Genomic DNA, 72,089 nt, shown 5'->3' with positions numbered 1-72,089 from the left:
AGCCTTTACCTTGTCATCTGATAGGATTTTGCTCATGTCTTCACTACTGTGCATTCAAAACTATGTTAAATGTAAATTGTCTTGTAATTTTCCATGTTCACCAGCAGCTGGCAGCAATGGATTGGTAAGGAATTAGTTTCAGTTTAGTATATCTAGGCTGGAATGGTTCATTACAGCTTAGCTGCCCCCTGTGGAGGTGTGGACTGTTACCACATCCTTCAGCATGGGAGGAGGAGGAAGTTAGGTCAGTGTGCCAGCCACCCCTGTTGGGAAAGGCTGTGTGTGTTAGAACCTCCCAGATATTGGGAAGAAAGACAGGATCTTGTCTCGGCTGAGACATTGATCAAATCCCCAGCCTGAGCCCTGCAGCCTCAGCTGGATGAAACAGCAGACAACCTCCAGTTCCAGGAAGAAAGCATACCCTGAGAAGATAACTGTGAGTAAAGTCCAGAGACCCAGGAGAAGCCATATTCCTCCTCAGCTAGTCAGTCCCCATAAAGCAGAAGACAGAAAATAGTGCAGAAGCCAAATTCCTGCCACAGTTTTAGAGCTATAAAGCAGACGTCCCTTCCTGCAAGCTCCAGGTTTATAGAGCAGAAGATTAATTCCTGCCAACCATTGTTGAAAGCCTGCTGGGACTTAAGACCAAAGCTGTACCTTGCCTGGATGAAAGTTACTCTCAGTAAAGACAAGTTTGAACTTCACCTAAAGGTCTGGACATCAATTTCTGCTGCAAAATTCCTCTATTACTCCTTCTATCACTACACTCAATTTATTGCAAGTGAGCCAGGAGTCCAACCGTCCCCAGGTAGGAGACACCATTGACACCATTATCATCACCATGCAGAGACATTATAGGCAATCACACCACTCTGGCATTCCTAACCTGGGGAGTTATAAAACCTTGGAAGGGCTCTGTGATAGTACCCTGCGCACGCTGCAATTGGCATCACGAACAACTACAAAACATAGACTATCATCTACACCTGACCCAGTCATTGCGTAATTTGCGTCAGTGTGTATACCTCATATCATGCTCTATTGCACAAGCAACAGAAGTCGCAGCAGTAGCCACTTCAGTCTCGTCAAGCAGTTTTTTTTAACATGCCGCGCCAGGCTGAGGTAAATCAGCAAGCTGAGACCTCCTGCCTCAACGCCCAGGTTCAGGCCTAGCTAGACTCTGGTCTGTCTCCGACACATAACCTGTTTCCTTCCCCCATGGACTTCTGGACAGGCAGACTAGAACAGAGGTCCAAACCAGTCCAGTATGCTCTCTCTCTTCTTTCTTGCCCAGCCTCCAGTGTCATCTTGGAGAGGGTTTTCAGCAGGGGGCGCGGTGACACTCAAACGGACCAAGTTGTTCTCCTCCAGTGTCCAAAACATCACTTTTAGTTAAATGGACTAAGCCTTGATTCAGGATGATTTTCACACTCCTCCAGCTAAAGCCAATGAATAGATCTGGCCTTGCTGATGGTTCCCCATCTTGCCACTGTTACTGTCTGCCTGCCGACCTACCATCATGTTTCGTACGGCTGCTGCTGGCTCCATCATGCCACTATTGCTGTCTGCCTGCCTGACAACATGTACCATATGGCTACTGCTACAACCACCATCTCAGCTGATACTCCTCACTGCTTGCCCCCTACTGCCACCACTATTAACGCTATGTATCCTCCGCTACTACTACCACTACTATTACTACTACCCATAGACAGCCGATTTACTGCCTTGAATGTTCCAAGCTATGCTGCTTCTTCTGCTACTACTATTGGGGCCATGTGCCTCTAATACCCTACCCTTTCCACATCCACACTGCACTGCTGCCGCTCCCAATTAAGGCCTCATGCACACGATCGCATTTTCATTCCGTGTCCGTTCCGTTTTTTTGCGGACCGTATATGGAACCAATAATTTCAATGGGTCCACCAAAAAAATGGAAGGTACTCCGTGTGCATTCCGTTTCTATTTCTCCGTATTTCCGTTCTGCAAAAAAATAGAACATGTCTTGTTATTGTCCTCATTACGGACCAGGATAGGACTGTTCTATTAGGGGCCAACTGTTGCATTCCGCAAAATACGGAATGCACATAGATGTCATCCGTATTTTTTGCGGATCTGTTTTTTGCGGACCGTAAATACATATGGTGTGTGCATCAGGCCTAAAAGTGAGAATTTTTCTAGGCTTGTTCAGAAAGAGCCATTTTTTTTCCTGAAAATTAACACTTGTGCGTGTCATATGGGCAGCCTTCTGACCCTGTCATGGCATAATTTTTGAACGCTTGGTACCACGACACCATGTGTATTTAACCTTTTGCTTACTGCCACATGACTTTTTAAGCACTGGCAGTAGGCTCTTAACTGTAACCTGACGTATAAAAGCATCAAGTTACATTGTGATCTGCCGGCACCCCGTGGCTTTGCTGTGATCACGCTGTCATTAGACAGCTGCAGTCACAGTAAGTATGCCTCAGATCAGCAGAAGTGGCTCCAATCAGGCAATCAGAATAACTCCCTGGATCAATGCCCCTTCACTAGAAATCTAGTAGCTGTAGCCTATAATATTATTAAACTACAGAAATACATCCAGGCCCCTCTTAAACTCTTTTAGTGAGTTCACAATCACAATCTCCTCTGGCAGAGAGTTCCATAGCCCTACTGCTTTTACTGTAAAGAATCTTCTTCTATGTGGATAAATCCCCTTTCTGTATTGATAAAACCATACTGCACTAAATTAAAATGTGGAGAGACTCTTCTGTGATGTGTCCTTGATGGCCAGATAGGCAGAAAAGCACTGTGAACAAAAAATACAGAAACTGTATGACACTATTTTAAGTCAAAGGGATCCCAAATCGATCCATCATACCTACTTTAAAAATGGAAGCTGCAGTATCAGTGGGCACAGAACTTTAGACAGCTCATTTTGTAGGTTCCCTTAGACATACTGATTGGAAGATATTACAATGGTAATCATTAGGCATTCACATAAAACTTCGTTCTAATACTGTACAGAGCAGGAGCTCCGTACAGTATTAGAATGTATTGGCTCCGATGAGCCAAAGTTATTGCTTCGCAAAGTCTCGCGAGACTTTGCTCAATAACTTCATAAATTAATTTGTACTGTAAAAAACAATTTCCCGAACTCGGGTTCGGTTCCAAGTGGTACCTTGGAGCCGAACCCGAGTTCCGGAAATAATTTTTTACAGCACAAATTAATTTATGAAGTTATTGCGCAAAGTCTCATCTCTTCTCGAAGCAATAACTTCAGCTTATCGGAGCCAATACAGTCTAATACTGTACGAAGCTCCTGCTCCGTACAGTATTAGAACTAAGTTTTATGCGAATCGACTTCAGATGTTTCATCCGAAGTCGATTAGCTCATCCCTAGTAATCATATATGATTAGACGTAGTAACTGCATTGTGGCAGTAATCCTTAACTAGTTAATGAGAATCTTGATTAAGGGATCCCTATTTCAATAGGTCATGAAGGTGTTGTTTGGCTAAAAAAATCTTTACAGGTGTATTCCAGGATTGCCAGACCTGTCAGGGGAAGCATACTTACCTGCCCATGGCGCTTGGATCCTACATCCACTGTCCACTGTTCCACCGCTGTCTTCACTATGTTTCTGTCCCTGCTTGTAAACTTCGGCATGAACGGGGACATGTGCCCCGCTGAAACCAGTGATGTGTCCTCAAGTAGCACATCATTGTGGTCACATGCCGCCTGAGGATACATCAGTCACTGGCTACAGCGGCGCACCAGACCCCATCCATGCTGGAAGTTTACATAATGGACCTGTAGCTCAGTGAGGACAGCAATGGACCCAAGGAACGGGAACTAAGATGCTTGAAGCAGGTAAGTATACTTCTCTTTACAGGTCAAGTGAGGGCGGGGGATAATTTATATGGGCAACCCTAGAATACCTCTTTAAATTAGTTTTAAACAACACGATATTAGATATCATACTCTTCTGTAACAAAGGTGCCCAGTTTCCTCCTGTCAACACCGATACCCGGTCCAGAGCTTCACTTTCGGCTTGTGTACGTCACAGGATAGCATTTCAGTTTTCACATGGCACTTGTGCTGTGTGTGATGACGGCTGGCTGATTGGATCATTTCAATAGCTAAGTTTGGCCCATTCTCTGACAATGCATTGGTTATGACAAGAAAGGAGCTGGCTATGCTATTACACTGAGCCAATGAGCCAATTCCTTTACATACACATCGCTGGTGCCAACACAGGAAGCGCTATCATGTGGCAAGCAGAAGTGGAGCAGAGGGACTTGAGACCAGTGCAGACTTCGGGAGACCGGGGCACCTTTGTTAAAGCAGCTCTGTCACCCAGATCAAACCTACCTTACCAGGCATATAGCTTGGTAGGGTTGATAACTCTGATTAAAACGATACCTGTCTTATGGTCTGTCTATCTGTCGGTGGTATCGTTGCAGAGAAAAATTAGCTTTTAAAATTATGCCAATGAACTATTCGATCACCAGGAGGCAGGCTTATGTGGTTTGAGCAGCGCTCCAGTGATGCCCCTGGTGCTCCATAATGATGCCCCTCTGCTTTTCATTACGCCCCCCTGCCTTTAGATTGACAGCACTAGACTGCACTCGTGTCCAGAACGGCACGTGTGCATAAATATCTTTGCTTGTCGAGATAAAGCCGAATATGTGGTGAGCACACGCCACTCTGGACATGAGTGCGGTCTATCACTGTCAATCTAAAGGCAGGGGCGGATTGGCCATAAACCTTACAGGGCCGATGCCCAGGGGGCCGCCTGAGCCCTCCTCATGGCTGGCCAATGGACGTTTTTGGGGATGTATTTTGTGCTGCTGGGGCAGTATTTTGCCATGGACTGTGGAATTTGGCTATGTTGGGGTGGTATAATTTGCCACAATATGGGATTGCTGACCCCACCTACTTGTGTTGGTCCTGCCTTCCATCAATTTGGACCCTACTACAAAACGGGGCCACTTTGAGTATTTTTTCCAGGGCCACATTAAGTTCCCAGTCTCCCCCTTGCTGGAGCGGTGCTCGAATCGCATAAGCCCGCCTTCTGGTGCTCAAATAGTTCATTTGCATCATTTTAAAAGTTCATTTTTCTCCGCAATGATACCACGGCAGACAAAAGGTATCATTTTAATCAGCATCATCAACCCTACTAGGCATATATAGGGTTGATATGGGTGGCAGAGCCGCTTTAAATGAAGCGTATGTGTAAGTTGCATATCTTGCTGTTTCAGCACTTTTGATGATCATTTTCAGGGTCGGACTGGGGTTCCTTGGGCCCCCAAGAAAGAAACTATTCTTGTGGCCTGTCCCCTATAAAGTCTAATAGGTCTTGATTCAAAGAAATAGACCCTAGTGGCAATTTATTGTCTCCAAATGTTTTTTTTTCTCTAGACCTTTGGGGCTCATTATGATATAAGAGCCTGGGCCCACTGGAGGATCATCTGGTGCTCTGGCCGATTGTTATTTTGAGATTGACAACCCATTTTATATAGTATATTGCATGATCAAATCTCTTTTGCAAAATGAAGAAATCCTCTTTCCTTAACCTTTCCATTGCAAAAAAAAAATAAAAAGTGCTCCAGCCATTGAGGTGCAAAGTAATACATATGGCAGGGGTGACAAGCCATTCACCCGCAGTGGCTATGACACAATGATTAAGAGATCTCAGTCACTGCACCAGCCTTCTACAGTTACCACATTTTTAATAATTTAGGTCATGACAATGTAAAACATGATGCAGCACTTAACAGATAGCAGCGAGCCGAGGCAGGCGTCGTGATACAGTGTGGAAGCAGATGGCAGCAGAGGTCTAGAAATCCATATAGTCTTGTAAAAAGAATTTAATACTCACAGTGGGTCGAGAAATGCTTCCTCTGCCGTAATTCATTGTGAAGCTTGGTTATCGTCTCACTGATTATTTTATTTGTGAACCCCTTACGAGCATTATTAAAATCATTTCTCATAGCGAGAAACATCTCTTTCTGTAACCAAACAATGTATTCATATTATGATAGTATAAAACCCTAATCACATTCTGTTATCTGTGAACACGATTTAAAGTTGACTGAAATAAAACTGCAGAACTAACCAACCATCCGAAGTCGATTCGGATAAAACTTTGTTTGTTGTGCGCTCGCTCCATGCAGTATTAGAATGTATTGACTCCGATGAGCCAAAGTTATTACTTCACGAAGTCTCGCAAGACTTCACATAATAACTTCATAAATTGATTTCTACTGTAAAAAAAACATTTCCCAAACTCGGGTTCGGTTCCAAGTGGTACCTTGGAACCGAACCCGAGTTTGGGAAATGGTTTTAGCGCCGTCTTGCTCCGTATCCCATGACGCACACAAAAACGCTGCTTTCAACGCCTTTTTGTGCGTCATCGGAACAAAACGATACGGAAGGGAATGTGTTCTGGTGCACTCCGTTCAGTTCAGTTTTGTCCCCATTGACAATAAACGAGGACAAAACTGAAGTGTTTTCCTCCATTTTTTAATCCTATGACGGATCTTAATAGCGGAAAGGAGAAACGCAGATGTGAAAGTAGCTTTAGTAAATAAATGTGTTTCTCATAAAATGGAATAACTTGTAGGTTGTCTTTTCTTGTAACTCTGTGTTGTGCTGTTCTTTTGTTGTTCCTGCTAGAAATTTATGAGTAGATGGGCAACTGTTACCAGTAAGGGTCCGTTCACACGTCCATAGTGTATTGCGGATCAGCAATACACCCGGCCTGCACCCTCCAAAGAACTGCCTATTCTTGTCCGCAATTGCGGACAAGAATAGGGCATGTTCTATTTTTTGCAGAGCTGCGGCCCAGAAGCGGCACGGAAATACGGATGCGGACAGCACACTGTGTGCTGTCCGCATCTTTTCTATCCCCATAGAGAATGAATGGGTCCACACCCGTTCCGCAAAATTGCGGAACGGATGCGGACCCATTTGCGGACGTGTGAATGGAGCCTAAGGGGTGTCTCTGAACACTCTCACACAGTTTAATCGGTGCTGCTAGTGCTAGGGTCACACCCCTTTGCAAGGATATAGGCAATACCCAGTTGTCAAATTATTCATAAATTTCTAAGAATAAGAAAGCAACAGCATGTCTGTATGGTTAAAGTTACAATTTTTCCTATCACGTCCAATTTACACTTGTCTTGTCCACTAGTCCACCTTCCTCTCATTCTTCTCAGCGCCACCTACTGTTTGTTCTTTTCCTTATTTCTCCAGCCACCTCAGTAACATTGCTGAGGTGGACGCACACATGCTCAGTTCTATGCTTCAGCTACCACCAGTTGTATCATCTATTTGAAGCTATGACAGTTACAGGGAGTGAGCTTTACTAGAAAGAACACATCCGCTGAGAAAGGACAGACCCTCTGAGCTGTCAGCTTGAAGCAAATTTACCAGAACAATTGAAGCAATGAATGGGGAGATATCTGGATCCATGTATGTACAGGGCTGTTTCTAGCTTTGTTATAAAGGGATTGTCATACATTGTATGATATCTAATTTTCATTTTTACATGAACCATATAATTACCCATTCAAACACAGGGTCTTGAGTACCATTATTGTGGCCAGATCAGGAAGGCCATGACCACTGTGACAGGACCAGGGGGAAAGTGGTGGAAGGAGTCTACATTTCACCTAGGTTCCTGTCCTATACGTTCTAAAAAGCAGCCAGGGAATTGACAGCAAGGAAAACTAGGTTTTCTCTTTGCAAGGGTTTTGTTAAAAACCTGGTTAGAAGGGCCTGGCTGCTTGGAGCAGGGAGAGTTGGGTGGGTCCCTGCTCCAATTAGCCACTCCAGGTATTCAGTGTAACTGTGGCTAATCACCTTGGAACCTGAGTGTGCTATAAAAGGGCAAACAGCTCACTAGCTGATCTCTCTGCTCCTGGGAAGAACCCTTATGTGTGAGTAAAAACAACTGTGTGTTTTGTTGATGGAGCTGGGCACAAGGCTCAGTTTCATGTAGTTAGGGACTACTACCTGTCTAGAAGTAGTGGCCAGACGGCCAGGTATTTCATTTGTTTTGAACTGTTTTGTTTAATTCTTTTTCTGCAAAAGTCAATAAAACTGGCTGAGGCCAGTTGCACCATACTTGCTTGGACTGGACTGTGTTTTATGTGCCTATAGCGCCCGTCTATCCCAGGAGACGGCGGTCCCGTGAGCTAATCCCGCTACATATGGTGGAGGCTGCGCTGGCACAAAAATCCAGCAAGTTTTATGTCCTGGGTTAAGTCTGCTGTTCTGAAAAAAACAAACAGTGCAGATATGGAGGAAGTGCTGAAACAGCTGATCCAGGCTAACATACAGCTCCAAAAGGCGAATGCTAACCAGCAGGAAACCAATCGGTTGTTCATGGAGACTACGCAAGCTGGTTTCAGAGAACAGCAATCGCTTAATAAAAGTCTGGTGGAGCAGATAGCGGTGCTGGCTGAAAGGCCCCATGTCCAGGAGGAATCCATCTCTGTGGGGAGGAGAGTGCAAGCTTCCCTTCAAAAAATGGTAGCAGGGGATGATGTGGAGACCTACCTCACCATTTTTGAAAGAGCCGCTGAAAGAGAGAAACTCCCAGCCGAACAGTGGGTAGACACCCTTGCTCCTTTCCTAAGTGGGGAGCCACAGAAAGCCTACTATGATTTGAGTGAGCAGGATGCCAGACAGTACCCAAAACTGAAAGCAGAAATTCTCGCTCGCTTGGGTGTAACATCTGCGGTCAGAGCCCAGCGAGTGCACAACTGGACTTTCCAATTGGATAAACCAGCGAGGTCGCAAATGTATGATCTTTTTCACCTGGCTAAAAAATGGCTACAGCCAGAGGTATCTACAGCCACTCAGGTGGTGGAAAGAGTGGTCCTGGACCGGTTTGTTTGTGCTCTACCAGTTCGGATACAGCGCTGTGTGGGACAAGCGGACCCCAGGGATGTGGATCAGCTCGTCGCCCTAGTGGAGCGGTATCTGAACACCGAGGAGTATCTCCAAGACCTCTCTCCTACTTGGCCGGCCCCAGGGAGCCAGAAGTCTACTGATCGCGGTAAGACTGTTCCTAATCTAAAGGGGGCGAGGGAGGGCCGTAAAGTAGGAACTGAGACCGACCTATTAGCCAGACCTCTTAAGCCAGTTAGCCCTAGACAGCCTTGGGCGTTCAAAAACATTGTTTGCTGGCGATGTCAAGGACTGGGCCACGTGGCTGCCAACTGTCCTTTGGCTGAGCCTATGGAGTGTGACAGTGGGTGGAGGAGGTCATTGTTTGCGGGACCTGCCTACTCTGCCTTGCCGACCCCAGATATGGAGCGACAAACTTGCAGCTTGGTGATTGAAGGACACTCAGTTCAAGCTCTGTTGGACTCTGGTAGTCTAGTGACTCTTGTGCATGGCAGCCTGGTGGACACTAGGAAGCTGCAAAAGAGACAGATGGGGGTCATCTGCATACATGGGGATACAAAAGAGTACCCCACTGCTATAGTCTCTTTTGAAACCCCGTGCGGGAAAGTAACCCATGAAGTGGGGGTTGTAAACAGTCTGTTGCATACTGTCATTGTGGGGTGTGATTTTCCTCTGTTTTGGAAAATGTGGAATATGCTTGATAAGTGTTTAAGTGGGTCTGCTGTAGATCCCATTCCCCTGGCTGAGACTGAAAATGTGCAAACAGTAGGGGTGACCCAGAGTGAAACCGAGAATTTTCCCTTAGCAGTGCTTGCAGGTGATACTGATGATGTCCCGGAAATTGGTCTCCCTGACTTGCCAGTCTCCAATGATAACTTTGGGACAGCTCAACTCAGGGACCCAACATTAACCCACGCATGGCAAAGTGTGAAAGTAGTCAATGGGGTACCTCAAGATACTGGGGTAGAGAAAATATTTCCCCATTTTTCTATAGAGAATGAACTCTTATATAGAGTTGATGAGCAAAATGGGCAGGTTGTGGAGCAACTTGTGGTCCCAAAATCGCATCGCCAAAAGGTGATGGATCTAGCCCATTCACATGTGCTAGGAGGGCACTTGGCCTATGAAAAAACCAAAGACCGGATTTTGCAGAGGTTTTATTGGCCCGGGGTACATAAAGAGATAAAAGAATACTGTGATTCATGCCCAGAGTGTCAATTACACAACCCGGTAGCGACCTTTAGGAGTCCGTTAGTACCACTCCCGATTATTGAAACTCTCTTTGAGAGGATTGCAATGGATTTGGTGGGACCTCTTGTTAAGTCTGCCAGAGGTCACCAATACATTTTGGTTGTCCTTGATTATGCTACCCGCTATCCTGAAGCAATACCTCTAAGGAAAACCTCTGCAAAAGTGATAGCCAAGGAGTTGTTCCAGATGTTTACTAGAGTGGGCATACCTAAAGAAGTACTCACTGACCAGGGGACGCCCTTTATGTCAAAGGTTACAAAAGAGTTGTGTAAACTGTTGAAAATAACTCACTTGCGTACCTCAGTTTATCATCCCCAAACGGATGGATTAGTTGAAAGGTTCAACAAAACCTTAAAAGGGATGCTCAGAAAAGTGGTGGCACAGGATGGGAAAGACTGGGATTGTCTTTTACCATATCTTATGTTTTCTGTACGGGAGGTGCCTCAAGCATCTACCGGATTTTCTCCGTTCGAGCTAGTGTATGGTCGGCACCCTCGGGGTCTTTTGGATATTGCCAAAGAGACCTGGGAGAGTGAGGCTACACCCTACAAAAGTGTGATTGAACACTTGTCCCAAATGCAGGAAAGAATTGGAAAAGTAATGCCCATTGTAAAAGAACACTTGCTGCAGGCCCAGGAGAGTCAGTCCCGGGTTTACAACAGGTCGGCTAAAGTAAGAAACTTCAACCCTGGGGATAGGGTATTAATCCTTGTCCCCACAGTAGAAAGTAAATTTTTGGCCAAATGGCAAGGACCTTATGAAATAGTTGAGAAGGTCGGAGAGGTGAATTACCGGGTTCACCAACCAGGTAGACGTAAGCCCTACCAAATTTATCATGTGAACCTAATCAAACCCTGGAAGGACCGAGAGGTGTTAGCAGCTTACAGCAGTGGGAAAAAGGAATGTAGCTTTGAGATACCAGAGGTAAAAATTGCAGACACTTTGTCAGGATCTCAAACCCAAGAGGCAAAGGAGTTTGTAATAAAAAATAAAGATGTATTTTCTGAGCTACCTGGTCGAACAGATATAATTGAACATGATATTGTAACCGAACCAGGGGTCAGAGTCAACCAAAAGCCTTATAGAATACCTGAGGCTAGACGTAAAGCTGTCTCCCAAGAAGTCCAAACAATGCTTCAGTTAGGGGTTATAGAGGAGTCCCATAGTGACTGGTCTAGTCCTATAGTCTTGGTTCCCAAACCTGATGGCACCATACGTTTCTGTAATGACTTCAGGAAACTGAACACTGTCTCAAAGTTTGATGCTTACCCAATGCCTCGAGTGGATGAGCTGATTGATAGGCTTGGTAATGCTAGGTTCTTTACCACATTAGATCTTACAAAAGGTTACTGGCAAGTACCGTTGACTGAGGGGGCCAAAGAAAAAACTGCTTTTAGTGTCCCTGATGGCCATTTTCAGTATGTAGTCCTTCCCTTTGGTTTGCATGGGGCCCCGGCCACATTTCAGAGGATGATGGACAAAATTTTAAGACCACATCGTAGATACGCAGCTGCCTATTTAGATGATGTGATAATCCATAGCACGGATTGGGAAAGTCATCTACCCAGGGTAGAAGCCGTCCTGAATTCTATTAGGGAAGCAGGGTTAACAGCGAATCCAAAAAAATGTGCCATTGGGCAAGAAGAGGCAAAGTACTTGGGCTACATGATTGGGCGAGGAGTTATAAAACCTCAAATAAACAAAGTGGAAGCCATCCAGAGCTGGCCAAGGCCTTTGAACAAAAAACAAGTCAGAGCATTCCTAGGTTTAACTGGTTATTATAGGCGTTTTATTGAAAATTTTGCCAGCATTGCGAGCCCTTTAACAGACCTTACAAAAGGGAAGGATTCAACCATGGTCAAATGGACCACGGAAGCGGAACAGGCCTTTCAGAACCTGAAGCAGGCTCTATGTGCCCACCCAGTGTTAGTCACACCAGATTTTAAAAAGGAGTTCATTGTGCAAACAGATGCCTCGGATGTTGGTATAGGGGCTGTGTTGTCGCAAGTAAGGGCTGGGGAAGAGCATCCTGTAGTATACCTGAGTAAAAAGTTAAATGAACATGAAAAGAAATACTCCATTGTAGAAAAGGAGTGTTTGGCAGTAAAGTGGGCCATAGAAGCTCTCAGGTATTATTTGGTAGGGAGAACATTCAAACTGGTAACTGACCATGCCCCCCTTAAATGGATGTGCCAAAACCGTGAGAAAAACAGGCGAGTGACCCGATGGTTCATGTCTCTTCAAGATTATAGTTTTACAGTTGAACATAGGCCCGGGCGTCAGCTTGGAAACGCAGATGCCCTGTCCAGGATGTACTGTTTAAGGGCACAGAGTGTTCCTACCCCAAGGTCGAAACAGGGGGGGAGGATATGTGACAGGACCAGGGGGAAAGTGGTGGAAGGAGTCTACATTTCACCTAGGTTCCTGTCCTATACGTTCTAAAAAGCAGCCAGGGAATTGACAGCAAGGAAAACTAGGTTTTCTCTTTGCAAGGGTTTTGTTAAAAACCTGGTTAGAAGGGCCTGGCTGCTTGGAGCAGGGAGAGTTGGGTGGGTCCCTGCTCCAATTAGCCACTCCAGGTATTCAGTGTAACTGTGGCTAATCACCTTGGAACCTGAGTGTGCTATAAAAGGGCAAACAGCTCACTAGCTGATCTCTCTGCTCCTGGGAAGAACCCTTATGTGTGAGTAAAAACAACAGTGTGTTTTGTTGATGGAGCTGGGCACAAGGCTCAGTTTCATGTAGTTAGGGACTACTACCTGTCTAGAAGTAGTGGCCAGACGGCCAGGTATTTCATTTGTTTTGAACTGTTTTGTTTAATTCTTTTTCTGCAAAAGTCAATAAAACTGGCTGAGGCCAGTTGCACCATACTTGCTTGGACTGGACTGTGTTTTATGTGCCTATAGCGCCCGTCTATCCCAGGAGACGGCGGTCCCGTGAGCTAATCCCGCTACACCACTTTGTCATGATTCGTTTCAATTACAGCAGCTTCTTTGAATTTATGTTGTTCTGCCATAGCATCATCAAAAGCTTAACCAGAAAATTCATAGGTCAATTTATTAATATCTTTATCTTCAAACAGTTCAAGTGTATGCAGATTGGGTTTGTAGGATTGTTTACTTGAAGCCATTCTTGCTTCTCAGTGCTGCCCCATGTAACCCTTTTTTACTGGACATTCTGAGTTTCTCAGTGCCATGCTGGATTCAGGATATTTAGTGTTGGTTAAGCACCAAAGTGCTCTGGTGCTCGGGTTGAACACCTCAGGATGCTCGGGTGCTCTACCGAGCACCTGAGCAGAATGGAAGTCAATGGGAGGACCCGAGCATTAAACAAGGCACCCCCTGCTCTGAAGAGGGGAGGGTGTCTGCTTCATTGGAAAAGGTCAGAAATTGATGGAAACACCACCGAAATGGTTCGGAAACAGCATGGGGAGGATGTCTCGATGCATCTTAGACTCCCAGGTCGCTGCTGGGAACGATGTTGTAGTGTTGATCACGAATATTCGAATTGCTAATTTTTATCTCGAATATCGGCACTTTGAGAATTCGTGAATATTTAGAATATAGTGCTATATATTCGTTTTTCGAATATTTGTAATATTCTAAAACAAGAATACATAGCAATATAGCGAATATTCGAAAAAAAAAAACTAAAGTAGAACAATTTAGCTAATATAGTGCTATAATCTTTTTTTTTTTATAGTTGTAATTTTTTTCCAATCTGAACTTCAGATGAGAAAAAAATTACAACTATTAGACAAAGAAGATTATAGCACTATATTAGCTAAATTGCTCTATATTAATTTTTTTTTCCGAATATTCGCTATATTGCTATATATTATTGTTTTTGAATATTACGAATATTGTAAAAAACAAATATATTACTTTTCTAGAATATTCGTCTTTTTAAAAAAAATCTGTACAGTTGTTCCACTTTGGCATACCCAACAAGCATCCCCATCACCATGGGAATGCCTGGGGGTTAGAATATTCCATCGGATTTGAGTTTTCACGATCTTATTGACTCTCATTACGAAAATTCGCATCATGAAAATTCTCGTTACAATAATTCGTATTAGGAAAACTCGCAATCAACACTACTCCTAACGAATATTCGAATTTGTAAATATTTGACGAATATTCTACGAAATATTCGCAAAATATCGTGAATTCGAATATGACCCCTGCCGCTCATCACTACGATGTTGTCCGAGTAGTACGCCATTTTTACAAACTGACAATAATACGCACAAAACAAAAGATAAAACCGATTTAAGACAAAAAATTGTTAGGAAACATTCTTTCCTGTATATTTACTTGTATATAAAGTGCAAGTGCTGCCAAAAATTACAAGGAAGAGCCACTCCGATACAACCTGTATATCACATAAAGGAGGGCCTCATTCACATTGTGGTACAATTGTTCAGGTAGTGGGACTCCTACACTCATGAAGCCTATGCACTAAGTGAAAGGGCTTCCAAAAATTATAAGGAACCGGCAATCCAATAGACCCTTTATTACACATAAAGAAGGGCATCATACACCCTTGAAAAATTATGATTGATGGCCTGCTGGTGACCCTCAAAAACATTGGGAGCAAAGGCCTGCTGGTGACCCTCTAAAACATTACAGGCAAGGGCCTGCTGCTGAGCTGACCATCTAAAACATTAGTGGTGAGAGTCTGCTGCAGAGCTGACTCTCTAAAACATTAGGGGCGAGTGCCTGCTGCTGAGCTGACCATTGAAAAATTATGGGCAATTGCCTGCCGCTTAGCTAACCATTGAAAAAAATATTGGTGAGGGCCTTCTGGTGAGCTCACCCTGTAAAACATTATGGTTGAGGGCCTGCTGGTGAGCTGACCCTCTAAAAAATTGTAGGTGAGGGCCTGCTGGTGAGCTGACCCTCAAACATTATATGCAAGGTCCTGCAGGTGAGCTGACCTTCTAAAAGATTGTAAGCGAGGGTCTGCTGGTGAGCTGACCCTCTAAAACATTACATGCGAGGTCCTGCAGGTGAGCTGGCCCTCTAAAAGATTGTAGATGAGGACCTTCAGGTAAGCTGACCCTCTAAAAGATTGTAGGTGAGGGCCTGCTGGTGAGCTGACCCTCTAAAACATTATATGCGAGGGCCTGCAGTTGAGCTGACCCTCTAAAAGATTGTAGGTGAGGGGCTGCTGGTGAGCTGACCCCTTTAAAACATTATATGTGAGGGCCTGCAGGTAAGCTGACTCTCTAAAAGATTGTAGGTGAGGGTCTGCTGGTGAGCTGACCCTCTAAAACATTATATGCGAGAGCCTTCAGGTAGCTGACCCTCTACAACATTAGGAGCGAGCACAGACTAATAAGTATGTTGATATGATGGAAGAGGAGGAGGAGTAGAAAAGGAATATTGAACCATATACCCTTTTTTGTGGTGGAAGGGGTGCATGGGAATACAGTGTATTCAATACACTATAAAAGCCACATTTAAAGTCCCTTAATGTTCAACCTCTTTCCTCTGATGGAGTAGAGAAGTCAGGGGCAATCCAGTCCTTGTTCATTTTATTTAAGAGTCAACCTGTCAGCATTTTCAGTTGACAGGCGGATGTGCTTTTCAATTATTATGCCCCCAGCAGCACTAAATACCAACTCTGACAAAACGCTTGCGGCAGGGCAGGCCAGCACCTCCAAGGCGTAGAGCGCCAGTTCGTGCCACGTGTCCAGCTTTGACACCCAATTATTGTAAGGCACAGTGGGATCACTGAAGACGCTGACACGGTCTGCTACGTACTCCTTCACCATCTTTCAAAACTTTTCCCTCCTTGTGACACTAGGCAACGCATCAGGGTGAGGGTGCTGGCGTGGTGTCATGAAACTGTCCCAGGCCTTGGAGAGTGTTGCCCTGCCTCTGTTGGAACTGCTGTGTATTCCCCTCGTCTCCCCTCCTTGGTTGCCCAAGGAACTACGTACTCTGCCGCCAGCGTTGTCAGCTGGAAATTTTTGGAGCAATTTTTCCACAAAGACCTTCTGGTATTGCACTATTTTGCTCGTCCTCTCCACCACAAGAATGAGAGATGAGAAGTTCTCTTTGTAACGGGAGTCGAGAAGGGTGAACAACCAGTAATCGGTGTAGTCCAAAATGCGTAAAAGGCGTGGGTCACGGGAAAGGCAGCCTAACATAAAGTCAGCCATGTGTGCCAGAGTCCCAACAGGCAAGACTTCTCTGTCGTCATCAGGAGGATGACTGTCAATCTCCTCATCCTCTTCCTCCTCTGCTGCCCATCCATGCTGAACAGATGGAATTTAACTTCCATGGGTACTACCCACTGTAGCGGAGGCAACTGTCTCCTGCTCCTCCTCCTCCTCCTCATCATCAGCCAATTTGCGCTGAGAAGACGAACTGAGGGTGGTCTGGCTATCACCCTGTGTAATGTCTTCCCCCATTTCCACCTCTTCCACATGGAAAGCGTCGGCCTTAATTGTGAGCAGCGAGCGTTTGAGTAGACACAAAAGTGGGATGGTTACGCTGATAATAGTGTTATCGCCGCTCAGCATCTGTGTTGATTCCTCAAAATTACTTAAAACCTCACAGAGGTCAGACATTCATGCCCACTCCTTGCTTGTGAATAGTGTAAGCTGACTGGAAAGGCGATGACCATGTTGCAGCTGGTATTTCACTACGGCCCTCTGCTGCTCACAAAGCCTGGCCAACATGTGGAACGTCGAGTTCCAGCACATGCTCACGTCGCACAACAGTCGGTGAGCTGGCAATTATATGCGCTGCTGCAACATTGACAGACCGGCGGAAGCTGTCGATGACTTGCGGAAATGGTCACACATGCGGAGCACCTTCACCAGTAGCTCAGGCAAATTGGGGTAGGTTTTGAGAAACCACTAATTTGAAGACGTGGGCTAGGCATGGGATGTGTGTGAGCTTCCCGAGCTCCAAAGCCGCCACCAAGTTACGGCCTTTATCAGACACAACCATGTCTAGTTCTAGGTTGAGTGCGAGAGCCACAGCTCAGTCTGGTCTCTTATCCCCTGCCATAGCTCTGCGGCAGTGTGCTGTTTGTCACCTAAGCAGATCAGCTTAAGCACGGCCTGCTGATGCTTCCCCACCGCAGTGCTACACTGCTTCCAGCTACCGACTGATGGCTGACTGGTGCTGCAAGAGGATAATTCTGAGGTGGAACTGGAGGAGGAGGCGGAGGAGGAGAAGAAGTGGGGGTTGGAGCCACTAACGTAGGTGGTGGCGGAAACCCTGATGGAATTGGGGCCCGCAATCCTCCACGATGTTCACCCAGTGTGCCGTCAGGGAAATGTAGCATCCCTGGCTGAAAGCACTTGTCCATGTGTCAGTGGTTAAGTGGACATTCCTAGTAACTGCGTTGGTCAGGGCACGGGTGATGTTACAGGACACATGCTGGTGTAAGGCGGGCATGGCACACTGTGAAAAATAGTGGCGGCTGGGGACTGCGTAATGAGGGATGACCGCCGACATCAGGCTGCGGAAGGCCTTAGTGTCCACAAGCCTAAATAGCAACATTTCAAGGGACAGTAATTTGGAAAGTTGCTCATTTAGTGCTATGGCCTGTGGGTGGGTGGCTGGGTATTTGCGCTTGCGTTCAAATGCCTGGGGTAAGGACATTTGTACGCTGCGCTGGGACATGGAAATGGATGTGGTCTCTGATGGTGCTTGCGAAGGTCCAGGTGTAGGGCGGGAGGCATCCGGGACTGCGCCTTCGACAGGTGATTGGCCAGCACGTAACACAGGAGAAGAGGAGGCAGTATTGTGACCTGCAGACACAGATTGTGGACCCAGGCGTTCGGCCCACCTATTACCATGCTTTGATGCCATGTTGCGGATCATGCTGGTGGTGGTGAGGTTGCTAGTGTTCACGCCCCTGCTCATTTTTGTATGGCACAGGTTGCAAATTTAATTTTTTTTGTCGTCTGCACTTTCCTCAAAAAAAACGCCAGACTGCGGAACACCTACCCCTTGGCAAGGGAGATTTCCGCAGGGTGTGCTCAGGGGAACAGTTGCGGGCCTGTTTGGTGTGGCCCGCCTTCTCCCTTTTGCGACCCCACTGCCTCTTCCAGTTATTTCATCGTCCACCACCTCCTCTTCCACTTCCTCACACTGCTCATCCTCCTTACTTGTTGACCTAACCACAGCCTCAGTTATTGACAACTGTGTCTCATCCGCATCATCAGCCTCTTGAGACACTAATTGCCAATTACTTATTGGCAACTGTGTCTCATAATCATCATCCACCTCGTGAAACACTAATTGCCGTTCCCCACCGTCATCTTCTTGTAACTGTGGATGCTCAAGAGTTTGGGAATCAGGGCACAAGATCTCATGTCTCTCTTCATATGGGCTTGTTGAGAAGCCCAAATGAAGGAATGGCGCTGAAAAGAGCTCCTCAGAATATCCGAGTATGGGATCACTTGTTTGGCAAGACTCTCCATGGTGGGAAGAAGGAGGATCAGGGTGAGGATTGTGTTGACCAGACTCTTGGCTACTGAGACTGGACTTGATGGAAGACAGTGTGGTGCTTAACCGACTGCAAGCATTATCTGCTGCAATCCAACCGACCACCTGGTCGCACTGGTCTGACTTCAAAAGCATTGTCCTGCGCCGCCCTTCAAACTAAGACATGAAGCTACGTATCGTGGATGATTGTTTTTCTTGTGCTCTGGCAGCAGGCACAGTTTGAACGCGCCCAGGGCCACGGCCTCTGCGTGCACCATCAACAACACGGCCACTTCCCTGTCCCTTAAAGGGATTCTGTCACCAGGTTTCACCCCTGTCAGCTAAACATATGCTGATGTTCAGGGCCTCATCACGAGGCACAGAGGATTAGGAGGTGGCGCAGAAGTCTGGAAAGGCAGCGCTGGGCACGAACGGCGGTGGGTGCGGCTGGCACCTTGCATCGCTTGACATCCCCTTAGGGACCTTATTTCTTTGAGTGACAGGTTAGTAAAAGCAGTTTTTTTGCAAAATGAGGCTACAGATCACATTTATAAGGCCACATTAGGAATCGTGATGAGGCCCTGAACATCAGCATATGTTTAGCTGATAGGGGTGAAACCTGGTGACAGAATCCCTTTAATGCTCGCCTTCTTCATATTAAATGTTATATATGCTTGAAAGTATGTCACACGTACAGTAGCGTAGGATTTGTAAGTGTATGCGCAAAAAAATATATTTGGGATGTGGAAACGTCACACAGGAGATATACAGCAGATTATGTTGCTGATGTCAGCAGCGAATAATAAAATAATACAGACAATGTCACAGGTATTTGGGATGTGGAAATGTTACACAGGAGAAATACAGCAGATAATGTCGCTGATGTCACCAGCGGCTAATAAAAAAATACAGGGATTGTCACAGGTATTTGGGATGTGGAAACGTTACTGTAACGGATCTCCTGGCACCCCGACTGGGTACCTCCGTTGATGGATGCTCCTAGTGCTTCCTGAGGGCTCCAAGCACTTCACTTGACACCGTAATCACTACCGACCCCACGAACCGCTGCAGCTTGTTTGAGGTCTTGCCGTCTTCCACCCACCCTGGGCCCAAGACCAGGGTCCAACTTCCAGTGGATAGATACCGATAGCAATCCCCAGAGTACATATAGCTGTTCCCCCACACATGAGATGACACTCTATGTTAAGGGTAAAACCGGAACTCACTTTATTGAAGATCAACTCAGTATATATACAGTTCAAGAAGTCTAACAACATAAATCAATAAACCATGAACAACATGCAAACAGACATCTTCACCCCCTCCATAATGAATGAATAGGGAGAGAGGAGACACATGTGATGGGATTATCTCCTGAGTGTATCATAGGGTTATCATAGGGTTATCTAGCTACTGATCTAGGAGTCGGCTGCTCCTAGAGTCAGCTATCTTAATCCCATCACTAACACAATCAGTGGGAGTCTCAGTGCAGAGTTAACCCCAAAAGGTCTGAGGGGTCTCCATAGTTCTGGGTCCATAGTCCATAGGAAGGAGGCTGGCCCCAGGCTTCTCCAGCAGCCCCAGTGATGGTTCAGTTGGTCACATTTTTCCCCTCCAACAGCAGACTAACCAGGTACCTGACCTCCTGTCGGTCGGTGCCTGAGTTAGTCGAGTAGCCCACCCATAAACAAACACTGGTTACAGCAGATAATGTCGCTGATGTCACCAGCGGCTAATAAAAAAATACAGGGATTGTCACAGGTATTTGGGATGTGGAAACGTTACTGTAACGGATCTCCTGGCACCCCGACTGGGTACCTCCGTTGATGGATGCTCCTAGTGCTTCCTGAGAGCTCCAAGCACTTCACTTGACACCGTAATCACTACCGACCCCACGAACCGCTGCAGCTTGTTTGAGGTCTTGCCGTCTTCCACCCACCCTGGGCCCAAGACCAGGGTCCAACTTCCAGTGGATAGATACCGATAGCAATCCCCAGAGTATCTATAGCTGTTCCCCCACACATGAGATGACACTCTATGTTGAGGGTAAAACCGGAACTCACTTTATTGAAGATCAACTCAGTATATATACAGTTCAAGAAGTCTAACAACATAAATCAATAAACCATGAACAACATGCAAACAGACATCTTCACCCCCTCCATAATGAATGAATAGGGAGAGAGGAGACACATGTGATGGGATTATCTCCTGAGTGTATCATAGGGTTATCATAGGGTTATCTAGCTACTCATCTAGGAGTCGGCTGCTCCTAGAGTCAGCTATCTTAATCCCATCACTAACACAATCAGTGGGAGTCTCAGTGCAGAGTTAACCCCAAAAGGTCTGAGGGGGTCTCCATAGTTCTGGGTCCATAGTCCATAGGAAGGAGGCTGGCCCCAGGCTTCTCCAGCAGCCCCAGTGATGGTTCAGTTGGTCACATTTTTCCCCTCCCAACAGCAGACTAACCAGGTACCTGACCTCCTGTCGGTCGGTGCCTGAGTTAGTCGAGTAGCCCACCCATAAACAAACTCTGGTCCTGTTGAACTCTGGGGCCTGGCTCTGTTCTGTATGTCCCCAGCTGTTGAGTGGGCGTCTGCTACTCCATGCTTCATTGTTGTACTCTAGCATGGAGCTGTGGGTACTTGGTGGGCAGAGGCCAACTGTGCTCTGCCCAGATGCCAGCTCTTCCACTGGGGTAGCCTATGGGGAGTCAGCCTCTAGACAAGATGATAGGGGAGGGCAGAGACCAACTGTGTTCTGCCCAGATGCCAGCTCTTCTGCTGGGGTAGCCTGTGGGGAGTCAGCCTCTGGACAAGAGGATAGAGGAGGGCAGAGGCTGACTGTGCTCTGCCCAGATGCCAGCTCTTCCGCTGGGGTAGCCTGTGGGGAGTCAGCCTCTTGACAAGAGGATAGGGGAGGGCAGAGGCCAATTGTGCTCTGCCCAGATGCCAGCTCTTCTGCTGGGGTAGCTGGTGGGGAGTCAGCCTCTGGACAAGAGGATAAGGGAGGGCAGAGGCGAACTGCGCTCTGCCCAGATGCCAGCTCTTCCACTGGGGTAGCCTGTGGGGAGTCAGCATCTGGACAAGAGGATAGGGGAGGGCAGAGGCCGACTGTGCTCTGCCCAGATGCCAGCTCTTCCGCTGGGATGGGGTCAGGCAATACTACCCCCAGGACCTTGTTGCGGATCGGCTGTGGAGGGGAGGGATTGCTTAAATCCTCCTCCTGGCATTCATGTGGGGTTGGTGGGGATCTGTACCGGCTGTCCAGCATCCCTGTAGGTCTGGTGCAGAGACCGCGGTTCCATCTGCACCATCGGAGTTAGGGGTGCTGTCCCTCTGAGGTTGGGGAGAGAGACTGGTTGTCTCCTCCCCCTTCAAGGTACACTGCCGTTGGGGAATGGAGACGATGCTCTTCTCTCCCTGCAAACATACTGCCGCTGGGGAGCAGGACCGACTGTCCCTACTTCCTGAAACTCCGGCTGCCGTTGGGGATCTGGGCCGACCACCCAGCATCCCTGTAGGGCCGGTGGAGAGATCTCGGTTCCATCTCCACCTGACATATGGGGTTTCCCCCAGGACCAGTCTATGAGGTCCCCTACCTCCGTAGCTGGTACTGAAGCAGGGGATACTTCAGTCGGGTCTTCCCAGCTGTAGCGTTGTAGATCTGGGACTGCCACCCAGCTCTCTGGCAGTGTATATTGGGGCTGAATTGAGCTGAAGAAGTATTAGTAATCCTGCTCCAGCTCCCACTCCATTGTCACTAGAGATGCCAGGTCTTGTCTCACCTCTCTCGCTGTAGCCCAATCATGCATAGCCTCCCTGTAGTCATGGATATCCCAGAACCGGGACTCTCCAGCATCTCCGAACTCAGGTTCTGGGAAGGCCTCAAACAGGCCAAGGCCATCATGATCCTCACCCTCGGGTCTGTCGTGCTCAGCCATCCAGGGGGAGTGCCGAATCACATACCACCAGAGTGCCTGATAGGTGTCGTCTAGCCAAAGCTTCCTCCAAACCAGGTTCTTGAGTTCTGTCACCCACTCATCCAGGGGCTGCTCTCCCAGAAGGGGCATTCACAGGGCCACTCGAATCTGCAACCGCTGCTCCTCACTGGGGAGACTCTCACCCCGCCGACGCTGTACGTCTTCCAGGGTCTCGTGCCAGACGCCCTTCCAGACTGCATCCCTCCAGTCTAGGTCATCCTCCTCCTCATAGTGGAACGCTGTCCAAAGACTAGACAATTCCATCCTGCTGTAGCCAGGGGCGCTGTACGGTTACTAGCGTTGCCCTCAATATACTCCACGAACGGAGTCTCTGAGCTGCTTCTCCTCACACTAGGACGCCATGTAACGGATCTCCTGGCAACCCAACTGGGTACCTCCATCGATGGATGCTCCTAGTGCTTCCTAAGGGCTCCAAGCACTCCACTTGACACCGTAATCACTGCCGACCCCACGGACTGCCGCAGCTTGGTTGAGGTCTCGCTGTCTTCCACCTACCCTGGGCCCAAGACCAGGATCCAACTTCCAGTGGGTAGAACTGTGTTGTATTCGCAGGGGAGTATAATACCGATAGCAATCCCCAGAGTAAGTAGCTGTTCCCCCACACATGAGATGACACTCTATGTTGAGGGTAAAACAGGAACTCACTTTATTGAAGATCAACTCAGTACATATACAGTTCAAGAAGTCTAACAACATAAATCAATCAACCATGAATAACATACAAACAGACATTTTCACCCCCTCCATAATGAATGAATAGGGAGAGATACATGTGATGGGATTATCTCCTGAGTGTATCATAGGGTGATCTACTCATCTAGGAGTCGTCTGCTCCTAGAGTCAGCTATCTTAATCCCATTACTAACACAATCAGTAGGAGTCTCAGTGCAGAGTTAACCCCAAAAGGTCTGAGGGGGTCTCCATAGTTCTGGGTCCATAGTCCGTAGGAAGGAGGCTGGCCCCCAGGCTTCTCCAGCAGCCCCAGTGACGGTTCAGTTCGTCACAGTTACACAGGAGAAATACCGCAGATAATGTCACTGATGTCACCAGCGGCTAATATAAAATTGCAGGCAATGTCACGGGTATTTGGGATGTGGAAATGTTACACAGGATAAATACCGCAGATAATGTCGCTGATGTCACCAGCGGCTAATAAAAAATTACAGGGAATGTCACTGGTATTTGGGATGTGGAAACGTTACACAGGAGAAATACTGCAGATAATGTCGCTGATGTCACCAGCGGCTAATATAAAATTACAGGGATTGTCACACGTATTTGGGATGTGGAAACGTTACACATAAGAAATACCTCAGATAATGTCGCTAATAAAAAATTATAGGTAATGTCACAGGTATTTGGAATTTTGAAACGTCACGCAGGAGATATACCGCAGATAATGTAATGCTGTCACCAGCGGCTAAGAAAAAATTACAGGGAATGTCACAGGTATTTAGGATGTGGAAACATTACACAGGAGAAAAACCGCAGATAATGTTGCTGATGTCACCAGCGGCTAATAAAAAATTACAGGGAATGTCATAGGTATTTTGGATGTGGAAACGTTACACAGGAGAAATACCTCAGATAATGTCAATGCTGTCACCAGCAGTTAATATAAAATTACAGGGAATGTCACAGGTATTTGAGATGTGGAAACGTTACACAGGAGATGTACCCCAGGTAATGTCACTGTCCGCAGTGGACACCATCTACGGAAAAAGTACACTGGATGTCACTGATATTTTTTGGATGTGCACACGTTACACAGGAGATGTAGCGCAGCTAATGTCACTGTCCGCAGCAGACACAGTCTACGGGAAAAGTACACTGGATGTGACAGATATTGTATTTTTTGGATGCACACACGTTACACAGGAGATGTAGTGCAGATAATGTCGCTGTCTGCAGCGGCCTAACTATTGCACGCTATTTAGCGCAGGATGCGCTAAAAATAGATATTGCTGCCACACACAATAGTCCTGAAAAGGACTTTTGGGTCTGTAAAGTTTTAGCAATTTAGCGCAGGTTGTGCTAAAAATATATATTGCTGCTGCCACACACAATAGTCCTTAAAAGGACTTTTGGGTCTCTGACAAGTTTTTCAAATAAAAAAATATATGTTTTCACTCCCTACACTGTTTCCTTTCTTCAGCACAGCTCTCCCTGATTAACACTGAGCCGAACACATGTCATCGGGTGCTATATAACACACAATGACGCGTTCTGGCCAGCCAATCACTGTAATGCCAGTAACCAACATGGCTACGGCATTACAGTGAAGGGCAGCACTTAACTTCACATTTATTATCTGTAAAGAATAAATCAAGGCAACTGGACTTACTGTAGATTTCTTGAAAACGTTTCACTCGTTCTTCCAACGAGCTTTCTCAATTCTGAGTGACTGTACAAGACTTCTCTGGGAATAAATATGTAACTGAATCAACATCTGGTAATTATACCCAGCATGGGGTCAGAGGTCATTATACCCAGCATGGGGTCAAAGGTGTTGATTCCATTATCCTAATTGGAGTCAGTAGGTGATAATGACCTCCCAGAAAAAGGTGTCAAGACAGCATTGTATGTGGCAGACAATAGATGTCTAACCCCCCTGCCTCTATTCAAGCTTGGCTTCTCCATTTTTACATAGATGTCCTCCTTCACACCTCGTTTATACCAATCGGCCTCCTTATCCAAAACATGTACTTGACTGTCTTCAAAGGTGTGACCTGTTTCTTTTAGATGTAAGTACACGGCTGAATCTTGACCAGAGGTTTTGGCTCTTCTATGCTGAGCCATACGCTGATGTAGTTGTTGTTTTGTTTCGCTGATATAAAGTTCTGAGCATTCCTCATTGCAATGGGCTGCGTACACAATGTTGTCCATCTTGTGTTTAGGCGTTGGGTGTTTTGGGTGAACCAGTTGTTGCCTCAGTGTGTTGCTGGGTTTAAAGCAGACAGGGATGTGATGTTTATTAAAAATCCTTTTGAGTTTCTCAGACACCCCAGCTACATATGGGATAACCATATTCTTGCGTCTGTCATGCTTCACGCCCTCACTGGTAGTCTTGGTGCTCTTTCTTCTCCTTCCTTCTGTTTTGACAAAGGCCCAATCTGGATACCCTCAAGTTTTAAGTGCCCCTCTGAGGTGTTTGAATTCCTTCGCCTTGGCCTCTGTGCTGGTGGGGATTTTCTCTGCCCGGTGGTGTAGAGTCTGGATGACTCCCAGTTTGTGGTCTAGAGGATGGTGGGAATCAAATAGCAGGTACTGGTCTGTGTGTGTTGGTTTTCGATAGACCTCTATTCCTAGCTTCCTTCCCTCTTCCACTGTTATAAGACAGTCCAGAAATGCCAGTTTGTTGTTCTGCATATCTTCCCGCGTGAAATTGATGTTATGATCCACTGAGTTGATGTGGTCGGTGAAAGCCTGTAACTCTTGCTTATGAATTTTAACCCAAGTGTCATCCACATATCTGAACCAATGACTAAGTGTAATTCCCTTGAAAGTGGTCAGGGCTTTCCTTTCTACTTCCTCCATATACAGGTTCGCTACAATAGGTGAGACTGGCGATCCCATAGCACAGTCATGTTTTTGCTTGTAGAACTTGTCCTTATACTTGAAGTAGGTGGTACTCAGACAATGGTCCAGTAAGGCACACACTTGGTCTGGGCTAAGTTCTGTTCTGCAGCCTAAGGTGTTGTCTAGTAGCAACTGTTTCCTGACTGTTTCAATTGCCTCTGTGGTGGGTATGCAGGTGAAGAGGGATGTAACATCATAGGAGACCATTGTTTCTTCTGTGCCCAATACCAAGTTCTGGATTTTGGTGGTGAAATCCTGAGAGTTCTGTATCTGATGTTGTGTGTTTCCAACCAAGGGCGCTAGAATTCTGGCTAAGTATTTTGCCACATTGTAGGTCACAGAGTTGATGCTGCTGACAATGGGCCTGAGAGGGGTCCCCTCCTTATGTATCTTAGGAAGTCCATAAATACATGGAGGGGCTTCTCCAGGGTAGAGGCGATGATACATGGCCCGATTTTGTCCTTTTTTAGTTGTAGTAGTTCTATAACCTTCTTCTTGTAGCCACTAGTTGGGTCTCGTCTTAGGGCTTCATATGTGTTGTTATCATCTGGGAGTGTGGTCACCTTGGCATCGTAGTCAGATGTATTAAGTACAACCGTGCATCTTCCTTTATCCGCAGGCAGGATGGTGATGTTTGTGTCTTTCTTCAGGGATGTAACCGCCCTCCTTTCTTCTCTAGTCAAGTTTGAAGGAGGTGGTTTGGCACTGGCCAGAGCTGCAGACACTTTAAGGCGAAGTTGTTCAGCCTCACCCTGTGGTACTTTGTTGCTGTGGATTGAGGCTTCAGTGGCTGAAATAATATCAACTATTAGTATGGTTCTTGGTGTGATTGCGAAATTCAACCCTTTAGCAATTACATCCATCTCAGGCTCTGTGAGAACCCGGTCTGAAAGATTCTGCACCCATTTCTCTTTGTTTTGCACTGTCCTTGTTTCCTCCAGATGTTGATTCAGTTACATATTTATTCCCAGAGAATTCTCCCTTTCTCAGATTAGTTTTAAAAAGCTTGAGCTTGTTAATAAATGCAAAAAACTGTTTGCACTAGATCGGGCAGCATCTTTAATTTCCCTTGGAGGGCAAGGTTGAGTCTATCCAGGTGGTGCAGTATGTCCACCAGAAATGCCAGATCCAAAATCCACTGGGAATCAGAGAGCACAGGATAGTCTTTGTGTTTTTCTTCCAGAAACAACGTTACCTGACTCAAAAGTTCAAAAAAATGAGATATCACCTTACCTCTTGAAAGCCACCTTACAGAGCAGTGAAGTGGCAAATCACTGGGAAGGTTCTCATCAAGGCCTACAATGAGATTTCTGAACTGTCTGTGATTAAGCGCATGAGTGCGAATAAAATTGACAATTTCTAGAACAGGCATCAAGACGTGGTCTAAATTTAGCTTTTTAGACACCAGCTGCTCCTGATGAATGATGCAATGAAATGTCCAAAACTGTGGAAATCGGTCATCACATTTACTTAGCCCGACAAGGCCATTCACAGATCCTATCATAGACGGTGCTCCATCTGTGGTTATGGCTGTGAGTTTTGATAATGGCAAATTTGCCTTTTCAACTACAGTCATCAGGGTCTCTTTCATATCGATGCCATGAGTTCTGTCTGTTAACGGGACAATATCAAGTAGCTCTTCTTTTATTGTACAGTTGTCTGACACAGACCGTACAAAAATTGCCAACTGCGGCTTGTCTTGTATATCAGTAGACTCATCCAGTGCAATACTGAAATACTGGCATTTCTCAAGGTCAGAGTACAGCTGTGTTTCAACTGCACTGTTAATGTCTGATATTCTGTGTTCGACTGTATGTCGTGACAATTGAAGGTCTGATACCATTCGTTTCAAACGTTCATCTTCTGGAGACAAGATTGCAATGGCGTCACTAAGGCAACTTTTCACAAATTCCCCTTCATTGTATGTTTTTTTGGCGCAAGCGATATTCCATGCCAGTTGATAGGATGCAAGAGTGACAGTTTCTGAATGTTTTGTAAGTCTGTTGTTCTTAGTGGCGTTTCAATGCATTTAGCTTGTGTTTGCGAAGTTCTGTACCTGCTCAGATTATCTCTCCAGTGACCTGAAGTTTTGTTTGGATTCCTAGTTTTGTTTGGTTTCCTCCAACTATTTTTCATCCTAAGTAAGACACACCTAGGTCTTAGAGGAGAAAAATATGAAAAAATAAACCCAATCCTCATCAGACCTCCAAAATTAGACCTTTAATACTCAGATGAGACATCACAAATCAGACGCCTCCATGCTCTGATCACCCACAATGCTCAGACAAACCCCCCATGCTCAGATGATCTGACATGGGGGGAGTTATGAGCATGGGGTGTCTGATTTGTGGTGTCTTATGTGAGTACTGTGGGGCTTATTTTGTGGGTCTGATGAGGATTTGGGGGTCTTATCTGAGCTCATACTTCCCCCATGTCAGATAAGACCCCCATGATCAGTAGTTCAATAAAAAACTGTGGACTGTTCTCCTTGTGTAGGAGGCTTATCCTCCGTACCTCTGCTGCCGCTGCTCTGAGGACTGTTCACAGTGACCTGACGTGCACAGGGTCAGGTCAGAGCGCGGGCCAGTACGTACTAACTTTCATTATGGCGACACCAAGCTTGTATGTTTTTTTTTAGTTTTAATACTTTAAAAAAATAAAAGCTTTGGAAAAAATAAATTTATTCTTTTCATCACTATATTCTGGCCACCATAACTATAGTTACGTGTGAGGGCTCATTTTTGTGGGGTGAACTGTAACTTTTATTGATACCAATTTCGTGTCAATTTGGTGTGCATCCCATTCTTATTTATGTTTTTTAGGCCTCATGCACACGGCCTTTGTGCGGCCGTTCCGTGAATTAGGGACCGCAATTTTTTGTCCCCAGTGCACAGGCAACGTCCGTACGGCGGCCAGGATGGATCAAGACCCATTCAACTTGAATGGATCCGTGATCCGTCAGCACCGCAAAAAAATAGAACATGTTCTATTTTTTTTTGCGGTGCGGAGGCACGGACAGAAACACCACGTAAGCACTCCGTGTTCCGTGCCTCCGTTCAGCACTGCAGCTCCGGATTGCGGACCCATTAAAGCGAATGGGTCCACATCCGTGATGCAGGGAGCACACAGCCAGTTCAATACGGCCACAGCCGGGCAACGTCCATGTGCACGAGGCTTAGGCAGATGAAGAGATAAAAAAATGGCAAATTGGCCAGGTGTCTGCTGTTTTAAAAGACAATATCGCCAACGAGTCATACGGTGGTAGAGTAGTGGATAATTATGCTAATTAAGTGTAACTATTGGGAGGATAATAAAACAGGGGTATATAATACTTCACATAAGTTTTTATTTTATTTTGCAGCATAATATGCGAGTGCAGCAGTGTTATTATCATTTGGAGGCAATTACAGTCATAAACAGTGAATTTGTGTGGCCATTTTGCATTGCAAAGTCGTTATGGTTATGTAACTGCAGAAATACAAATATGGCTGACTGTCAAAATGTCCCTCCCAACCACTGTGACTGGGTTATCTACCAGCTGCACATTGCCCCTCAAATAGCTTACACTTCAAGCTGCAGTCTGCAGGCAGCACTGATGACATGCAACTAGCTTGTGGTTGCAGAAGTTGCACAGCGAGCGTTCAGTGCAGTGAGCAATGTGCTCACCCTTAAGTTCACCTCCCGCCACCTCGGTCTTCTGTTCTTGCTCCTGTACTTTATGACAGCAAGGAGGCGGTGATAATTAAGTCCCGCGCAGAACGTCCTCAAGCGTCAGGACGTCATCACTGTAGGCCTGCTGTTAACACTTTGTGACACCAGACCAATGAGGTGCGTTTGGGGCTGCGTTGGACCCCAAAGGCTGCCGACTATTATAATCCGCCTCTGATTAGCTGGCACGCTCCCCTGCGAGCCGCATACGCTCCCCTGCGAGCCGCATCTGTAGACAGAGCGTTGCAGAGAGGAGGAGCCGCAAATGAAGTTGGAAGGAGCCGCATGCGGCTCGCGAGCCGCGGGTTGGCCACCCCTGACATATGGTATATGTAGATTTTTATTTCATCATAAAGACACATATATCTATGACTACGACCACCCAAACATAGATTTATAAATGTATCACTAGGATATTTGTTCCTAGTGTTTGTCTATAACCAAGTCATCTAACCTGCCATACACAGAAATGAATAGCATTTAAGAACGTAAGGAACTACATAGGGCTTATCTAATCTGAGTTTAAGTTCAATGTAGGGGTTTATGCAAAGCACAGAAATTGAAAATTAGACTTGGATTCGACATAGGGGTTTACTTATCAGCAGATTGGTGACATATTCTTTACATATAGATAAAAGAACTTCAGCACAAGGTTTATGATGCAATTGGTGTTACAGCCATTTACAAATAAAAAGACATTACCATTTGCATCAAAAATCTTCTGCTGAAGTTCTTTTATCCATTGATGATGGGGTGGGAACCCTAATTTCAGCACTAAGTAGCATAGTGCGACGAGGATCTAAATGATTATATTCTGTACATAGGTATAATTGTGGCATAAACAGCATCTGTTTATTGCACAACATCCAGAGTTGGTGAAGATTATATTAATCTTCTATATATTTTCTTTACAACTGAGTAACTGGAGAAGTTTCAGATTTTTATAGTGTTGAGGTTACTTTGGAGCTCCTGTCTCCTTGTCCCCAGAATGCCTTATAATGAATGAAATATTGTCTATAATTTGGAACGTTTGGTGTAGGGTTTAGACATCCTCATCTTTTACTCTTTCTAATACTTTGCTCAACACTTGAATGCTTTGCCTTAAAATAGAAGCTATTAACTATGCATTGTGCTTTAGAACTCTAGTGAGAAATGGTTATTGTAGCTATTCATCCATGGGTCCACTAATGGAGCACTAGGCTTTCTCTGAGGCGTAAAATACTAATCAAATTCTGTTAAGCATTTTTTAGAGCATAAGTATTCCTCTTGGGTTATTCTGGGGCTGTGTTCTCTAATGTGGTACTAGAGAATTACAACATCACAATTTTGAAAACTTTCTCCAAGTTTACCTTTGTAATACAAAAGTTATCACGAGCAGAAGAGGAAGGTTAAAAAGGGATATTCCAACTGAATCATTTGTGGCCTATCTACTTGATTGAGGATAAATGCTAAATCAGTAGGACGCCCACCCAACCGAAAGACAACGACTAAGAGGAGTCTGAATAGAGAGGCGGTCGAACATGCACCACGTGGCTCTATTCAACTAATTGAAGCAGCCGAGCACAGCTTGGTATTGCAATTTAGTGGAATTGAGTCCCCAATGCTGGTCATCAGTGGAGGTCCCAGCAGTCAAATCCCCAACAATCTAGCTTTTATCACCTTTCCAATAGATAGGCTATAAATGGAATTCTCCTTTACATGCATGATATAAATCCCCAGGTAAACACTATGGGTCATTTATTAATGCAGTTACACCAGTTTTCTTCTTTGAAGGAATATTTATCAAGTCTCCAATCACTTTTCTGACACATAAAGTTTGGGTTAGCATAAGAAAAAAGGGGCACGACTTGCAAGTCACACACTGTGTGATCTATGTACAAGATAGAGGTGGTGTAGAAAGGAAAAAAAGAGAGGGAAGAACCCTTCACACCCGTTAAAAAGAAAAGGAAACACGTAATAGGCGCCAAATTCCCTCAGTCACTAGACGTGATGTGATGATACTTGGAATCTGTTGTTAGTTATATAAATAAGGTAGGTATGAATAAAAAGACCTTCACCTAGGTCTGATAAAAGAGCCAAAGATTTAAGAATATCAACACATCCATGTAATGGTGATGTTGACAGATGATAATTATGAAATAAGAAAAATCAAATCAAATGCACTCACTTCACGGGGGGGGGGGGGGGGGGGGGGGAGTCACCTGGATCAATTCAGAGACCCCTGGGACTACTTTTCCCCCCAGCCAGGATCACATGCAGAAATGTAAAGTCCCAGGGGTCTCTGAATTGATCCAGGTGACTGCCCCCCCCCCCCCCCCCCCCCCCCGTGAAGTGAGTGCATTTGATTTTATTTTTCTTATTTCATAATTATCATCTGTCAACATCACCATTACATGGATGTGTTGATATTCTTAAATCTTTTGCTCTTTTATCAGACCTAGGTGAAGGTCTTTTTATTCATACCTACCTTATTTATATAACTAACAACAGATTCCAAGTATCATCACGTCTAGTGACTGAGGGAATTTGGCGCCTATTACGTGTTTCCTTTTCTTTTTAACGGGTGTGAAGGGTTCTTCCCTCTCTTTTTTTCCTTTCTACACCACCTCTATCTTTCCACAGTGGGCAAGGACACCCTTGACCCACCGAAGCACTTGTGCGGCCTACCCTATTCTATAGTTGAAAACGAGCATAACTTTTATATACACTACTTATTTGAAATTTCACCTCCACCCCTTGGCGCCTCTGCGAGCCTCTACGTCAGGTACTCTTTTTGTATTGCCTGGTCCGTCTTCAAGACCAGAGAACTTCAATTGTACCCTAATCCTCTTTTTTATATTCCTATATTTGATCTATGTACAAGACATTTCTGCCACTTTTCCTATATTGTTAATCTCTGCCATGCAAAGTCCAGCTCAGTAGAGGTGCTGTAATACTGGTGTGCATTGTGTAACTTGGGGCTCATGGCACATTGAAATTCCATATTGATGCACCATTTAGCAGTATACCAGTGTTACAAAATGTACCCAATGGGACATTGTTTTCTTAGCTAAATTTCAGTTATTGCTAAATATAAGTGTACTCTTTTGCAGTGTGTACCCCTACTTTACTGTAATGCTCTTTATCAATGGATTGCAAGCAGAGGTTGTCCAGCCATCTAAAAATTATTTAAACAATGTTTATAATGGTCTAAAATAATAAAAGAAGCAACGATCACCTCACTAATCCCCCTCCGTTAACATTTCAATCCTTTCCGGTTCTCTGCATATTGGCCACCAGTTATGAGCAATAAACACAAACATGCAACCATTTCAGCCAATAACTGTCCATAGCAATGACATGTCAACTTCTCTGAGGTTACCACTGTAACCAACACATCATCTCTGGAGACCAATATACAAAGACCAGTGAGGGATCGAACAGCATCGGAAAAGAAGTGGAGGGGGATCAGTAAAGTTAGAATTACTTCTTTTACTGAAAAAAGTTCCAGAGCACAGAGGGAGTGACCCTGTTTTTTCCCTCTTCAAACCAGCCATATGTTTAAGACACAGTCTTGGATATCCCTCCAGGCGGTCCTTCTGCCTCTAAGTTTTTCAAATATACAACAAAGAAGGAACAACTAGGCGGCGCTCACCAAAAAGAGGATACTCTTTATTCCAAATGTCATATACATTCAACAAAACAGCCATCGCCACGAGCTACTAGCCTGCGCTATGTGTTTGTCCGCCCCATGCCTACATCGCTGAATGTACATGATATTTGGAATAAAGAATATCCTCTTTTTAGTGAGTGCCACCTAGTTGTTCCTTCTTTGTTGTATATTACTTATTTTACTATTTTCCACTATTTCGTTTTTTTGAAAATTTTAGGTGGCCAGACAACCCCTTTAACTCCTTAATGACCACCCATACGTGTTTTTACGGCGGTCACTAAGGGGCCTTAGGCTGGGCCTCCACTTTTTTATAGCTGCCCAGTCTAAGCACTGCACGGATCCCCTGTGCAGCGGGGAGGGGCCTGTCTCTCACATGAGAGTCGCGCTCCTGCTCTAACAGCCCATACCACCAAGAGTGCCGATCCGGGCTGATTAACACTTTACATTCCACGGGCAATGGCGCCCGCTGCATGTAAAGTGCTGACAGAGGGAGTGGACTCCCTCTGTCTCCCATCAGCACCAAGCAAATGCGATTGCGGGTAGCTGATGTGTGTGAAGGATTACTAGGGTCTCATGTAGGCCCCAGATCAGCCTTGAGTAATTTCCAGCAGACTGCGCCTATCTGGTGCAGCCTGCTGGTCAATGTCAGTATAGCATTGCCATTAGAATGCAATGCACTATAGGGATAGTCCATTGCATTTTAAAAGCAATCAAAATACTGTCTGTTATAGTTCCCTTTAAATAAAAAAAATTCCATTAAAAATATATTTTTTCCATTGAAAATATGCTTTTCAATTAAAAAAATTGCAAAAAAATAATCTCTCCCATATGTTTGGTATTGCCACATCCGTAGCCACCCAGAATACATAAATATCATGTAAATTATCCCCTACGGTAAGCGCCGTAAAAAAAAAGAAAAAAAAAGACAGAATTGCTAATTTATTCTGTTACCCAAAAGAATTAATAACAAGCGATCAAAAAGCGTTGTTTACTCCAAAATGATACCAATTAAAAATACAAGTTGTCCTGAAAAATCAAGCCCTCAGACAACTCCATACAAAGAAAAATAAAAAAGTTATGGGTCTTGGGTAAGGACATTTTTTTCCTTTTAAAAAAAGGAGTTTTATTGCAAAAAGTAGTAAAACGTAAAAAAAAAAAAGTATTTTGTATCACTGTAATCGTACTGACCCATAGAATAAAGATATTATGTTATTGATACAGAAAAATGAACGCAGTAAAATTTATAACGTAAAAACCCAGTGCCAGAATTGCTGTTTTTCCCATCTCCCTCCCAGAAAGAGTTAATAAAAGTTAATCAGAATGTTATGTGTGCCCGAAAATGGTGCCATTAAAAACAACATATTTTCCCGCAATAAACAAGCCCTCATACAGCTATATAGATGGAAAAATAAAAAAGTTATAGCTCTTGGAACGCGACAATGAAAAAAGGAAGAAATACGCTCGGTCAGTAAGGCCAAAAACAGGCTCGTCACTAAGGGGTTAAGGCTACATGCACACAAATGTTGTTTATTTCCATGTCCATTCCGTTTTTTTTGCGGATAGGATGAGGATTTCAATGGGTCCGCAAAAAATGCGGACAGCACACCATGTGCTATCCGCATCCGTATGTCCGTTCCGTAGCCCCGCAAAAAAAATATAACATGTCCTTTTCTTGTCCGTTTTAGGCATTATTACAACGGATCCGTAAAAAATTAAATAAATGGATGGAATACGGATGTCATCAATTTGCGGACCGCAAAACACATACGATTCTGTGCATGTAGCCTAAATGTGTCCCAATAAGACACAATCAAATTTGTTCCATTTACTTCATTCAAGAATTACACAGGTATTCCCCTGATAATGTCCCAGTGTATCGTCAGCTGTTTAGTACAACTATGCCCAGCTTCTCTGCCTTTCCTAGCCATAAAGTGACACTTTATAGTCATATTTAGCAATTTTAGCAAAGTATCAAGCCCTAGGACTCATGTCCTTCATTGGAGACGAGACACCCATTATAGATAAGTAAATCCAAGTGCGATTTGCTGGCCATTCTGATGTATTTGACAGGTTGATTTGTCATATTTGAGATTCAATATTGACAAATTATAGAAAATAACAGGTTGACTGATTCTCCCATTGTATTCCAGGCACTGGCAAACTGGTGAACTAGAGAAACAGTTTATTCCTCTCTGCGAGGCATATATAACTGTTCAAAAATAGCAAATACTTGAGGTCTTTCTGGTTGACTCGAGTTATTGTACTGAAATCAGTAATTCTTTCAAGATTTTTTCTAACAAGAATTATGCTCTTTTATGAATAATTCATAGTAAGTGCATGTACTTCGGAAGGACCTCTTGCTCTCAAAGCCATACTTGTTGGCAGAAATAATTAATATATACAGGGGTCATTTTTCTTGTAAATTACATTGGGTTATAACTGTGTTAAAATACAGAATGTTCTATATTTAAAATGAAATGGGTTGATGCAACTGTTCATAAGGAACTTAAAGTGGACCTGTCACCTATCCTGACATGTCGGTTTTAGTAACTACTTGCATTACCGATGTAATAATAATTCTGGAGCATCTGACTCTATGGTGTGCCATTCCTGTATTATTCCTGCTAGAAGTTTACAAATAAATTACCAGCAGTCTGCAATAAAGGTGCTGCTGGGTGTTACCAGTAGCTGGTGTGTCTGACTGTGTCCAATCAGTTCTGCTGGTGTCAGACTGTGCAGGTACATCCCCCCAATTGGTAACACCCATCTATACCTTTACTGCAAGCCGCTGGCTATTCATTCATAAATTCTAGTAGAAATAATAAAGGAACGGGACAACATAGAGCAATAAGAGAAGATGTTCCAGAATTGTTATTACATGGGGAATGCAAGTAGTTACTGCAACAGACATGTCTGGAGAGGTGACAAGTCCTCTTTAAAGGCAATCTGTCACCCTTGACCCATAGCTGTAGTTCGCCTGATTAAAATGCTGTTTTACTTTTCTTGAGCGGAGGCTCCGTTCCTAAGTTATTGTACTTTCTCTTAATTTGAAAATTAGGCCTGTGGTGCAATGTGGGCATCGCCCTTGCTCTTGTTGCACCCAACCTCCACGTCTTACTGTGGCCAGCCCCTCCCTAGCTACTTTGATTCATAGGGCCAGGCTGTGGCAAAACAGTGAGGCAAGGGCTGGCCATAGAAAGGAGTGGAGCTTGGGGGCAACAAGTGCAATAATGATGCCCTAATTGCACCAAAGGCCTAATTTGTATATTAAAAAAGGGTATCATAACTCAGGAACGGAGCCTCCGATCACCAAAAGAAAAATAGCGTTTTAATCAGATGAACCACAGCTATGTGTCCATTCAAACAGTTTAGGGAGGTCACTGGTGACAGATTCCCATAGACATGTTATAGATATTGTTCCTGACCACATTCAGAATAATGCAAAAAGACCGTCACTTCGCATGGATGACGATATGTAAGTGAATTTATTGGTCACATATTATATCATAGACTATGATATAATATGTGACCAATAAATTCACTTACATATCGTCATCCATGGGAAGTGCCGGTCTTTTTGCAACATTGTTTCCTTGGACTCCAGCCCACTGACACATGCACCACAACTTCAGAGGCAGTGCAGACCTGTTATCTATTTGGACACATTCAGAATAATGTCATAGATCACTTCAAATGAATTATGTGGTACCTAGAACATAAAATACAGGATGACCCCCAAATTTGAGCCACTTGTTATACAGTGCCATTTATCTAAAGAGCAGTCTTGGACTCACGGTCTCTTTCTGTCACGGCTGTGTCATGCTCTGGTGGTAGTGGACCGTGACACTTTAGCTGTGCATGCTTGTTGCCAGTGGCAACGTGTAGTTTTTAGTATGTTTCCACACTTCCCCTTTAAGGTTGTTGTCCCTTCCTATTCTGGTAGGTATGGGGTTAAAGTGTGAGCAAGGTGGAGCTGGGTGTGGGCTCTTATAGTACTTGGGCTTGGAGCCTGAGGTTAGTGGGACTTCAGCTTCTTGTGGAGCTGGAGTTATGCTGCCATCCTGGACCTTACCATCTGTCCAGTTTGAGGGCCACCCTGTTGGACATAGCTTGTCATCCCTTATGTATTCTGCATGTTCCCTTCCTTACCTGTGTTGATGTTTGGTGTGGGATTATGTCAGGGGTGGTGTACATCTTGTTGTAGTTTCATGTCTGGTCTTTTGGTGTTGTTCGTCCAGCATGTATGCAAGTCGTTTCCCTGTGTGTTGTGCCTCTGGTGAGGGGGCTCCTGAGTTCCTCAGAGGGGGAACTGCGTTGATCACGTGCCTGCGGAAGTGGGCTCCAGGGTTTCCCGGAGGGAGAGACACTAGTCAGTAGCAATTGTTTCTTTCAGTTGTTGTGGAAGGTAAGTGCTGTTGTTCCAGTGTGTGTTGTTTGCATCGGATGCTTACCTGTCAATCTGTTTTATGCTACTGTCTGCTCCTTTCTTGTTGTTAGGCCTGCTGGAGACCCCAGTTCAACCGTGTCATGGATGAACAGGTCGTCTCCTAGCCCTTACATTATTACCAGGGATCTCTAGGGTTAGTAGGGCCCGAGGTTCCGGGTATGAGCCCTCCCACCATTAGGGTTCGCTCATACAGTTAGGAGGTCAGGGCTAGGATTTAGGGATGTGTTAGAAGGTGTCCTGCTCCCTTTATTCCTGTTTCCAGGCCTAGTAGCATATCCCGCTAATCTACATTGTACGGAGTTTCCCCCCCACTCCCCACCGTGACACTTTCCCCTTTTCCCAGTTTTCTTTGTAGCATTGCTTGTTCTCCATATTAATGTGAACAAATGGAACTGTGTTGCCTGTTAAGAGGGATCACTGTTCCCGAGTATTTCCCAGCCTCCAGTAACATTTGCCATCTTCTTTAGGTTTCAGGCCTTGTCCTGGCATACTGCCATTGCTTTTATCCATGGTCTTTACCTACTTTAAATGTTCACATCTGAGCTTACTTTTAGCTAGTAGATGGGAGCCTGGGACAGGTAAACTTTATATCACATTATGTTGTCTTTTTGATGGTTTAGTTTGGAACAAATTGCTGAAAAAATTAAATACATAAAAAAATCCAGATTGCTATAATAGTCAGTATTGACTGAAGGGCTTTAGTAGGAACTGTGCATTAAATATTGTAACCTAGCAGACATCATGTTGTGTATAGCATACCTCAAGCAATGAGGCTTCATTGCATAGAGCTCAACAGAGGGTGTACAATTCTGTATCACTCAACCATCATCATCCATTTATTTTAAAGGGAGTCTATCACCAGGAAAGTCCTGCCCGCCGGCGTATATAGTCGTATAATGGTCGGGAACAGGTTAACAGTGAATTTCCTGGTGACAGGCTCCCTATAAGTAATTTTTAACAGATGTGTGTATATATATATATATATATATATATATATATATATTTATACAGTACAGACCAAAAGTTTGGACACACCTTCTCATTCAAAGAGTTTTCTTTATTTTCATGACTATGAAAATTGTAGATTCACACTGAAGGCATCAAAACTATGAATTAACACATGTGGAATTATATACATAACAAACAAGTGTGAAACAACTGAAAATATGTCATATTCTAGGTTCTTCAAAGTAGCCACCTTTTGCTTTGATCACTGCTTTGCACATTCTCTTGATGAGCTTCAAGAGGTAGTCCCCTGAAATGGTTTTCACTTCACAGGTGTGCCCTGTCAGGTTTAATAAGTGGGATTTCTTGCCTTATAAATGGGGTTGGGACCATCAGTTGCGTTGAGGTGAAGTCAGGTGGATACACAGCTGATAGTCCTACTGAATAGACTGTTAGAATTTGTATTATGGCAAGAAAAAAGCAGCTAAGTAAAGAAAAACGAGTGGCCATCATTACTTTAAGAAATGAAGGTCAGTCAGTCAGCCGAAAAATTGGGAAAACTTTGAAAGTAAGGGCTATTTGACCATGAAGGAGAGTGATGGGGTGCTGCGCCAGATGACCTGGCCTCCACAGTCACCGGACCTGAACCCAATCGAGATGGTTTGGGGTGAGCTAGACCGCAGAGTGAAGGCAAAAGGGCCAACAAGTGCTAAGCATCTCTGGGAACTCCTTCAAGACTGTTGGAAGACCATTTCAGGGGACTACCTCTTGAAGCTCATCAAGAGAATACCAAGAGTGTGCAAAGCAGTAATCAAAGCAAAAGGTGGCTACTTTGAAGAACCTAGAATATGACATATTTTCAGTTCACACTTGTTTGTTATGTATATAATTCCACATGTGTTAATTCATAGTTTTGATGCCTCCATAGTCATGAAAATAAAGAAAACTCTTTAAATGAGAAGGTGTGTCCAAACTTTTGGTCTGTACTGTATATATATATATATATATATATATATATATAAATAAAAAAACGAACAGCACTCCTGGGATCCACAAAAAAGGTTTTTCTTTATTCACCCATGTGATGCAAAGAAAAACTTTTTTGTGGATCCCAGGAGTGCTGTTCATTTTTCCATTGATATACCTACTAAGGGGTAAGCAGCTCATTCCCCAGTGAACGTGCACCCAACCTTCCCAACCATTTCTTGTGAGTGCAGCCATTCTTCTACACTATATATATATATATATATATATATATATATGTATCCTTAATATATGATTTGCAAAAGGCCAGAAGAAACACACTTTTCAACATTTTAAGCAATATCAATGTATTATTTTGCTTTTGTACAATTTTAGAGAGAAAAAAGGAAAGGAGTAACATGCAAAAGTATGGGAAACCACGAAGATAACTTTGACCGATGTCTCAGACCTTAAATAGCCTGTTAGGGTTAAAGAGGTTATCCATTAGTACAAAGAACCCCCACAATGCCCAGGTCCCTCCTATAGACAATATTTACCTGTTTTCTGGTACCTGCGTCCCTACGGATTCCTGCACGGCCACTGCTGCATCTCCCCATCGCTTGAATCAAAACATCTGGTGACGGGGGGAAGGGCAGCCAATAGCAGGCCGCAATAGTGACCAGCCTCCGTAGCATCGCGGGTGACGTTAGGGCGGCTGGTCATCATCACGGTGTGATGGGGAGATGCAGTGGTGGTTGAGTCCCAAAAATTAAGAAAAGGGTATAAGAAGACAGCAATGTGTTTTCAGGCTTCCATTTCCTCACTTCCAAATTTAAGAGAAGATCTGGAATACCAAGAAACAGCTGCTCATAGGATTGCTAAAAAGGCAAATTAGAACCTCTGCTTGACTGCAAAAGACCTTCAGGAAGATTTAGTAGATTCTGAAGTTTGGTACATTGTTTCACTGTTCAGCGACACCTGCAAAAATATGGCTTTCATGGAAGAGTTATCAGAAGAAAACTTCTCCTTCTTCCTCACCACAAAACTCAGCGTGAGAAGTTTGCAAAAGAACATCTAAACAAGCCTGTTACATTTTGTAAACAAGTTCTGTGGGCCAATGAAGGTTAACATAGAACTTCCTGGCCTCAATGAGCAAAAATATGTTTGGAGAAAAAAGTGCACATCATTTCATGAAAAGAAAACCTCTCCAAACATTAAGCATGGGAGTGGATCAATCATTGGGGTTATGTTGCAGCCAATGGCATGGGGAACATTTCAGAGGTAGAGTGAAGAATGGATTTAATGAAATTCCAGCAAATTCTGGATGCAAACATAACACCAACTGCAAAAAAGCTGAAGTTGAAAAAGAGGATGGCTTCTACAAATGGATAATTAACCTAAACACACTTCAAAATCCTACCTCAACGCTGATTTTACCATGCCCCTCACAGTCCCCTGATCTGAACATTATTGAAAATCTGTGGATAGACCTAAAAAAAGCAGTGCACGTAAGACAGCCCATGGATCTTACAGAACTGGAAGACTTTTGCAAGGAAGAATGGATTAAAATACCTCAAATGAAAATTGGAAAACTCAGCTGACGACAAAAGGTGTTTGCAAGCTGTGACTTGCCAAAGGTGGTGCTACTTGGTACTAACCATGCAGGGTGCCCAAGATTTTGCTTTGGTCCCTTTCCCTTTTGTTGTTATTTTGAGAATGTAAAAGATAAAATAAAATAAAATAAATAGATTTTGCTTAAAATACAAAGAGAATGTTTAATCTTCATTGTTAGGCCTTTTGGAGATCATTTGATCTTCAACTTGATTAACTCTTCTCAGTAATAGTAATTTTGTAACTATGTACAAATGCAGATTACAGTATTCTTTTTTATGTCTTTTATGTGATAAAAAAAATAATTAAACTTGATTTTATGGAGGAGAAATATATTTACATTATATGCTACAGGGGATGAGAGCTGTGTAGCTGACTTGTTACGTCATTGACACATTATTGTGCATGCCCCTTGCCCTACGATCATATGGACTGCATGAGCCTTCTTGTAGACAGCTGCTTCTAGAACATTTACGCATAGTGTACAGCTGTAAGCTCGGGGCAATAACTAATGGACAACATGACCAACCTCAGTCTAAATTTTAGTAATAAGCAAAAGGATGCTATTTCCAAACATATAAAGGATATGTAATACACTATATATAATGTACACAGCTAATTAAAGGAATACAAGTTATGAGAATGTAAACATACATACACCAAGCAACTTGATTGAATAGAGAGCATTTTTAATGTAATAATAAATTAACATTGTATTCTCTAAATAAAGTTGATAAAATCACTGAAGATATCACACTGATAAAATGTAAAGTAGTCAGTGTAAAGCTTGTATAACAGTCTAAATTTGGTATGCCTTCAAAAAAACTCAACACAATGTCTAAACATCTGGCAACAAAAGTAAGTACTCCCCTAAGTAAAAAAAGGCTAAATTGTGTCCAAAGTGTCAATATTTTGTGTGGCCACCATTATTTTACATTACTGAAATAGTAGTCTATATAAACAAATTTTCTGTCTTAAGATGAAATATTTGAACTGCCCGTGCAAGACGGTTAAAACAAAAAAATAATACAGCTTTATTCCAGAATAGAATAATAAAAGTATTGAGCTCACCCTTGTGTTAATATGTCAACAGGCAGATGGGACCTATGGCTAAAAGGATACCGGAGGTGAAAATTCATATCTCCAATATCCCATCAGGCATAGGAAAGAAAAAGAGAGGGTGCCCGCTATGGATGTTTGCGTGTGACCCTCAAGTACAACCAGTATACCACGGTCTATGTTGGACTGACCATTTCCCAAGATATACAGAAAGTTATCAACCCTGCAATCTGTTAGGGAGTATTCAGTAACTCTTCCCCATTCGCAGGGTAGTAATGTCATCAACTGCACTGTACCCTAAAGAAACAATTGTTACAGACCAGGGACTATTTAGACAACAATGCGTTATAAGCCCTGACTGTGGTATGATGCCAAGAGATAACAGTATCAGACCCCCAAGGCGCTGCAACACTGTATCCTTTTGCAAATTATATAGTGATACAACACTATGTCCTGTTGCGAATTATATAGTGAGTATCTGTCATGCCCTGCCCTGTGAGAGGCCTGAGAAGATCTGCCAGATTTGCTACACATGAGTCTATCTGACAGATTGTTCTGTTTCTCTTTGTTGTGGTTTTGGGCAGGATCCCACCTCCCACAGGTTCTGCTCATTAGCTATTTAGTGGTGCTATTTATACCCGCCTCTCACTATAGCCCTTGCTATATTTGCTTCTGGAATTCTCAGCTGGTGTTTAGTGGACCTCCTGCTCCCCATCCGTCTTAAGCTAACTCCTACTCCTTCCCTTTTGTGGTGTGTTCTGGCTAGGCCTCAGGAAGACGCTGGTTCCTGCACCTAGTGCTAGGAACCGGTCGTCTTATCTCCAGCTCCCTAGCTGAGGGTTTGTTCCAGTTTTAGCTAGGCTTAGGTTTCAGCGCATGAGCACTTCCACCTAAAGGATTTGCTCATGTTATCAGCAGTCAGGGAAAGGTTCAGGGATTGTCAGGTGGTGACCTTTCCCTGTTCCCTAACTTTGGGGCCTAGCCTGGTGTTTTGTTGCTTTTGTTGTACAGTATTTGGTTTGGTTACCTTCCCTAGCCTACCATGACAGTATCTCGCACTGATGCAGATGCCCGGGGGGACTGAGAACAGTGACTGCTTTAAAAGTAAGATCTCCTTATTATAGTCAGTAGCCTAACTGGCTATGCTTTTCATGTGTCCCTTTTGTGGATACCTCATCAGGAGCTATAGAGTGGCCCTGAAGCAGGTAATCTAGCTAACTGTATGAAGGAGCGGTAGCGGAGCACGTGTGGTGTGCAGCCTAACTGCCCGTTCCCGCTCATTATATCAGGGTGAATAGGAGGTGGGACTTTGGTGCTCTGTAATTTGGCCAATCATGGAGGGGGGCGTGCCTATACCAGATGGGAGCGCTCCGAGTCCCGATGTATCACATCTTACTAAAGTAATGTGCGTCTGTTCCCACCACACTAGATTATAATGAGGACCTATAGGCGGCTTTACATGCATATAGTTCATTAATGAGGAATAAATAATCCTCAGTGGGTAATTTATCTGAACAGCCGGACCATGGAAGTATGGAGCATGTAGAGTACCTAGATTAATATGATCTAGATGTATATACAGAATCCAGACCATGACCAGATACTACAAAAATCAGTAACAATTGTTTCTTTAGGGTACAGTGCAGTTGATGACATTACTACCCTGCGAATGGGGAGAAGTTATTGAATACTCCCTAACAGATTGCAGGGTTGATAACGTTCTGTATATCTTGGGAATTGGTCCGTCCAACATAGACCGTGGTTCTATACTGGTCGTACTTGAGGGTCACATGTAAACATCCATAGCGGGCACCCTCTCTTTCTTTATGGACCCCTATGTCTGATGGGATATTGGGGATATGAATTATCACCTCCGGTATCCTTTTAACCATAGGTCCCATCTGCCTGCTGATGTATTAACACAAGGGTGAACTCAATACTTTTATTATTCTATTCTGGAATAAAGCTTTATTATTCTTTTGTTTTAACCGTCTTGCACAGACGGTTAGAATAAGCCACCAGTATTTTTCAGCTAAATCAGAATCAGAATCAGGACAGACAGTATAGATAGTGCAGGACAAGGACAGTAGGTAAGTTGTAGTGGCATTAAACAGGGAGAAGTGTTTGTTTTCAGTTCTATGCTGTAATGCTTTTAAATCATAGCAGCTTTAGCGTAGTTCTGCATTAAGCAAGGCAACTGCCTGAGGGAAAAAGCTGTTCCTGTGCCTAGAAGTTTTAGTAGCCACTGAACGGTAGCTCACTCCTGAAGGCATAGGCTGGAAGATGGAGTGAGCAGGGTGAGAGGGGTCTGAGGCAATCTTAGCCGCCCTCTTCCTACACCTGCTAGCGTAAAGATCCTGCAGGGAAGGTAAGCTACAGCCAATTATCCTTTCTGCTGTTCGGATGATGCGCTGCAGTCTCACCTTTTCTAATACTAAGAAGGAACCAAACCATACAGTCATAGATGATGTCATGATGGATTCGATGATCGCGGTGTAGAACTGCACCATTAATTTTTGTGGTAGGCCAAACTTTTTCAGCTGCCGTAGGTGATACATCCTCTGTTTCGCGCTTTCTTGATGATAGTGACAGTATTGTTGCTCCATTTTAGGTTTTTGGAAATTGTGGTCCCAAGAAACTTGAATGACTCTACTTGGGTTACTGTAAATCCATTTATGATTAGGGTAAGGGGCTGGGGGGGGGGGGAGGAGAACTCCTAAAGTCTATTATCATCTCCATGGTCTTAAGAGCATTAAGTTCCAAGTTGTTTTTGCTGCACCAAGAGGAGAGCTGTCCCACTTCATGCCTATATGCAGACTCATCCCCATTTTGTATGAGACCAACTACTGTTGTGTCATCTGCAAACTTCAGAACCTTAACAAATGGGTCTGTGGAGATGCAGTCATTGGTGTACATTGAGTAGAGCAGTGGGGAAAGCACACAGCCCTGGGGAGCTTCAGTACTGACTGTCAAAGAGCTTGAGGTGGGTTTCCCAAGTCTAACCTGCTGTTTCCTGTCGGTTAAGAAATTGGTTGTCCATTTGCAGATGGAATCAGGTATGCCTAGGTGGGAGAGCTTGCTCCGTAGCAGCGATGGTATTATGGTATTAAATGCAGAGCTGAAATCCACAAATAAAATTCTGGCATAGGTTCCTGGGGAGTCTAGATGTTCTAGTACATAATGCATACACGTTTACAGCAACATCTGCAGATCTATTAGACTTGTAGGCAAATTGTAGAGAGTCCAGCAGGGGATCTGTGATGGATTTCAGATGAGCCATTATCCATTTTTGAAATGCTTTCATGACCAATGATGTAAGGGCTATTGTTGGTTGTATCAAACCTACAATAGAATGTGTTCAGCTCATTTGCAAGCTGCAGGTTATCTAATGATTGTGGGGCTTTCCTTCTGTACTTGGTAATTTGATGTAGAGACTTCCATATTATTGAAGACTTAATTGTGGAACATTTTTCTTCAAGTTTTTTTGAATAATCGTTTTTTGAGGCAGTAATGGCCTTTTGCAGTTTGTATCTGGCAGCTTTGTAGAGGACTTTATCGCCTGTACGATACGCTCTTTCTTTATTGAGGCGCAGCTTCCTAAGATGCGATGTAAACCAGGGTTTATCGTTGTACCTGGTGCACTTTTTGATGGGGATGCGGGACTCTTTGCAAAAGGTAATATATGATGTCACAGCATCAGTGTATTCATTTAGGTCACTGGTAGATTCTTTGAATATATTCCAGTCTGTTGAATCAAAGCAACTCTGTAGTTGTTCTACCGCTTCACTAGTCCATATCTTGATTGTGGTCACTACAGGTTTGGCAGTTTTTAGTCTTTAATAAATAATAGGAAATATACACTCTTTATTTATTACCCATATCACAAAATATAATATCATCAATGCAATTTAAAGCAGATCCTAAGTAGCAGCACATGGTAGGTCCACAGCGATCTCGCAAGGTTACCTTTGCGTCTTGATCGTGGTATACCGGGCGTGTACGGGGGAGGAACAAAGCTTAGACTTTGATGAGGGAGATGCGTATTGGGTAATGAGGTATTTGACACACATGAGATTGGCAATAAGAAGTGCTCCCATGACTAGGTTAGTATGCCCACTGGAAGAAGCCATTGGGCAGAATGCGCGTTGGGGAGTCTTTGAAGGTCGCACCATCTTGCGGTCGGTATCATGTACTGTATCTGTTGTTATCCACCCTGCACTTTGAACTTTTGCAGTCTTAGTACTGCATGGGACATTGTCTAATGGACCTTAGTTCTATTTATGTACTGTTGGTAGGCTGTGTGGAACTATAATGATAGTACCTATATGTGCGTACCGCTGGTTGGTGCATGACCTACTATGTGCTGCTGCTTAGGATCTGCTTTAAATCGCATTGATGATATTATATTTTGTGATATGTGTAATAAATAAAGAGTGTATATTTTCTATTTATTAATGCGTGGTTACTTGTTTGGTGTATCATGGTCTATTCTCCACGCATGTACTATAATCCTATGTTTATAGGTGTAGTGAGAGTTGTTTGTCTTTGTCTGGATGTTGGGATGAGCTGTATCACAGCATGATCAGAGTTCCCCAGAGCTGATCTGCTGACTGAGTGATACGAATTCTTAGTCGTAGTGTAACAGTGGTCAAGTGTTTTACCTTCTCTAGTTGCGCTTGTGACGTGTTGCCTGTATTTAGGAAGTTCTTTGTTTAGGTTAGCACTGTTCAAATCCCCTAGTATGATAAAAAAAGAATCAGGGTATCTCCTTTCCGCCTCAGTGATGTGATCTGCGAGTTCTTGGAGCACAGGCTGCATGCATGTTTATGGAGGGATGTACACAGCAACCAGAATAAATGAAGAAGGCTCATGAGGTGAATAGTATGGTCTGCAGTTTATGAAGAGTGCTTCCAGCCCAGCGGAGCATGGTCTCCTAACTGTAACATCCATACACAACTTATCAGTATTATAGAAGCAGAGTCCTCCAACTTTGATTTTGCCAGAGATAAGTGGGTCCCGGTTAGATCTGTAGAGTGTAAATCCATTAATCTGCAGAGCATTGTCTGGAATAAGCTCAGACAGCCAGGTTTCTGTGAAGCAAAGAGTGGCAGAGAGATGGAAGTACTTTTTTGTCCTGGTCAGTAGTTGAAGCTCATCTAGTTTGTTGCATATCGACCTGACATTAGATAGTATGATTCCAGGTAGTAGAGAGCGCAGTCCTCTACGCCGAAAGCGAGCCTGGATCCCGGAGCGCTTGCCTCTTCATTTAAGCTTCACTGCCTCATTCAGCACTGTGGCTCCGCTGGTTAGAATCCCCAGAAGGTCAAGAGAAGACAAAATATCCAGGGGTAGATTTGATGCCGCTAGGTTCCAAAAGCTCAGTAATTGTTCTCTGGTGAAGGTTATCCGAGTTGGGTTGCACAAGGCAATGCTGAAAAACAAATGTTGAAAATCAAAAACATATAAAACAAACAGAAAAAGACAGAGCAACTTGCCGAGGTTGCCATCTCCAGGCGCCTCCTACTCCCACTCCCACCCCCACTGCCTTAACTCTCTTGGGCATGAAGTTCACTAGAGCTGAAATCCTCTTCCACTCCTCCATGACAACATCACAGAGCTGGTGGATATTAGAGACCTTGCGATCCTCCACCTTTCGTTTAAGGATGCCCCACAGATGCTTGGGGTCGTCATCATGTTGAAATACTGCGTGGCAACCCAGTTTCTGAAGGGAGGGGATCATGCTCCGCTTCACTATGTCACAGTACATGTTGGCATTCATGGTTCGCTCAATAAACTGTAGCTCCACACAGCCGGCAGCACTCATGCAGCCTCAAACCATGACACTCCCACCACTATGCTTGACTGTAGACAAGACAGTCTTGTCTTTGTACTTACCACCTGGTTGTCGCCACACACGCTTGACACCATCTGAACCAATTAATTATCTTGGTCTCATCAGACCACAGGACATGGTTTCAGTAATCCATGTCCTTAGTCTGCTTGTCTAGAGCAAACTGTTTGCGAGCTTTCTTGTACATCACCTTAAGAAGATGCTTCGTTCTGGGATGACAGCCATGCAGACCAATTTGATGCACTATGCGGCGTATGGTCTGGCCACTGACAGGCTGACCCCCCCACTATTTAACCTCTGCAGCAATGGTGTCAGTGCTTATACATATTTTTTAAAATACAACCTCTGGATATGACGCCGAGCACGTGCACTCAACTTTTTTGGTCGACCACGGTGTGTTCTGAGTGAAACCTATCTTAAACTGTTGTATAGGCTTGGCCACCGTGCTCCAGCTCAGTTTCAGGGTGGTGGCAATCTTTCTATAGCCTCAGTCATATTTATATAGAACAACTATTATTTTTCTCAGATCCTCAGAGAATTATTTTCCATGAGGTGCCATGTTGAACATCCAGTGACCAGTATGAGAGGGTGAGAGAGCGATAACACCAAATTTAACACACCAGCTCCCCATTCACACCTAAGACCCTGTAACACTAACGAGTCAAATGACACCGGGAGGGAAAAAGTCTAATTGGGCACAATTTATCCATTTTCACTTAGGGGTGTACACACTTTTGTTGCCAGCGGTTTAGACATTAATGGCTGTGTGTTGAGTTATTTTGAGGGCACACCAAATTCACACTGTTATACAAGCTGTAGGCTGACTACTTTACATTGTAGTAAAGTGTCATATCTTCAGTGTTGTCCTATGAAACGATATAATAAAATATTTACAAAAATGTGTACTCACTTGTGTGAGATACTGTATAAATCCAAGTATAAAAAAATATGTATTACATTTTTCTGCAACCATCTAATGTACAGTTTATAATAATGTTTTGTTTTTTTAGCCATAGCATAGGCTATATTTGCATAGCAATAGGAGCAGCTGAGAATGCTTTTATAAAGGTCATGTAATGCCTCTCTGACTTCTAATTTATTTCACACTATGGAGGGTACATTTTCCCTATAATTTACAATTACAGTTACATAGCTACAAGGTTTGAAATAAGACACGGGTCCATCAAGTTCAACTAGAGATTTGCAAACTTCTTGAAATTTGTTTTGTGTCGGATTCATAACTTTTTTCAAAAACTTCGATTTGTATCAGAATTAATTCCACACAAATCAAATATGCCCAAACTGGTCTAAAAATTGGTATGTGACACTGTGAGGTTTCCTAGGACCTTATTTTTAAAATTATTTTTAAAAAATGTTTGCTTCCCCCCCTTTAAGCTTTTTAAGGCAAAAACAACAATAGCAAATCATGTAAGAGTGACACTGACATACAGTGTAAATAGCTATGAGTAAGCACATGATTGACGGTGTTAACAAACGACCTGTTTAAAAACGCAGTGCTCTCACAGTCATGTTTTTTAGTATTAGAAACTTTCCCAAAAATTTCCCTCATTGGAGCAGATGGTGTTTAAACACACACGGTGTTGTGGTAAATAAAACAGTGGCTTGTTTGTACCAAGTGCCAAAAAATGATGCCTTAATGGGCCAGATCCTTGCCTTTGTTTATACACACACATTAATGTCATAAGAAACAGTGGCTTGTTCTGCACAAGTGTTCAAAAAATATGCGTTAATGGGGGCACTATGCCTGTCCGTATTTATACACACAGAAGTGTTAATTGTCAGAAGAAACAGTGGCTTGTTTCAAAATTGAAAAAGCCTAGAAAAATTATCTCTTTTATTTGGGAGGAGCAGCAGTATAGTGTGTATGTGGAAAAGGTAAGTTGTGTAGGGGTAATAACTGGCAGCAGCAGTAACAGCACAACATGAAACAGACAAGGTATTAGATGTATGTGCAGCAGTGTTGGAGTAGAAGTAGTAGTGACTGCTTTGTAGTGGTGATGGTAGTGACAGTAGGAGTAGTGGCAGATAGCAGTAGTGGAATGATGGGGCCACTGTCAGCTATGGCACATTTTTTCATGGAGCCTAGCAGGTGGTGTTGTGAAAATCCTTGCGGATCTATGCCTGATACATTTTTACAAAAGTGATGTTTTGTATACTGGCTATTCACAACTTTGGGTATGACAATGCTGAAAACCCACTCTGAGATGATACTGGAGGCTGGAGAAGACAGTGCAATGAGAGAAAACAGGACCAGTTCCGCCAGTGTTGCAATCTGCCTGCCCAGAAGTCCACTGGGTCAGGGAATTTTCATTCCAGACAGTTTTTACAGACGCTTACCTGGCAAAAAGTACAACTGATGGCATACAAAAGAATTCTACTTTTGGAAAAGAATTACCAAGGTGCTATGCCACTATGGACACCTGGCTAAAAGTCTGACAGATGGAATATGTCCAAAACTGTGTCTGATGGCATACAGAAGAATTTATTTTTAATTTGTTCCAATAAACAAATGCAATAAAAACAAATCAGATGACCATCAGATGTACATCTCTTGTGAGTTACTAAGTCAGTATATAAAATATGACATATATGAATCTGACTAAGTGTACTTTCACACTATCGTTTTAGCTTTCCGTTTCTGAGATCCGTCATGGGCTCTCAAAAGCGGTCCAAAGCGAATCAGTTTTGCCCTAATGCATTCCGAATGGAAAAGGATCCGCTCAGAATGCATCAGTTTGCCTCTGTTCAGTCTCCATTCCGCTCTGGAGGTGGACACCAAAACCCTGCCTGTAGCCTTTTGCTTTCCGCCTAACGAAGCAGATCCAAACGGATTCGCCATCCAATATAATTATTGTCAATGGGTGACGGATCCATTCGTAATGCCTCTGTTTGAGGCGGATCCATTTTTAAACGTTTTGCTCACTGATCATGATCAGGAATTGTCCCCTCCCCCAGCAGCCATTCTGATCGGCCATCTTGGAAGACAAACAAGCTGGTAAGTATAGAAAGTTTTTAATATCTATCTATCTATCTATCTATCTATCTATCTATCTATCTATCTATCTATCTATCTAATTATTTTTTATTCATATCTAATTATCTATCTATCTATCTATCTCTCTATCTCTTTCTTTCTTTCTTTCTTTCTTTCTTTCTTTCTTTCTTTCTTTCTTTCTTTCTTTCTTTCTTTCTTTCTTTCTTTCTTTCTTTCTTTCTTTCTTTCTTTCTTTCTTTCTTTCTTTCTTTCTTTCTTTCTTTCTTTCTTTCTTTCTTTCTCTGGAGGGAGCTGATGGCACTGGGGGGGGCTGGATGGCACTGGGAGCTAATGGCACTGGGGGGAGATGATGGTATGGGGGAGCTGATGGCACTGGGGAGCTGATGGCACTGAGTGGGGGATGATGGCATGGTGGGAGCTGAGGGCACTGAGGGGGGGGGGGCTGATGGCATGGGGGTGCTGATGGCATGGGGGAGTTGATGGCATGTTTGGAGCTGATGGCATGTTTGGAGCTGATGGCATGTTTGGAGCTGATGGCATGGGGTAGCTGATGACACTGGTGGGAGCTGATGACACTGAGGGGGGCTGATGGCATGGGGGAGCTGATGGCACAGAGGACTGATTGCACAGGGGTCTGAAAACATTTTATAAAGGAAAATATATTTTATTAGTTTTTTCTTCTTAAAGTACTCGATTAATCGTTGAATTAATCGAAATATTACTTGATTACTAAAATAATTAATAGCTGCACCCCTAATATATATACAAATATAGATAGCGATACAATAATTTTTTTTCCCAAGAGGCACTGCCCCAGAATCAGACCTCTGCTAGAGCCCAACAAGACCTCAGATCAGACCCACAATCTGACCTCTGCTCAGACCCTAATGTGAATGACCCCCATTCAGACCTCATTTAAGAGCCCCATGACTCATATCTGCCACCGTGCTTCTCATCAGACCCTATGTTTCCATATGCCTCTCCACACATCTGCAGCTGTGCCTCACATCAACACTCCCTTTTTTTTCTACTTCAAAAACATGATCATGGGAATATTGTTTTTTTTTAGCATCTTCAAAAACCCATAAAATAAAAAAAGACTATAGGAAGGATTTTCTGTGGTGGGCAAGCACGAGCTTATCTACCCCAAAGTAGGTTCTTAAAATAGATCTCTTATATATATATAAAAATAAGTTTCTGTCTGTCTGGCCGTTCTTTATGCGCGACCAAACGACTGGACCGATCTTCACCAAATTTGGCACACAGGTACATTAGGTGTCCGGGAAGGTTTTAGACCGGGTCTCAGCTCTTTAGGACTTGATATATTCCCTAAAAATTTGGGGGGTTGAGCCCGCACAACCTGCCTGTAGGTGCAGATCACTATGGTGAAATACATATACAAACGGAAAATGCAAATGTGATCACACACTACATCCAGCACTCTGCCCTCCATGCTGGATGAGACATTGGTGTACATTTTGGCCAAAGCGTAATTAAGCCACTCACCGCGTCAAGGTCGTCTCATTTGAGTGGTCCCTAACTCTTGTTCCTACCTGTTTATGGGCCATGACAGCCACATAAAGTCCAGGGAATGCAGGTCAGCATGCAAGCCAAGTACACTCTGCTTTTAACCCCGTCCGGTGCCATTACAGCTTTCATCGGATCCAGGGATGCAAGTACCAACATGCATGCTGAGCCCACCATATACTTCTCCTGGAGCCAAATGGCTAATGGTAGGTTCTATATAAGCAGACTCAGTTTTATACTGACTTTAAAACCAGCCTCCAGGACAGATTGACTGGTCAGGTGTGCTTGACTCAAAGGAGATCGCCACGCCTCCAATATATGCTACAAATAAAAAATGTGGGGGGTTGAGCCCGCACAACCTGCCTGTAGGTGCAGATCACTATGGCGAAATACATATACAAACGGAAAATGCAAATGTGATCGCACACTACATCCAGCACTCTGCCCTCCATGCTGGATGAGACATTGGTGTACATTTTGGCCAAAGCGTAATTAAGCCACTCACCGCGTCAAGGTCGTCTCATTTGAGTGGTCCCTAACTCTTGTTCCTACCTGTTTATGGGCCATGACAGCCACATAAAGTCCAGGGAATGCAGGTCAGCATGCACGCCAAGTACACTCTGCTTTTAACCCCGTCCGGTGCCATTACAGCTTTCATCGGATCCAGGGATGCAAGTACCAACATGCATGCTGAGCCCACCATATACTTCTCCTGGAGCCAAATGGCTAATGGTAGGTTCTATATAAGCAGACTCAGTTTTATACTGACTTTAAAACCAGCCTCCAGGACAGATTGACTGGTCAGGTGTGCTTGACTCAAAGGAGATCGCCACGCCTCCAATATATGCTACAAATAAAAAATGTGGGGGGTTGAGCCCGCACAACCTGCCTGTAGGTGCAGATCACTATGGCGAAATACATATACAAACGGAAAATGCAAATGTGATCTCACACTACATCCAGCACTCTGCCCTCCATGCTGGATGAGACATTGGTGTACATTTTGGCCAAAGCGTAATTAAGCCACTCACCGCGTCAAGGTCGTCTCATTTGAGTGGTCCCTAACTCTTGTTCCTACCTGTTTATGGGCCATGACAGCCACATAAAGTCCAGGGAATGCAGGTCAGCATGCAAGCCAAGTACACTCTGCTTTTAAACACGTCCGGTGCCATTACAGCTTTCATCGGATCCAGGGATGCAAGTACCAACATGCATGCTGAGCCCACCATATACTTCTCCTGGAGCCAAATGGCTAATGGTAGGTTCTATATAAGCAGACTCAGTTTTATACTGACTTTAAAACCAGCCTCCAGGACAGATTGACTGGTCAGGTGTGCTTGACTCAAAGGAGATCGCCATGCCTCCAATATATGCTACAAAAAAAAAATGTGGGGGGTTGAGCCCGCACAACCTGCCGGTAGGTGCAGATCACTATGGTGAAATACATATACAAATGGAAAATGCAAATGTGATCGCACACTACATCCAGCACTCTGCCCTCCATGCTAGATGAGACATTGGTGTACATTTTGGCCAAAGCAAAATTAAGCCACTCACCGCGTCAAGGTCGTCTCATTTGAGTGGTCCCTAACTCTTGTTCCTACCTGTTTATGGGCCATGACAGCCACATAAAGTCCAGGGAATGCAGGTCAGCATGCAAGCCAAGTACACTCTGCTTTTAACCCCGTCCGGTGCCATGGGCTGTCATGGCCCATAAACAGGTAGGAACAAGAGTTAGGGACCACTCAAATGAGAAGACCTTGACGCGGTGAGTGGCTTAATTACGCTTTGGCCAAAATGTACACCAATGTCTCATCCAGCAGGGCAGAGTGCTGGATGTAGTGTGCGATCACATTTGCATTTTCCAATTCCCAAAAAATTACCTGCATTAGTCAATAGAAGCCAACAAGCCTTTCACCTAAATCCGAACTGCCATTTACATGGTCACATGTCCCTTATTAGCCAATAGAAGCTTGCATGGGGTAAGGGCCACTATTAAACGGACGGCCACTGTGGAGTTCACTGTTAAAGGGGCGGGCACTGTGGAGGTCACTGTTAAATGGGTGGGCACTGTGGAGGTCACTGTCAAAGGGGTGGGCACTGTAGAGGTCACTATTAAAGGGGCAGGCACTGTGGAGGTCACTGATAAAGGGGCGGGTACTGTGGAGGTCAGTGTTAAAGGGGCGGCCACTGTAGAGGTCACTGTTAAAGGGGCGGGCACTGTGGAGGTAATTGTTAAAGGGGTGGGCACTGTGGAGGTCAGTGTTAAAGGGGGTGGCCACTGTGGAGGTCAATGTTAAAGGGGCGGGCACTATGAAAGTCACTGTTAAAGGGGCAGCCACTATGAAGGTCACTGTAAAGGGGTGGTCAATGTTAAAAGAGCGGGCACTTTGGAGGTCACTGTTAAAGGGGCGGGCACTGTGGAGGTCACTGTTAAAGGGGAGAACACTGTGGAGGTCACTGTTAAAGGGGCGAACACTGGAGGTCATTGTTAAAGGGGCGAACACTGTGGAGGACACTGTTAAAGGAGCGGACACTGTGGATGTCATTGTTAAAGGGGTGGGTACTGTAGAGGTCACTGTTATGGGGGATACTGTTGATATCTTTTTACGAAACATAGAAACATGAAATGAAATAGATGAAATATACCCGTGCGAAGCCGGGTCCTTCTGCTAGTATTTTATAAATGTGATATCTCTGTCAATGGTGCTCTAAACATGTTCATATACCGATTTTAATCTGCATTTGGTCTTGTATTATATCTCATACAGATGTCTTCACCATCTGGATCCGAGGATCTAAGCCCACCCAGAAGGAGAAGGCGAAATTGCGTAGCCAGTAAGTATAACCAGCAATGCTTGGAGTATGAAATACAGTTGTATTCTTTGCATTAATCGATATGTACTTTATTGAAGTCTTCTTTATCATCTGCGGAGGAGGAGCAGCACTCCTCCAAAGGGGCCTCAGCTGCATCAAGGGGAGTGCCAAAGGTGGCTGAACCCTGAACATTTCATGTTGCATGATCAATGGGCTATCTTTTAGCTCCTTATTGATCATATTCCCTATGATTGGCACATGAACAAGCAAATGCTTGTTTATCAGTCAATCTTGTGCTTTTCACATGAGCCCTTGTTCATTAGCTATAGAGCGCTGAATATCAATTTCTCTCTTTAGTTAGTGATTTCCAGATGACGCTTTCACATAAGTAGCGTGATTAGCACAAGGGACACGCTGCTGTTAAAGGTGTTGTCCGGGTTCTGCTCAGAAATTTACCCGGGCAGCCGCCATGATGTTAGCAACAGAACATTTCAAGCTCCAATGCTATCCCTTGCCCATAGCAGGATCGGGCAGAATAATTCCTTTTTTATTTACATTAAAGGGCTTCTGTCACCCCACTAAACTGTTTTTTTTTTTTTTTGGTTAGTTATAATCCCTATACTGCGATTTATGCATACATACTGTAATTAATAATTTCGGTTCAGCAGATTATGTTAAAAACTTACTTTTAAAATATGCAAATTACCTTGCTACCAGCAAGTAGGGCGGCTACTTGCTGGTAGCAGCCGCATTCTCCTATCCTAAAGACGCCCCTTCCGCATGTTGATTGACAGGGCCAACGGACGGGATCGTCCTCTGGCTGGTCCTGTCTGCTATCAAGATCGTAACGGTATTCAGTCGGCGCAGGCGCACTGAGAGGAGAGCGCTCGCTCGGCCGCTCCATCCTCAATGCGCCTGCGCTGATGACGTCATCAAGTACACCCGGAAGAGATTTATTATTAATAATCGTTGGTGGTATAGTGTTAATAACTGTCATTTTTATAAAATTATTTATTCCCATTTCGTTGGTGGTTTTTGTGGCAGCATGCTTATTACGTACATACTTACCTGATTCGAGCATCCAGCGACATCACCAGACTCTCCGCCTCCTTCCAGCGATGCCGGCGTCTTCTCTTCCGGGTGTACTTGATGACGTCATCGGCGCATGGCGCATTGAGGATGGAGCGGCCGAGCGAGCGTCCGCCTCTCAGTGCGCCTGCGCCGACTGAATACCGTTACGGCGCAGGCGCGAGATCTTGATAGCAGACAGGACCAGCCAGAGGATGATCCCGTCCGTTGGCCCTGTCAATCAACATGCGGAGGGGGCGTCTTTAGGATAGGAGGATGCAGCTGCTACCAGCAAGTAGCTGCCCTACTTGCTGGTAGCAAGGTAATTTGCATATTTTAAAAGTACGTTTTTAACATAATCTGCTGAACCGAAATGATTAATTACAGTATGTATGCAAAAATCGCAGTATAGGGATTAAAACTAACCCCAAAAAAAAAAAAACAGTTTACTGGAGTGACAGAAGCCCTTTAACACACTGCTAGGCGTAGGCTTTTGCCAATCAGAATGATGTGTGACATCCCCTTTTCTGATGGCCCTGCTTTAGTGCTGCCATAACCGTTTTAAAGGCTAGGGCAGCGCTAAAGCCCACCCATCAGTGCTGGTGACATCACTGGGCTCACTAATGGGCACAAGCCTCCACCTGGCAGTCCTATGGAGAGCCCAGTACGTCACCAGATCGCCATTAAATGACTTTGGCCAACGCGATTTAGCTCATCTTTGGGTCAGCCTGGGTGAAAATATGGGTATTATGTCTGGGTTCAGCATTGCTGTTCATGACATAGGCTGTTTCCATCGGGTCCATAGAAGTGAATTGCAGCAATGGCCAGTCATGTGGAGTGCACTCTCATTGACTTCTATGGAGAGAGCGCTGGGTGGTGGCCGGACCGGAGTCCAACAGACAACACCTTGTGAGGCTATGTCACCAATATAGGTGCGGGTCCCAGCATTGAGGCATATACTAGCAATATGCACCAATTGTCTAAGATGAGTCAACCATATGTGTGGCTACTACCCTTCATGTTTATTTCACAAAAGCTAATGCCACCCATGATGATCAGGACCATGTGCATGTTCACAAGAGTGGTGCTGCAACGTGAACTATAGCATGGGGTGGCATTAACTTGTGTGAAGGGAAGGGATGGCGATGCCGGCGTCTTCTCTTCCGGGTGTACTTGATGACGTCATCGGCGCAAGGCGCATTGAGGATGGAGCGGCCGAGCGAGCGTCCGCCTCTCAGTGCGCCTGCGCCGACTGAATACCGTTACGGCGCAGGCGCGAGATCTTGATAGCAGACAGGACCAGCCAGAGGATGATCCCGTCCGTTGGCCCTGTCAATCAACATGCGGAGGGGGCGTCTTTAGGATAGGAGGATGCAGCTGCTACCAGCAAGTAGCTGCCCTACTTGCTGGTAGCAAGGTAATTTGCATATTTTAAAAGTACGTTTTTAACATAATCTGCTGAACCGAAATGATTAATTACAGTATGTATGCAAAAATCGCAGTATAGGGATTAAAACTAACCCCAAAAAAAAAAAAACAGTTTACTGGAGTGACAGAAGCCCTTTAACACACTGCTAGGCGTAGGCTTTTGCCAATCAGAATGATGTGTGACATCACCTTTTCTGATGGCCCTGCTTTAGTGCTGCCATAACCGTTTTAAAGGCTAGGGCAGCGCTAAAGCCCACCCATCAGTGCTGGTGACATCACTGGGCTCACTAATGGGCACAAGCCTCCACCTGGCAGTCCTATGGAGAGCCCAGTACGTCACCAGATCGCCATTAAATGACTTTGGCCAACGCGATTTAGCTCATCTTTGGGTCAGCCTGGGTGAAAATATGGGTATTATGTCTGGGTTCAGCATTGCTGTTCATGACAGAGGCTGTTTCCATCGGGTCCATAGAAGTGAATTGCAGCAATGGCCAGTCATGTGGAGTGCACTCTCATTGACTTCTATGGAGAGAGCGCTGGGTGGTGGCCGGACCGGAGTCCAACAGACAACACCTTGTGAGGCTATGTCACCAATATAGGTGCGGGTCCCAGCATTGAGGCATATACTAGCAATATGCACCAATTGTCTAAGATGAGTCAACCATATGTGTGGCTACTACCCTTCATGTTTATTTCACAAAAGCTAATGCCACCCATGATGATCAGGACCATGTGCATGTTCACAAGAGTGGTGCTGCAACGTGAACTATAGCATGGGGTGGCATTAACTTGTGTGAAGGGAAGGGATGGCACGCCTGGAAAAGTTGTTGCGGCTGGGCATGACGTACTGTGGGACAGCCACCGCCATAAGGCTTTTAAAACTCTCCGTCTCCACCAGACGGGGTGACAGCATTTCAAAGGCCAGTAATTTTGAAATGCTGGCATTCAGGGCCAGGGATCGCGGGTGGGTAGGGGGGTACTTCCTCTTCTGCTCCAGTGTTTGGGAGATGGAGAGCTGAACGCTTCCGTGGGACATTGTGGAGATGCTTGGTGACCCAGATGGTGATGTTGCTGGCAGATCCTCTGTTTGCGGGGTGGCAGGTGGCACTGTCACTCCTGAGGTGGATGAAGAGGCCGAGACTTTAGCAGAAGAGGAAGCAGGAGGAGCCAGAGACCTTTCTTGGTTTTTGAGGTTGTCTACTCCACTGCAGCTCGTGCTTTGCACTTAGATGCCTGGTCATGCCAGTTGTGCTCAGGTTGAGAACATTTATTCCTCGCTTCAAGCTCTGATTGCACAGTGTGCAAACCACTCGTGTCTTGTCGTCAGAACAATGTCTGAAGAACTGCCACGCCAGGGAACTCCTTGGATATTGCTTTGGTGTGCTCGGTCCCTTACTGCGGTGGGCAGTAGCAGGTGTACTGTCTAGAGGACGGCTGCTCCGCTTTTGCACCCTGCTCCCTCTTCTGCTGTGCTGGTGGCTCTGTTCGACCACCGCCCCTTCCTCTGGACTACACAGGTCACTCGCATGACCTTGATTCCATGTGGGGTCGAAGACCTCATCGTCCTCCACATCATCTTCCACACAGTCTTCATCTCTGCCCTCCTTGTCGGTCTGCACACTTTCGAAAGCCACAGCAGTTGGCACCTGTGTTTTGTTATCATCCGAGACGTGCTGCGATGGTCCTCCCATGTACTCATCTTGAAAGTTAAGTGGTTGGGCATCGGTGCACTCAATCTCTTCCACTTCTGGGGCAGGGCTAGGTGGATGGCCCTGGGAAACCCTGCTAACAGAGTCATCAAAAAGCAGAAGAGACTGCTGCATGACTTGGGGCTCAGACTGCTTGGCTGATTTGCAAGGGGGTGAGATGAAAGACTGATGGACATCGGCTGCAGGTGCCAACTCTGATCTTCCAGCAGGAGAATGGGTGGGAGACAATGTGAAGGAACTGGAGGCACTGTAAGCAACCCAATGTACTCTCGCCTGTACTTGTTCTGGCCTCACCATTCGTAGAGCTGCATTAGGCCCGACCAAATACCACAGAATTTTCTGTCGCCTACTCGCACCTGAGTAAGGTGTTTCACTTGTGCGTGTAGCTGGCACAGATCGACCATGTCCTCTCCCAGCAACAGGAGCTCCACCAGCAGCACCACGACAGGGGCCACGTCCCTTATTTGACGCTTTTCTCATAATTCTCAAATTTAGGATATTGCCCAAAATGGGTGTTTTTTTTAATAACAGAATAGAACAACAGTATCCAACGCGTGTATCTCACAATGATAGATGCAGCAAAGGCTGCAAAATTACGTTTTTTTGCCCTAAATAGGTGTTTTTTTAATAGTAGAATAGAACAACAGTATATAAAGGGTGTATCTCACACGTACAGATGCAGACAAGGCCACAAATTAAGATTTTTGCCCAAAATGGGTGTTTATTTAATACTAGAATAGCACAGCAGTATGTAAAGGGTGTATCTCACAATGATAGATGCAGCAAAGGCTGCAAAATTAAGTTTTTTGCCCTAAATGGGTGTTTTTTTAATAGCAGAATAGAACAACAGTATCTAACGGGTGTATCTCACACATACAGATGCAGACAAGACTGCAAAATTTTTGCCCTAAATGTGTGTTTTTTTAATACCAGAATATGACAGCAGTATATAACGCTTGAATTTCACACGTACAGATGCAGAAAAGGCCGCAAATTAAGTATTTTGCCCAAAATGGGTGTTTTTTAAAATCCAGAAAATTATAGCTGTATTTCTAGCTTAAATTGCACACTGACTAATGCGGTTGAGGCCCCAGATGGAGGATATTGCCAAAAATTTGTGTTTTTTCAAAGCCAGAAAGTTATTGAAGTATTTCAAGCTTGTTTTTAACAATCACAGATGCAGCAAAGGCTGCAATGTTAAGTATTTTGCCCAAAATGGGTGTTTTTTGAATAACAGAATATGACAGCAGTATATAACACTTGAATTTCACACGTACAGATACAGCAAGGGCTGTAAAATTGTGTATTTTGCCCAAAAAGGGTGTTTTTTAAAACCCAGAAAATTATAGCTGTATTTCTAGCTTAAATTGCACACTGACTAATGCTGCAAAGGCACCAGATGTAGGGTATTGCAAAAAATGGGTGTTTTTTTAAACCCAGATTATTATTGCAGTATTTCAAGCTTGGATTTGAATGTCACAAAAGCACAGATGCAGTGCTGGTGCACTGAGATTGCATAAAATGGCCACCGTCGCCCCCACCTAACTAACAGACGGATAAAAGTTCTTTTTCTCTATCACTGGGCTCAGGGCAGGGTAAAAAGATTGTGCACTGCACCCACACAACTAAATCTATGTAGATCGCTGAGTTCAATTATAGTTTTGATTAAAGTTTCTTTCCTATTCTCTCCCTCACAGCAGCAGCATCCTCTCCCTACACTAGTAAAAGCAGAGTGATGTGCAGCGCTACGTGACTCCAGCTTATATAGAGGCTGGGTCACATGCTGCACTGGCAAATCACAGCCATGCCATTAGTAGGCATGGCTGTGATGGCTTCTAAGGGCACAGATTTAAACGCTTGTTGATTGGTTGCTCTGCAGCCTTTCAAAAAGCGCCAAGAAATCGCCAAACACCGAACCCAAACTTTTACTGAAATGTTCAGTTTTGGTTCTGGGGTCCAAAAACCCTAATACTGGAGATCGTCGAAATTCCCATCTGATACTGGTAATGCAGCGATGACAGACTTTGTCCTGTAGCAAGAAACCTGTGCTAGGACAATCCTTTCCTTATTGTCACCATTAGCCGCTCTGCAGGAGAAATTGCCTTTCTGAAGCCGGTATCCTGTCTTTCGATGCGTGTAGAAATGTGCTGCAGTAGCTGGTCATAACTCTCGACAGTCATGCTCATATAGTTGAAAATTTTTTCTGGATGTGCAAGAAGCTCCAAATACAGTACGGAATAAACGTCTCTGGTCATCCATTTGGAAGTCCTGGGCACGTCTTTCCATCTCGCTTTTAGAATTAGTAACCTCAATCGCAGACGTAAGTGTGCAGGCAACATGGTCCCAAAACATAAAGAGCTTAAATGGAGGTTTCCCTGCTTAAATACACTGTAAAAGTGGGTGTACACTTTGAAACACGCCTCCCACCTTTAAAATGGATCCGCTAAAACGGAAGCCAAAATGGAAACAAACGTGACGAACGGATCCGCTTTACAGACGGATCTGTTTGAACGGATCCGTTTAAATGGTTTCCGTTTGCCTCCGTTATTTCATTTGTGTGAACGATCCGCCTAATGCATACAGAAGAATTGAGTTTTTGAAAAGAATTACATTTTGGGGAAGGCATTGAACTGCACCGATACAGAAAACTGTTAACCAGTGCAACAGATGAGATATAGTAGAACAGCAACTGCATTATCCTGCAGATCTTGCACATAGCTATGGTTTTGAGTGCCGGCCTTGTGGAAAAAAAACACCATATGGGAGATACTTGCACAGAGCTAGTGGTAGCCGAGTTTGGTCTAGGTCTAGCATGTTTTCAGCGTGTGCCCACAGTTTTAGCGGCATTACCAGTTCCCTAGCTAACCACAATAGAAGCATATATGGCCTTGCCAGTTCCTTTGAGGGTTTTGGATGTACATTGCCTCAACTCTTTATTGCCACTGCGGCCACGACCCTTCTCCTCTGTTGTCTATTCCTCCTTCTCAGCACCCTGACCTGTCCAACACACAATCATCATAGTCCTTACCCTCCCTGCCACTTTTATCAGACTGATATGTTATTGTGGGCTCTTTGACCTCCATCCCATTTCCCTCCTCAGTACTCCGTATTTGCCCCAAGTGCCACTGTAGATATCAGTGCCCCTACTGTCACCACCCTGACTACAAGTGGCACTACTATGACTACCACCAAAACAGATACTGTATGTATGGGATGGGATCCTTCACCTCCGCCTGAACCTCCTCCTCATGGCAGTCCTAACACTAACTGTTCTGGCACAAATCATCAACAGGGAAACTATCTTCCATAGCTAATGGGGTTTAGTTGCCTCCTTTTAGGAAATGGAATGCTTCTCTGGGATTGCAAGGAGGAGGATTAGGAGGAGTGCTTTAACCCCTATCACCAAGGCACAGGTGACATCCATATCATCTTGCTGTGACTGAGCAGAGGAGTGATACAAGTCCACAATCTCATCCTCTTTGTCCCCAATAATAATGTGGCGCTGATTGGAAACCGGTGAGAACTGTCCCCTAGTACTACTACTGGCCAGACGGCTGTTGCTGCTATTGCTGTTTGCACTACTACTCACATTCTTAATATCGGATGACGAGGCATGGGTATTAAATTTGCCATTTTTCCCTTTACCAGCCATTTTATTATGAAGCCTATAAATGAAAAGTCACGTATTTGGTACACAGATTAGTAAACAGTACTAGAAAAATAGCAAAAGTGTTTTTTTTCTGTAATTTAAAGACAAAGGTGCAAGTAAATGTCCCTGCTATTCCACAAACAATTTACAGTGGTAATAATGCAGTTTTTGCTGAAAAATGCTTTCCTGTAACTAAAAGGTACCTTGCAGTAATACAACACATTTCCTAAAACAGATATAGTAATTGCATTATTGCAGTAAAATGCATTCACTAACACAGGCTTACTAATGGCATTATTGCAGTAAAATGCATTTCCTCTAATACTGAACATATCTTGCAGTAGTATACAACACGTTCAATAACACGGGTGTAATAATGGTGTTATTGCAGTAAAATGTGTATGCTGTAACACTGATTGGTATACTGCAGTAATATACAATGCATTCAATAACACTGGTGGAATGTCCAATTACAAACACTAAATAGAAACTGTGTTTTAGTTTTTAGTTTTTTGAAAAATAAAGGGCACTTCTTCAGTGTTTGCAACAAAATGTATATTATTGGGGTACTGGCAATTAGCTTGTGACCTGTAGAAATGGTTAAAAATAAGCTGTCTGTTCATACAGAAAAATATGAGTTTCTTGCAGGATTTTGTAATGCAAGACTTGCCAGCAACTGAAACCAGTGACCAGCCCCTCACTAATTCTGTATGTTAATCTTTCCCTGATAATACTACCCAATCTACCCAATTATATCTTCATATTCTCTTCCTATAGTGTCCCTAGTATATGGCTTTTCTGCAATTGTTTTTACATACTTTGTCACAACACATCCTTTCACAAGACTAGCTAGGAACAGAATGTAATTTCTTACTTCTGAGCAGAAGGACCCTCTGGAATACTGCCCCCTGATTGGCTGATCAGGCTGTCAGCCTCTAAGCTAAACCCCCCACTTCCTCCTTCCTTCTGTGTTCCTTGCTAACTTTTACAGTAAAATGGCGGTGGGCACCATTTTTATGTAATTTGTCCGAAAACTAATTTAATTTCTTCAGAATTGATTCACTCAAGTTCAGTCTTTCTCAGATTAATTATACATCATTAATTATTAGATTCATTATAAACCTCAATGCCGTTTGCTATAAAAAAATCAACTAACCTTTTTTTAAATGGTAACATAGTATCTGATGCCTCGTAGATGGGCCCGACACGTATGTGCACTAAGAACTTCCATTACTCATTGATAGTAGGTATTGTACCACTTTTATCTAGAATGACCCCCCATTTCTTAGCTCTATTGTTTGTATATATAACGGTGTGCAGCCATCTTGTATTTTGTAATTATGTTTGCTTCATGGATATGCACCTGTGATTCTGAAGGTTCTAGTCTAAATTTTCTTGCAATATATTGAGGGTAGCACCTCTTTTAGACTGAACACGCCCATCTACCTGGGACTTCTGAGCAGAGTACGTTTGTAGCTGGTTCCTACACTGCCCTGAATATTGTAGGCTTAAGTAAGTCCAAAGTGAGGCAGTATATTTAGTGTTAGGGACCCATCTGCGGAAGCCACCTTGACGCCTGGTAGATTGGCCCGACACGTATGTGCGCTAAGAGCTTCCATTACTCATTTATATTTGGTATTGTACCACTTTTATCTAGAATGACCCCCATTTCTTAGCTCTATTGTTTGTATATATAACGGTGTGCAGCTATTTTGTTTTTTGTAATTATATTTGCTTCATGGATATGCACCTGTGATTCTGAAGGTTCTAGTCTAAATTTTCTTGCAATATATTGAGGGTAGCACCTCTTTTAGACTGAACATGCCCATCTACCTGGGACTTCTGAGCAGAGTACGTTTGTAGCTGGTTCCTACACTGCCCTGAATATTGTAGGCTAAAGTGAGGCAGTATATTTAGTGTTAGGGACCCATCTGCAGAAGCCACCTTGACGCCTGGTAGATGGGCCCGACACGTACAGTACAGACCAAAAGTTTGGACACACCTTCTCATTCAAAGAGTTTTCTTTATTTTCATGACTATGAAAATTGTAGATTCAAACTATGAATTAACACATGTGGAATTATATACATAGCAAACAAGTGTAAAACAACTGAAAATATGTCATATTCTAGGTTCTTCAAAGTAGCCACCTTTTGCTTTGATTACTGCTTTGCACACTCTTGGCATTCTCTTGATGAGCTTCAAGAGGTAGTCCCCTGAAATGGTTTTCACTTCACAGGTGTACCCTGTCATTGTTAATAAGTGGGATTTCTTGCCTTATAAATGGGGTTGGGACCATCAGTGGCGTTGAGTAGAAGACAGGTGGATACACAGCTGATAGTCCTACTGAATAGACTGTTAGAATTTGTATTATGGCAAGAAAAAAGCAGCTAAGTAAAGAAAAACGAGTGGCCATCATTACTTTAAGAAATGAAGGTCAGTCAGTCAGCCGAAAAATTGGGAAAACTTTGAAAGTAAGCGCTATTTGACCATGAAGGAGAGTGATGGGGTGCTGCGCAGATGACCTGGCCTCCACAGTCACCGGACCTGAACCCAATCGAGATGGTTTGGGGTGAGCTGGACCGCAGAGTGAAGGCAAAAGGGCCAACAAGTGCTAAGCATCTCTTGGAAGACCATTTCAGTGGACTACCTCTTGAAGCTCATCAAGAGAATGTCAAGAGTGTGCAAAGCAGTAATCAAAGCAAAAGGTGGCTACTTTGAAGAACCTAGAATATGACATATTTTCAGTTGTTTCACACTTGTTTGTTATGTATATAATTCCACATGTGTTAATTCATAGTTTTGATGCCTTCATAGTCATGAAAATAAAGAAAACTCTTTGAATGAGAAGGTGTGTCCAAACTTTTGGTCTGTACTGTATGTGCGCTAAGAGCTTCCATTACTCATTTATATTCGGTATTGTACCACTTTTATCTAGAATGACCCCCATTTCTTAGCTCTATTGTTTGTATATATAACGGTGTGCAGCCATCTTGTTTTTATCAAATCCGAATAATTGTATCAAACTCTAGGATTCCTATGAAACTTTCAAGATTCCTCACATCTATTATTTATTGTTTTACATTCTTATATTGATATTTTAATCTTGATAAGTGTGATATTTTATAAGTGTTAGCAATCAGATATCAAGTTTATATTTCACACAATGATATATCACACCAATTGGGACATCTGGGCAAAAAACGCATGTGTCCCCAAAAAAACACATGGAAACTGCAAGTAAAAAAAAAAAAAAATCAAGGCTGTATAGAATTATCCCCTCATTATGTGGGAGGATTGCCTGGCCAACTGGGAGTAGTATGAACAACAGGTGACCGAGATTTGGGAAGCAATTAAAGGAATGGATAAAAATGGAGGCAGAGCAGGCAGACACTCGACCACTGAGAAAGGGAGAGTGAATCTACCCGAAACGCGTATGGTGAAACAAGTGATGTACCTGCATTGAAAAGCCTCCGACAATACTGTATGGCCAAACAGAAGAAAATTTCTACAGTAAAGGATTAACTATTCTTATCGTCGAAAGCTGCACCAAATGAAATTGCGGAACAGAGTGGCAACTCCCGCGATCTTTGGAACTCCCGCGAAATTTAAACCAGCTTGCTGTCTGGAGCGACTGAATAAGCCGGCAAATATTTAAAGCTCCATTGAAGCAATAGGGAGACAGCAGACGCTAGACGGTAAGCCAAATATCGATTTAAAGTTTACTTCGATTCAAAGCTCATATCGACCCTAAAAGGATATGCTATAAGAGACTTTTCACATTATCAGGATTCCTGTGGACATTTGATGAACATATTGCGCTCCCAGTGAATACACCTACAACATTTTCAGTGACATTCAGTTTCCCAAATTGGGATAGAGCTCTAGAAGATAATACCCCCTCTTTTCCAAATAACAGCATATACTAGAAGTTTTTTGGTGTGATATATATTATTGAATTTATCGACACTATTGAGTGGTATCGAATATTCTATCGAATACCTGTCTGTACGACACTTACAAGTGTTGATTGTCAAATTAAAAGTGGTTGGTCGTGAATGAGCCCAAAAAAAATCTCCCTTTTAATTGAGAGCAACAGCGGTAATGCCAGTAAAAAGATCATACTCCCCTCCAGTTGAGTGCGAAGAGGCTGCCGTGGCCATCTTGTTCGAAGATGCCATGTAAAATTTTGTGTGCGGTGACGTATGATGTCACCACGCCGGCCAGCGTGAAGAAGTTTCATCACGTGCAGCATGAGATTTTGCGTGGGATCTTCAATTAAGATGGCCACGGCGGCCTCTTTGCGCTCAAATGGATAAGGTGAGTATTATTATTATCTCACTGATTAACCCCAGGAAGCCCTATTTTTTTCTCCAAGATGCCGCGATCAGCTATGAACGCGGCATCTAAGGTCTTCAATGACAGGGGGGGCAGCGCAGTCCCCTTTCCCGTCATTGTGCCCGCTATTTATATAGAAATGCACTTCATGACGAAGTAATTAAACTTCACTTCATCTCTAGTCATCATCCTCTTTCTCTTGCAACTCCGGATCCTCTTCCTCCTCCTCAAGTGGCAGCACCTCCTCCACCTCCACCTGTTGTATGATCATCAGCGTCCCTTCAAAAATACATATGAGGGGGTGAGGGACAACTAAAGCATGAAAGGCATGAGTTACCACTGCCTGACCTGGAAACAACATATGCTCCCTGCTGAGGAAGTCTGGTGCATGATCAAATCATTCACAGCTTTCCGCTGCTCGTACAGACACTCAAGCATGTGCAATATTGAATTCCAATGAGTTGGAACATTGCAGATTAAGCAGTGTAGCTGCATACCATTCTGATAGTGCAAGTCCAGGAAAGCATTCCTCACCATGTGAGAATGGCTGAAAAGAGGGGTCTCCTGGACATAGCCAGCACTATTTTAAAATGCCATGCAGGGAGCGTGTGTTATTTCCCTCAGGTTCAAGGCGGCCAGGATGTTGTACCCATTGTCGCTGACCACCTTGCCCAGTTGGAGTTGACGAAGTGACAGCAAGCAGGATGTTTTCTGCTTGACATAGTTGAGCAACTTCTTGCCGGTGTGACTACTCTCTCCCAGGCTGATCAGCAACAACACGGTGTGGCAACGCTTGACTTTACACATGTGAAAGGAAGGGGAGGTAGTGCGAGCGATGCTGTTCCCTGCTTCTGTTGGGGATGGCACTGTGTCCAAGGAGGAGGAAGTGGAGGAGGCAGATAAGTTCCTGATGTGGGAGCAAACCCCATGATAAGGTAGGAGGGGGTCAAATGGGCGTGGCCATGTTGCTGGGGTGCTGCCTCTCCATTGACTCAGTGGGCCGTGAAAGACATATACTATCCTTGCCTGTACCAGCTGCTCCAGGTTTCCACTGTGGTGTGCAGCCTGCCACACAGCAAGAATCACAAGGAGTGGCCTGCATTCTCTGCCACGTGAGAGTACAAGGCACTACTACAAGGGTACTGCAGCAAAAGGTACAATGGTACGCCAGGCAGGTGGGGGTTCAGCTTGTAGACAAGCTAATTGCTGGTGGAGACATTTTTTTCATGGCCAGACATTCCATTATAGATGTCTCACGATGGAGCCGAGGGCAAGGAGTCTTATCAAGAGAAGAAGAAGGTGAAGATGATGATGACAAAGATTCTGTATTTCTTGGGGATGCGGTTTGACTGCCACAAAGAGGACCAGGAGAAGAAGGACAGAATTGTCTTATTGGGAATGCTGGCTAGTTGTGTTTTCCCAAAGGATCCAGTAATGCCTCCTCATGTGCTGCAATATACCTCTGGTAGCTATAATTGTGTTTGAACAGTGATGGCTTATTTTAATCCTGTAGATCTTTTACACTGGAGTGATTTTGCGTGCCCGCCTTGTGCAGAAAAAGTGCCATATGGTAGTTGCTCTCACAGAGCTATAGGCAGCCAAGCTAGGCTTAGCTATGGCACATATGGGTCTAACCCACCCACAATGTCAGCCGCATCACCAGATCCTGATGCAGACGTGGCCCTGGCAGTTCTTTGGGATGAACATAGACTCTGACTCTGCTCTTTATTGCTGCCCCCTCTCCACTGATGTTGCCTCCTCCTCAGCACCTTGATCTAGCTTCCAGGTCCTCGTTAGCACACAATCTTCATCAGGGTCCTCACCCTTCCTGACGCTTTTATCAGACTGTAAGATATAATGGTGGGCTCCAGGGCCTCCCTGCCCTGCTCTGTGTTTTTTCCGACTGCCACTGTCGCTGCTTCCACTGCCAATGGGATGCCTATGGGTGCGACTATTACCACCAACAGGTATGCAAGGGGTCACCAGCCTCCACCCCAACCTCTTCCTCAGGGCAGCCCAAATGGTGAAAGCTCTTAAACAACTCATCAACAGGAAGACTGTCTTGACTATCTGCTGTAGGGTGTGGTGGGGTTTTCTTGTCACTTCTTAGGAAAAAGGAAGGCACCCCACTAGGAAGGAAGGACATTTTTCAATTTCAATGCAATTAAAGCAGCATATAGGTAATCAGTACACCAATACATGGGCTAGGGTAAAAATGTACCTATCAACGTTAACAAGATATTAAGGGTCAGGTCTCAATCGTCAATTTTTTGGGACTTCAAGTGGTTCAATTTAACTAAACCAGCATTTATATGTCATTACTACAGCAATACTGTAATAAACTTACCTGTCCGGGTTCCAGGGGCGTGATCCTCAGTCTTGGCGTGGCCCCCTGGTGACGTGACAACATCCTTAGCAACAGGATGCAATGCTCTGTTTATCTCTACAGTGGGCGTGTGGTGGGGGAGATTAGCAGCGGGATGATTACTCAGCTGCTCTTTTACTGTGTACTGAGTCTTGGACCTATCAGGTTCTGATACAAGAACTCTGTGCTCTATTTAAACCCTGTCCTGGCCACTCACTAGTGCGAGTGATAGTCACTGACTCACATGCTGTGTTCCTGGTTCCTTGTTCCTGTGCTTATTGGATTGCTCATTCCTCTGACCCCAGCTTGTCTTCTGACCACTCTCTGTGTCTTATTTGATACTGCGTTGTTCATCTGGTTTTGATCTCTAGATTGATAGTAGAACACTTGTTGGTACAGTTTTTACATCTTCCACCCCCCACCACCTCCACAAAAAGGATTTCTGTGAGAATTGGAAAATAAATTTAAGTATTTCCTTGCAGGTAGCTGCTTTTGAGGTTTGCAGCAGCTGCTTTTCTGCTAGGAGGCAAAGCGGCCACGGCTGCTCACTCCCTCCTCTGACATCTTTCCTGCTTGTTCCTATTCTACACACACACAATTCTTCTTTTTTGTAATTGTAGTCTTTCCCTTCACTCTCTCTGGCAATAGAATACAAGCTTGATTGATTTCCTGATTAATCTTTTCACTCTCTCTGACTCCCTAAGATTGTTTTTCTGTCACACACTGAAAAACCCAACCACCCTCATACACAGCCCAGCACAGAATGGCATTCTGCTCATTCTGCTAGGGCACCTCCCTGCCTGCTGCAACATTGATTGGCTCATCCAGGCTGTCTGTCAGCCTGAAAGCCAATCAGAGCAAGCCCTCCTCCACACATCTTCATCCCTAGTCCTTTTTTCCAGCTGATGTTACACATCGTTTTAGTGGGTACATCAGAAATTAACCAGAAAATTCGAGTTCGTCTGCCATCTGAAAAATAACATAGTTCAGAGTAAACCTGGTTCGCTCATCCTTACTATGTTTTTTGGGAATTCTATAAAATTCAAATCAGCACACAGTGCTATGAATATAAAACCCTAGCAATCTATCTAGTGTTAACTGTGATTTCCTTTATTCTAATACATATATTTTTTTTTTGGGGGGGGGGGGGGGGGGGGAAATAATTTTTAAAAAAGAAGTGGACCACAAAGAATTAATAAAAAAACAAGCTATAATCAACTCACTGATTCCTGGCCACTGCTGCCCTGATGCTGGTCTAGTCCACTCTGCCCGCTCTGTTACAGTGGTGGCTTGCAGCCACCACTGTTTTGCTTACCTAGCACAGTGTCTCAGACCCACATCCAGTTGTCTTCTTCCTGGTGGATCAAATCGCCTGGTTGGCTCTGTTCCTCCATGTAATCTGCAGCCTGCTTGCCTGCAAGGCCTGTAGGGGGCACTTGCTCCCTCCAGATTCACCAGCCAATGGCTGGCAAACTTAGGGTACTTAAAGCACCTTCCCCTGGGGGAGAGTGTCTGAGCTATTGGTGTCCTAGTGTGCTAGTATCCTGCAAAGGTGTCTGTTCTGTTGTCTGCCCATGTACTGAGTTTCTGACCGTTTACTGGATTCTGATCCTCCTCTGCCTTACCTAACATGTGCATGACCTCTGTATTGACCCTTCACTGCCTACCCTTACCTCAGACCATTTACTGAATAGCATGTACTCTACCTGTCCTGATCTCAGCCTGTCCCTGGCTATGGTTCTGCTTG

The 72,089-nt window shown here is 44.2% G+C and overlaps 1 pseudogene; it reads right to left on the bottom strand.

Moving 5' to 3' along the window:
- Positions 1–13,133: 13,133 nt before the first annotated feature.
- On the bottom strand, positions 13,134–48,353 carry LOC121008759 (annotated as a pseudogene).
- Positions 48,354–72,089: the final 23,736 nt, after the last annotated feature.

Source organism: Bufo bufo, chromosome 7, assembly GCF_905171765.1.
Source record: "Bufo bufo chromosome 7, aBufBuf1.1, whole genome shotgun sequence".
Lineage (NCBI taxonomy): Eukaryota > Metazoa > Chordata > Amphibia > Anura > Bufonidae > Bufo > Bufo bufo.
The sequence above is the reverse complement of the archived record's forward strand: the minus strand, read 5'-3'. Positions and strand labels throughout refer to the sequence as shown.